The sequence below is a fragment of the Barbus barbus genome (genome assembly GCF_936440315.1).
Source record: "Barbus barbus genome assembly, chromosome: 19".
Lineage (NCBI taxonomy): Eukaryota > Metazoa > Chordata > Actinopteri > Cypriniformes > Cyprinidae > Barbus > Barbus barbus.
This window is the reverse complement of record NC_136747.1, coordinates 27,701,903-27,773,991: the sequence shown is the minus strand read 5'-3', so window position 1 is coordinate 27,773,991 and position 72,089 is coordinate 27,701,903. Positions and strand designations below refer to the sequence as shown.

The window sequence follows — 72,089 nt, the reverse complement described above, 5'->3', positions numbered from 1 at the left end:
CCTTTTCATCTCTGATTTACTGGGTTCTGCGCTGTAAGCGGAAACACATGGATTCAGCTCTTTCAGTCACTGCTGCTCCGATCCTACAGAAGAGATTCTGATCATATTTAAATGATTATGAGCAGCCAGATCTAGTGTGCCTGTTTTAATCGTGTCTAGAGATTCATCGCTCTACATTTCCTTCATATTCAATGCAGACGGAGAACTGCAGATCATTCAGCCACAGCAATATCAGATTGTGAATGGCATACTATCTTACTCATGTAATCTTGCAGTCGGCAGCATATATACAGTATTATGCACAGCATGGTCTTTTTTTTTTGCATGCTTTGGATTAATAAAAGCCCTGTCTGATATTCTACAAAGTTCTGCAATTAAAATGTGGCTTAGTTTTTTAGTAGGAGGCAAAACATTAACATTACCACATTTCAGAGACAATTTTTTTCTCTTTGACCATCGATTGTTTTGATGCAAACAAGGCCAGGTTGATATCTTAAAAATGCACAAACATGACCAACCAAGACATTTTATTGGTGTTAAAAGTCGTCCCACACAATAACAGGAATGCAAGACATTTTCAGAACTTGAGCAACTTGAGCGTTGACCGCATGTTATTTTGTGGTAGGCATATTTGATTCACTGTTTTAAATTTATTGTGGTATATTGTATTTCAGATAAACCCACCCCTAAACAACACGTAAAGCAACCAAAAATTTTCATTTTTTTTACATGCCGGTCAACATTGTGGCTGTTCACGGCCCGAATAAGCTGCAAACTGAATCCAACTTTATGTTGCAAGTTAAAGCAGCAAGTATTGGCAGCATGTTGTTTTGTGGGTTGGCATATTTAATTCAGTTTATCCAATGCTGGTCTCTTAATGTGGTATAAAACCGCCCCTAAATGGCAAGTAAAAACAAAACGAAAAAGGTTGGTTTCTTTACATGTCAGTCAACTAGTGATAGTTCTTGAACAGAATAAGCTGCAATTGAACCCAACTTTATGTTGCAAGTTAAAAAATAAGCATTTTGGTTAGTTACCCAAAAGGTTGTCGGTTCAAATCCCAAAAGTAGTGATTGAAACTTTGGTGTAAATCATTTTGGGTGTGTCTGTAAATAAAGAATAACATGATGTAAAATCGAATCTTTCTTATAAATCCTCACAAAAGTGCATTACGCTAATTCCAGATCTTAAGTGTCTGGTCACAGCCTGCCTCGCCACAACCGGTTTGTCCTGGTCCTCTGGATGTGTTTCTGGCGATATAATAGTGAGGTTATTGTGTATATGTACCACCCAGGCTGCTGTAATGCCATCTGCGTCACGTGCCAGAGCGACAGGGCAGCTCCGGCACGACCGCCAGCCCACATCTACCTGCCCATCAGCCGGCGTGTGGTTTCTGTGAAAATAAACAGGCAATCAGAACACAGTTCAGAGTACACAAAGACATCACACGCTTTCATGCAGGATAAAAGAGCTGTTGTCTGATATTTATTTGTGCTTGCTGGTTGCCCCCTGAAATAAGATTCAGTCTGCCTGAAGAGGGTAAACACAATGCAAAGTAGAGAGAAAAATCTAATTTAAATCATCCTGTTGTTGCTGTCCAACAGATTTTAGTGATGAAGAGGGTGTTTCTTCAACTATTGGCGCTTTGGGGAAATTAAACTCCCTTAAAACTCATTTCAGACACTGTAGTTTGTTTTATTTGTCTACTAAGCAGGGAATATACAAGCATCACAGATAAATTCTGTCATTTTCTCCCTGAAATATCATTAAAAAAAATCATTTCCAACCATCATAAATAATGTATGTTTAATAGTATTCTGTTGTGGAAATTATTTTTGGAATAAAAGGTTTGGCTCCATTTTCCTTTTAAGGTTCATTAGATTCTTATGCACCCTAAATAGACATTATTCATTAAAAATAGTGCATATTTGGCAAAATAACAGCTTGAGAATTTGGAAATGATGCACACTAAACATTCTGATTAGACGTTTTCTTCACACATCACGTCTCATATTTCATATTTCATATATATACAGTAGGCCTGTATATAAAATTATGGATTTTCAACTACAAAAATGTAGGTAAAGCTACTAGGTAAGTATCTTATCTTAAAGACTTTTGAAATGTAGTGGAAATAAATGATAAAGATGGGTTCAATTCAGGGAATGCTTAAACTGATGAAAAAAGTACACTCTACCTTGACTGCATTTATGCTATGTAGGTTGCTTTGGGTAAAAGCGTTTTCTAAATGTATAAATATAAATGTTTAACATTCTACATTCAATAAAAATCAACCACTGGGACAAAAAAAAGTGCCCAAAGTTGAAGTAACACCCCTATATCATGACTGAAACGAAGGATGTTCTGGGAACAAGAGAATATAAAGGACCGAGTCACTTACTGGCCTGTTTCAGTAAGATGTATGAAGCCAACTCCCCTCTGACTTCCTCTGTTTCTCTTCTGGATCAGATCCCTGCTTGGAACAGAAAGTTATGAGCGTGCATTTGCCCTGCTTTATTCCCCTGAATAGCTGGAATACACACCAGGTCAAATCTATCCACTGGAAACTTTTAAAAGTGAAATATTTTAATTAGACTGGACCCTGAAACTAGCCCTCTGCATGTCCGTTTAAGCGTTTTCACATCACTCACCAGGAAAATCTGATGAGCTGGATCAGACACATAGCACTGCGCGTTTTGTTTTTGGTTGACAAACACAGCACATTGTTCTCGAGGTCCACGGTTTGGTTTTGTGTTCACAGATTCAGCATGAATTAGCATAATTGTGGTATGATCTGGATGTTTAACACATCAAGCCAGGGTTAAAGACAGACTTGCGGTGTTGGATAAGCTAGCGATTGATCCAAAACTGAGAAAAGTGAGAGATTGTTGGAGTGGTGGCCTAGCGGTATTGTGCATATTTCAACACATCAGTCAAGTTCTCAGTCACAATTTCCCATCTTTTTCTTCGATCTTATAAAAGTATAAAAGTTACAAAAATAAAACTTCCTTGTGGAAAACACAAGTTTAAACCAGCCAAAGATGGTTTGCTGGTTTAAGTGAGATTAAAATGCAGTTGATGGAAATGTAATAATTAAGACTTTAATTCCAGCATACAACAAGAAAGAGGGATCGTGACATGATAAATAATTTTTTCAAGGCTGAGAGGGCTTTGTAGCATCAAAACATCCTGCAAGTTTTAAAACGAAATCCTCGTTATCCACCATTTTTAACGTAAGAGCGACGCGCCATTTCTAACTTGAATGTGTGAGACTTCCGGTATATTGCAGTTATTTTTAGCTAGGTACAAAAAGCTCCTTATGCTGCTTGATATTACAAACACATTTCTTATCATATTATTTTAATGTATTGACTAAAAATCGAATACTTTTACGTCGTCGCGCCATAAGCCCCGCCCACTGGCGTTCGACGCTTAGCGGCTGAACACCTGTCCACAGGTGTTGAGCGTCGCCGCACGTCAAAAGCAAATAGGATCGATTATGTTTGTTAGGACATTTGAACGCAGATTGTTTTGCGAGTTCACAAAGAAAGTTTGTTGGAAGACGAACTGGATCTGAGAGCAGCTGCATCACAAACCGTAAGTAAACCATTTCATAATGTTTTTTTTTTCTGTAAATGAAACCGCTTTACTCGTGTGTATCAAACAGCCTCATTCTGACAAACTAAAGCAGCGAGTCCTGCGCTGCATGGCGTCAGGGGAGGTTAACGTTTCAGAGTGGCTTTTTTTTTTGAAAGATCTGCTTAATGCATCTTTGTCAGGCTCTCCTGGAGGGGATCTGTGGGGGGTAAATGCAGACCAGCATCCCCCTGGGGGGTAATTAGCCTTCAGTGACACCTCCAAACATTCTGCTGCCCCCCTCCAGGGCAGAGCTTCAAGGCTTCATTAAGCCTCGTTGACTGGTGTCACCCTGACAGAAATGCTAAACAGATACACACGTGTAGAAAGTTCATCATCAGCGCATGATTCGTGCTTCTTTTCAATGTGCCAGCCAGTTTGATACATGCATTGTGTCAAGGCTACGAAAAAAGCATACACACATGCATGCATGCATGCATACGCACTGCGACTTTTGAAATATGTATCTAGAAAAAGTCACTGCCTAGGTGTGTGTGCATACATGCATGAAGGTCTTAGATTTTGAACACATCTAAATTGAATTAAAAATGCAATGTGAAATGCAAGAAATTGCAAAAATGTTCTCTAAAAAAATGTTTGGTTTATTTAAAAATAAAAAAAAGCAATATTTACAACGAACATGGAACAAAAAAAAATTGGTGTAGTAACAAATTTCTCTCAGAAATTGCTAGTAAGTTTCACAAACAATTATGGAAAATGTTCTCCAATAAATTTTGGTTTATTTACAACTTCAGAAGATTTTTTTTACATTATAAAATGTGCTCCAGCAATCTTTGTTTTATTTACAAATAAATAAAAAGAATATCATCTTTTACAGTGTATAATCTTACATATTTCCCAGTGACACATATTGCATTCTGAAATGCCTCACGTTGCAATACAATGCATAACACATGTGTGACCCTGGACCACAAAACCAGTCATAAGGGTCTTTTTTTCAAAACTGAGATTCACACATAATCTGAAAGCTGAATAAATAATATTTCCATTGATGTATGGTTTGTTAGGATCGGACAATATTTGGCTGAGATGCAACTATTTGAAAATCTGGAATCTGAGGGAGCAAAAAAATCTAAATATTGAGAAAATCACCTTTAAAGTTGTTCAAATGAAGCTCTTAGCAATGCATATTACTAATCAAAAATGAAGTTTTGATATATTTACCGTAAGAAATTTACAAAATATCTTCATGGAAAATGATCTCTACTTAACATCTTAATGATTTTTGGCATAAAAGAAACATGTATAATTTTGACCCATACAGTGTATTTTTGGCTATTGCTACAAACATACCCCAGCGACTTAAGACTGGTTTTGTGCTCCAGGGTGACATGTATATGTTGCTAAGTGGCACTACAAGCTATTTTCAGTAATATGTTTTTAAAATGTGATGTTTTTAAACAAGCTGTTTGATGCTCACTTATGAGGTTCCATGTCAGTCGTGATGCTGCCTTAGTAGGGAGCTGCCTATGCAGACATTTGGCAGTAAGGCAGCTCATGTTGAGTCACTGCTATGGCATTTTAAGTGTGTATTGCGTTACTGCTCGACTCACTGTAAGAGTGATTCAAACCGTTTCACATCCTGTCTGTTGCTCGGAGCACTTTAGAGGAAACAAGAAAATTGCTCTGTGTTTAAAAAATCGTAAAGAAAAGACTTTCCGAATGAGTGAGCTTGTTTTTTTTTATCCTTTACGAGAAAATGTTGTGTACATATGCATGTCATCGCTAAAGCATGGGAACGTGATTCGTGAAATGTCAAAACCATCAATGAAGCTCTGAGATGTGAATGCTTGCATGCAGTCCACCCACCAGAAACGATTAAATGCCACATACTGCATTCAAAAGGGAAGAAATTAGATGTTTGTTTTAGTTCTAATGCAGGTGCTCTCACTGGTGCCATGATTGGTTTCAAAAACATTCCTGAGAAGTGAGTGTTCAACTTTTATTAACCCTCATTTATGGATCAATTAAAACCCGATGTCTCCGATCCAGATTCATGGAGCTTCATTTGCAAACTGTTTGCTCTTCTCAAATTCAGTTTCATTAGAGTAGCGTTTTCCTATGAGATGGTGTCTAATTCATAAACAATTCATTGTTTTGATTCATTGAATCAGTTCACAAACCAGTTTGGGCTGTGTTTCCCAAAATCATCATGATCATGAGCAAAATTTGAAGTTGTACAGATTGAACTTAAATTTACAATGTAACAATGAAAAATGTAACATAAACCCTAATATACAGAACAGATAAGAAAGAACTAAGAAGAAACATTATTTCAGTGATTCACTATCAAATGTGAGCTGTTGCACTAGGAACGTCAGTTTATCTGTGAAATAGTTTTTCACCATATATAGCAAGTAAAAGTTATACGTTTTATAATTTTGACCATCTTTAACCATTCAAATTATGATAATTTACAGTGTAGAAACCATTGGCACCAATGCTCTTAGGGTTACACTCTTAAAAATAAAGGTGCTTCAAAAGGTTCTTCAAGCGATGCCATAGAAGAACCATTTTTGGTTCCACAAAGAACCATTCAGTCAAAGGTTCTTTAGAGAAACGTCTGTTTCTTACCTTTTTGTAATCTGAAGAACCTTCCTTCACCACAAAGAACCTTTTGAAAAACAGAAAGGTTCTTTAGATGTTAAAGGTTCTTTATGGAACCATTTAGATGGCATCGCGAAGCACCTTTATTTTTAAGAGTGTATTTCAGGAAATGCAACCCTTACCAGTTCCTTCACAAATCAGATTGAATCCGATCTTTCATTCTTTTTCAAAACACAAAAAAAGATATTTTGAAGAATATCTTCACTGTATGGAGCAAAAAACAAAACACTTAGACATCTTTCAAAAATATTATATTTTGTATTTAGTAGAAGAAATTAAGTCTGGTTTGAATTACATAAGGGAGAATAAAAAAATAAACGATGCATTTAAAATGTGGGTAAATGTCCAGAAATAGTGTTCTTTTCTATAATGAGCCTAATTTATGTATTCATATTTCAAAATAGTGTTCATTGGGTATGTTTACATTAATCTGAATGAATCCAACCCGATTTCAGATTCTGAAAATTCTATTCATGAACGCAAACTTTGCAATCCCATTCACATTTTCAATGACATGACATGACAGATTTGATTCATAATGTGATGCAAAACCAAAACTCCAAGTTGAGGGTGCTGGTTTGTGGAGGTCAGGAACAGGTATCTCCTGCTGCTCCAGAGAGAACGAGAAAAGCAAACCTGAAACAGATGGTTCATCGCCCCATGCAGTCTTAACCAACAACAAGCGCCGCTCCAGCACTTCATCACCCCTGCATTTTCTGCTCCCCTGCAGGGGTAAAAGAGCCTCTCGCACCCTCGGCCCCTCCGCGGGGGACTACACGGAAGTGTGAAGCTCAAGTTAAAAGTTGTGGACAGATAAGAGGTTTTAAAAGCCCAAACTGGGTTTTTATGTCTCAGCGGGGCGTTGTAAATCCTTCCTCATTAGGTCTCCGTTCCTCCCTCTTCCCAGGGATCTGTTTGCGTGTTAAATTAGTTTTTAGTGGTGTTTGCTCAGTCAAGCATAACTCTTACTATTACTCATACTTAGGGTTAAGATTTCAAGCTTTAATCCGGAGAATTAAACTGTTTGTGTAACTCATCCAATGCCATTTGCGCTGCAGTGATTAAATAACCACCTAGCAACCACTTAAATGACCATAGCAACGTGCAAACAACACAATGGCAACCTCTTGGCATCACGGCAGCGAGTTTCAAATCTTGTTGACCTTGACTTCATTAAAACCCATAATTACGTCCTGTTTTGACATATTTAACTGAAAGTCCAAACTGTAATTAATGAAAAAAATAATAAAACCTTCTTTTCTCTACTAACCTGCCAACGCTGCCTTATGAATTCTTTTGTGAACGGTAAAATGCAGATGAAGGCAAACCTTTGTGTTGTATTGAAATGTTGTTGTATGCATTTGTCAATTTTATATAATTTCTTTATTTTCTTAAATGTGTGTGTATATATTTACAGAGTTTTGACTTACTTTTAGTTACTTTTTCTTGTTTGTAAGTCGCTTTGGATAAAAGTGTCTGCTAAATGACTAAAAGTAAAAGTAATGAAAAGGCATGGACACAATAATTTTAGTGCCTGACCTTATTGCATATGCATTTGTAGGAGTTTCCCCTTCAGACACAAAATTTATGGGAGGAGAGTATTAAAAGGATTCACACAATGCAGTTTATTAAGATGTGTGCTTGTCAAATTACTGATATTTGCACCATTATTTAACGGCCAAAAAAAGCATGTCGTTAAGCAGGCGGTAATTTGCACTGCTCTTGGTAGATTGCACTGGTCATTATGGAAAAGCGATGTTGTTTCTGTGTTTTTTAATGTGCACCTTCTCAGTAAATCACATGCAGAATTTTCCTCTCCCATCGGTGCTTTTATGGAAATGCTAATTTGCCCTATTTAGTAAATCTGGCCCTAATTAACTTACAAAACAGCTGCAGAACATTGAATCATTAAAGGTGAAGTGTGTTATTTCTGCAGCATTACTGCCACAAAATGCAAAATGGAAATGCAAAACAATTGTTTTCAAATCTAAACATCTTTCATTGGTCGTTCAAACAAATAGTCCCGCCTCCAAACTCACACCATTGGTTGAGCCACTGTTGCTATGTTGGGCTCAAACAAACTGAGCAATTAAAAAAAACAAAAAAGTGTTTCAACCTATGAATGTCTAACTTTTATCTCTGCGTATTAAGCTGAGATAGGGAGGTATTTTAACTTAGAAAAACACGACACACATCACCTATCATTAATCATTATATTCCGTGAGGTTCCCATCCCGGTTTGTGAGTTTCAGACATTTTTCTGCACCTCCTTTTGGCGACCTTTCAACCTTCCCTCCACATTAAAAAAAGAATATGGATCGAATGTATAATGACTGTTTTCCTGTGCCGTAAACTCCAGGACAGCAAACGGCGATAATTAGAGTCTCCATGGCAACGGGCCCAACAGGCTGAAGTTTCGTTTGAAAACTTGCTTGAGGGTGAAGTTGAACAAACTTCAAACAGACGTACATGAACGTGAGAGCGAGAAAGACAGAAAGAGACTGAAAGGGAGAAAAAGAAGGAATGAATAAATGGATTTGAATGAAAAGAGAGAGAGAAACCAAAACAGGTTTGGACTAGGTCTGGATTTCATTAGAGCCAATTACCTTATCTGTTTCATCTCTGGAGTGACCCGCGGGCGCACTGCTCCGGACACACACTAATACACACACACACACACACATGCATGTAACTATACACGCCAAACATATTCACGCACACGCCGCATGAGCACATACCTGCAGAGAAAGAGAAAAAGCAGCCATGCTCCACTGCTCTGAACTTCAGCGCAGCTCAAAAGCGCCATGTTAGATTATATTGAAATAGGATGAAATAGTGTTTTTCTTCTTCTCAGAGGTGTTTATTTATGTAATGTTCTTCAGTGAAGGTGTTGATCTTTCCACTGCATGGCATCTGAAGTGCCATTCAAGGCTGGACTAACACAACAAACTTGAAGACAAATGCGACCGTGTTTTGCTGCTCTAAACGTTGTTAAACATCTGTGCAGCACCAACAACCCTCAAAACGCCACGTTTAATTATCAACTATTAACTCTCGCATTTTCTTCAGAAAATGCAACTGGTACTTGCCCATGTAAAACTCGTCTCCACTAAAAATAATCATAATTTGAACAGTAAAAAACTATAAAAATGCCACTATCAGTTGGTTAACAGTAAGTTTTCTCACTCAGTATGGTGAAAAACTGTAATAAATCTAATGTGACATTTAATGTAATTTTACAGCAAAATATTGTTACATTTACAGTGTGTTGAGGTAACCCATACAGCAAAAATATATATTTTTATGGCCAATTTTAAATATTCTGCTAAATATGTCATAAACAGTGAAGCTCAGTTAAATATATTTTTGAATTAAGTATTACGTTTTTAACTACTTAAAAGCTACTTAAGTTTAAAAAGAGTTGGGTGGAATTATTTTTACAATGAAAACAATTGTAATGAGATGACAATGCAATGATAACATTGTTTCTATTAGGACCTACACAACAAAATGAGGTACTCAAGGTGTTGAAAATTACATTTATACAGAAAAATAAACTTCAGTAATAAGTTCAATAAGTTCAAACTATTTACTGACACCTTGACAACTTTTAATGGTCAAACAAGTCTTCTAGGCATTTCTTTCTAAAGGTTTTTCTTTAGAACATTTCATGCAGATGTGGCTAAGATGAGTTTCAAAATCTTACATATTTTATGCATTGCATTGATGTACATTTCAATTTACACTGCCCTCCAAAAGTTTGGAAACACCCCAACCTTCCTATACCTTCCAACAAGACAATGACCCCAAGCACACTTCCAAGCTGAGCAAATCCTATTTGGAGAGGAAACAGTCAGCTGGCATGTCTGTCATGGAATGGCCTCCCCAATCACCCGACCTCAACCCAATTGAGCTACTACGGGAGGAACTGGACCATGATGTCTGTAAGAAGTGTCCAACCAGTGTGAATCATCTTTGGGCAGTCCTTCAGGAGGCTTGGAGTAATATACAGTATCAAGTCAATGTTTGAATAAACTGACAGCTCGGATGCCCAGATTATGCAGAGCTGTAATAGCTGCTAATGGTGGATAGTTTGATGAATCGAAAATTTACGTTTTTCTATGTATAAAATGTTTATGTAATAAAACATGTTTTGTAGTTTGTGTTGTCCCATATTAGTGCAAAATTATCACAAATTAAAAAGGATTCATGCCAATATTGTCCAAAACCCCACTTTTCTAGGGCGTTTCCAAACTTTTGGAGGGCAGTGTACATTTACATTTAGTCATTTGGCAGATGCTTTTATCCAAAGCGACTTGCAAAGTAGAAGCAAACAGACCAATGAGAAAGCAACAATATACAAGTGCTGTGACAAGTCTCAGTCTAGCACAGTGCACATAGCAAGGATTATTTTTTATAATAAATACATTAGACAGAATAGAATAGAATAGAATAGAATAGGTAAGTGCTAGTATTAGCTGGTCAGGTGATGGTGAAAAAGATGTGTCTTAAGATGTTTTTTTGAAGATGGTCAAAGATGTTCCACCAGCTGGGGACAGTCCAGGAAAAGGTCCCTGAAAGTAATTTTGTGCCTCTTTGGGATACCACCACGAGGCGTCGTTCATTTGCAGAACGCAAGCTTCTGGAGGACGTGTAGGTCTGAACTAGCGAGTTTAGGTATATTGGTGCAGCGCCAATGGTTGTCTTGTAGGCAAGCACCTTGAATTTGATGCGAGTGGCTATTGGCAGCCAGTACAAGCTGATGAAGAGAGGTGTAACATGAGCTTTCTTCGGCTCATTGAAGAACACTCTCGCTGCTGTATTCTGGATCAGTTGCAGAGGCTTGATGGATCATGCTGGAAGGCCCGCCTAGAGAGCATTACAATAGTCCAGTCTGGAGAGAACAAGAGCTTGGACAAGGACTTGCATCATATCTATATCTATTATATATATTGAAATATTATATAAATATTATATAAAATTGCTCTGTTGGCTGTGGAATCAAGACATTTACAAATATGATTAAAAGATGAATATGAAACAAAACTACAGAATGTCACATTTTATTATTGGGTGATTCAACACACAGATGTTTTACCAGCTAAGAAGATCAGCACTTTTAGAGTTTCATCCCTCTATCTGATGTGAGCATAAGTATTGGAGCAGTTTCCTCACAGGTCTTTCTAAGTAAACAGCTGTGTCCTGTTGCATTAATTCTTCAGATATTAAAAACAGGGAATGTGTCGTATCAGTTATATCCATTACTTCTGTATTCTGAATCTTGCATTCGATGATGACACACACAAACCAGGATGAAGATGAGGGAGCTGACTTTGAGAGAAAAGCAAGCAATTCAGATGCTAAAAGAAAAGAGGAAGTCAATTAGAGCTCTAGCAAAAGTAACAGGCATGAAGAAATCAAGAGTTTGGAAACCACCAGCAACCAACAACTACCTGATCGGCTGATAAAACAACAGACAAATCAAAAAATCTATGAAAATGAATCCTAAAAGACGTGTCTGTAAAATCACCAACAACTTCCAGAAAGCTGGGGTGATGCTCTGACAATCTACTGTCCTCAGGAGACTTTGACACAGAATTACAGATGCTACACAGCAAGATGCAAACCTCTGACCAGCACCAAAAATAGAAAGACAAGATTAGAGTTTGCAAAAAAGCACAAAGGTGAGCCAGAAGAGTTTTGCAACTGTTTTTATGGACCGATGAGACAAAGATGAACCTTTATCTAAGTGATGGGAAAGCAAAAATGTGGAGAAAAAACAGAGAACTGCAAATGAACCCAAGCATACAGCCTCATCTGTAAAGCATGGTGGAGGTGGTGTCATGGCATGGGCGTGCATGGCTGTCTCTGGAACAAGCCCTCTCAACTTTATATATTATGACGTTAATTTTATTTCAGTTTTAGTTATCTTAGTACATCAAGCTAAATTGAATGTTGAGAAGACTAAATGAGAAATGTTGCCTTCATAACTAGCAGAAATAAAATAAGTTTCATATATATATATATATATATGTGTGTGTGCGTGTGTGTTTATATATATGTGTGTGTGTGTGTGTGTGTGTGTAATTTCAGTCAACATTTATTTTATTTCAAGTGACTGCAATTTTTTTTTTTTTTTAGTTCTAGTTAACTATAATAGCCCTGTGCAAAACATGAAGTATCTTTGACTTTGTAGCACAATGCATCTTCGTTATGTGTTACTTCCTGAAGGTCTTACATTAGAGAGAGAGAGAGAGAGACTTTGACTAAAGTTTTTTTACCACCATCACATAAGCACTCTGAGTTCTGATGGCTTCCATGTGTGGCGAGTCCAGCTCTCTGTCCGATGTCATATCCTGTTCCAGGCTGGATGTGCTGTAAGGGTCTGCCGTGTCACGGTGAGAGAGGGGGAGTCTGGGTAATGATGGCAGGAGACCCTGCAGGTGTTCAGCTCCCCTTTCAGACATACATACCAGTGTCAGAATTTAGCTTTTTTAATACAAGCCCATGTTTGCCCCCTGGAGCTGATTTCCAGGGGCATTTCTATCTATATCAAAAACACACTGTATGTCATGCAATTTTAAGTAATCAATGCATTAAAATATCTAACTGAAAATGTTTAATTTAATCCACATAAAGTTACATATGAAATTAAATCTGTATCAGCTCATGTTCAATACAATAAGAAATTAACACATTTTTACCACCATATTTTGAATTTCACTATTGGTAGTAACTGATTACATGTAATCTGGATTACATAATCAGATTCCAAAAATGAAGTACTTTTAATTAGATTATATTACATTTTAAAATACTCAGATTACAGTTACTATTTTATGGATTACATGGTTACATATTATTCACACAATGGCAGTAAATTCATAATTTATCGATTCACCCCAATTTATTTTCTTTTTTTTTTCAAACTCCTGCTATGATATAATGTTCAATGCATTGCATGATGTTGATAACAAGGAATGGAATCTATTTTATATTATGCACGTTATTTGCCCAGCACTGCATATAGATGATATCCTCAGTGCTAACAAATAAGGACTAAAACTGAAAGCCCAAAAATCTGACCCTATTTTGCAAGTAAATACTTCAGAATTAATCAGTTTTTCACATTTTGATTAATTTATCCAGACAAGTGATCTGTTGACTTTAAACGAACCTCAGTGTGATGCTGTTGGTTAAATGGTTGAGTAATTTGTGTGTGTGTGTGTGTGTGTGTGCATGTTTATGAGGACACAAATGTGTATAATGACATGGGTATGACAGAGGTATTACAATATGAAGGTGGTTTAAGAGGACACTGCCTATGTCCCCGTAATTCAAAAAGCTTAAAAAACATACTAAATGGTGTTTTTTTGAAAATCTAAAAATGCACAAAGTCTCCTGTGAGGGCTAAGTTTAGGTGTAGGGTTGGTGTAGGGCAATAGCACACACAGTTTGTTCAGTATAAAAACCATTACGCCTATGGAGAGTCCCTATAAACCACAAAAACCAACGAGTGAGTGAGTGAGTGTGTGTGTGTGTGTGTGTGTGTGTGTGTGTGTGTGTGTGTGTGTGTGTGTGAGTGAGTGCTGAAGTAGAGGGTCACTACTGGTTCACTCCAAAACCACAGTATTGTCCACCTGAGCAAACAGGAAAGAGGTGTGGGTGCATGTGAGGGCAGAAAGACGACTGTCACAGAGAGACGGATGAGGATAGACAGCTTATGACAGACAGATTGAGGAGGAAGAGAAATAAAAAGACTGTTACAGGAAGTCAGGAATGAAGAAACATCACTACTCTTGATTTCCAAATCCTAATTTAGTCACACCAAAATGTCTCTGCGCGGCTGCTTTTACTTCATTTTTGGATGATTTCATAAAGCCTCTGTGGTTTTCAGGTGTTCGTGTGTTTCAAAGGCGCTTAGAGCAAGACTATGGTCAGATGACAGTACTGAATGAATTCAGTTAGTTTGTTTGCTAAATGCATAAATGTAAACATGAATGCTGATTATGCTGCCTGATTGAACCTGACACGTTAGCACATTTACATGTATTTACATTAGTATTTCTGCGTTTAGTGGACGGCTTTCCTGTAGCTCAAACGGTGAGCATGACGTCATGGTCAAGGTTCGATTCCCATGAAAAGCAAGAACTGATCACATGCAAATGTGTAGCTTCAATGTAATGTAAGTCACTTAGGATAAAAGCATCTGCCAAATGCCTGAATATGGATGTAAATTCATAGTGACTTAAATTGCATGCAAGCAAAACTTAATTTGAAATTTGAAGTTCAGAAGTATGAGAAACAGCTCTGTGAATAAAATTCAATGCTGACGCTGAGTCGAATTTTGCTGGGCATTTTATATCAATATCTAACAAATACATTGAATCCACATCTGTATTTGCATTTACTAATTTAGCCGATGCTTTTATACATAATGACTTAGAGATGAGGAAACACAGGCTGTTTATCATAAAAAAAGAGCAAATATTGCTAAAGTTGGACATAATGTATTTCATGGTTGTGGAATCTAAATTATTTTTTGACATTTTTTTAAAAATATATATATATATTTTTTCACACTATTATTATTATTATTATTATTTTATATAGTTTTATATTTATTACTATTATCATTACGTCAGTCTTCAGTGTCACATGATCCTTCAGAAATCACTCTGATATGCTGATTTGCTGCTCAAGAAACATTTATGATTATATTTTTGTGGAAACTGTGATATATTTTATTTTTCAGGATTTTTTGATGAATAGAAAGTTCAAAAGAACATTATACACGTCTTTACCGTCGCTTTTGATTAATTGAATGCATCCTTACTAAATAGAAGTATTCATTTCTTACTGACCTCAAACTTAGTATACGGTAGTGTATATTTTATTGTGACGAAACCTTGTGTTTAATGTCCAGTTAAACTGCTCTAACCTGTACGTTTACCAGTGTGACGTACCTCAGGGCAGAAAGATTTCCTGTACAAATACACAAGTGATTGTATTGTTTTCAGATCTGGAGCCAAATTGGATTTGTGAATTTTTTTAAAATAAATCCGTCCAGAAATACCGCCCGTGTGTTTGCGGTAAAGTCCACCGTATTGTTGCTCTTTTCTTTGCCGAGTTGCTCTAGTAGATTTTTTCCATCCTTGGGTTCCTGAACCTCCAAATCCACATGAAACAAACCCGAGTCCTGCTGGATTAGAAACAAAATGCCAATAGAAATAACCAAGACAGAAAGTATACAGTCTCGCTGTAATACCACCCTCATCCTCGACCCCCAAACAACCAAACCCTCCAGCCCAAAACTGACTCACAGCCTCTCTGGAAAACAATATTTATTCTTCATCTCAAAGTTCCTTTTGGAAAAAAAAAAGGAAGAAAAACAGTCGTCTTTGTTCTTTTCAACTAAAAGTCTCACTGGCTTGGGTTTTGACACAGATGGCCGTCACGGTTTGGAGCTTGAAACAATCCAGACAGAACTGGATCAGTCGCTTCGTTCAAACATGCCGGACACAGAGGTACACAGTTGATGCTCGTCAAGCATGTTTGCACGGATAGAGTCAACAAAAACTACAGTAGCCAGGTAGAAAATGTCAAACTGACCCGATTAATTCTACACTCTCAAAACGGATCTTCCGTCAAGCTCTCCGTCAGTGTTTTTTCTAGCATGTGAGCGCCCTTATTCCTGCATAGAGGCCGTGCATGCTGGGAAGTCACGTGGTTTCATATTTGGAGCGATTCGTCTTGTGGAATTATTTCATAATTTCTTTCACAGCTGGAGTTGCCCAGGTTCGAATTGCTGTTTTGCACCCGAAAGCTTAATTAACCAGTTTATCATGCCGGGTTATGCTGAATATCTCCGCCTGGCTCCACGTCTACCTGTTGCTCTCTCTTCATACCACTTCATTCATCTCCAGTCCGCTCTGTCCAGATAAGCCAGCTCTATATTTTTGAGAGAACTGTAAATTGTAGTTGTTGAAAGGCAGGAATAGTCCAAAGCATCGGTTAGATTTGCTCTGGCTGAGATTTACTAGGGTCATGTTTATCTGCAGCCCCAATGGACGGGTTTAAAAATAGAGGCTCAATCCAGCAGCACAGGAGATGAAATGTAAACTCCTCGAAAATCAAATGAAGCAATTTGATAAAGGGCTGTTTGAGTGGAACACAAATTTTCACCGTCAATATGTTAAAAAACATCACTTTATGAAGTGTGCAACCGGGTTTTACTGCTCAAAATGTTAAACATCTGTCCAGATGCCAATGTAGGCCTTAACAGCGTTTTGTTCCATTCAGAAGTGAATTTGAACTGAAGTATTAGGAAGATTCAGAATTGCCATCTAAATTTGAATGTAAGAAAGCAGAATTTAAAGAGATTATTTTTTTATATATAATATTTATATAATATATTACATAAAAAAAAATATATTTATAAAAGTATGCATAAATAAAAATATATACAATATTACTAAAAAGTTTAATTTTTTATTACAGTTTTATTTTTTTAATAAATTTCTGTTTTTACAATTAGATTTATTAAAAATTAAAGCTTTTTCATAAATTAAAACTGCTACATAGAAATATTAGTGCTGTCAAATTATTAAAATATATTAACTGTATTTAACTATATTTATATATGATATAATAATATCAATGTATGTGTGTGTCTATATATACATAATAAATATACACAGTACACACACATATGTTATGTAAACAAAAACCTATTTTGGATGCAATTAATCGTTTGACAGCACTAATAAAAATAAAATAGTACATACACACTGTTTATATTGTTTTATTATATAACTATATTATTATATAATTTCTTTATTAATTACATGTAGACTTTCCTAGAATGCATTACGTGTGTTGATTCCTGTTCCTGTCATTTCAGTTCAACTTCCTGTGTCTTGTGGCCATTTCATTATAAATTCACACTTATGACTTGGAAAGGAGCCAATTCTTTGATTCTGAGTATTGCACAACCCCGTTTAACACTAATGAAAACAAAAGATATTGACATTCTTGTTGAGACTAAAATACACAGGACTACAGAGCTTCAAACATCACAGGCCGCCTTCTAGCACTCAACCCTGCGCATCTCCTGATATTCAGTGCCAATCAATCTGTGATGAGCGCTGCATACAGTCCAGTCGCTCGAACGTCACGGTCAAGCTCGCTTTGAACATCTGCATGCGTGATGAACTTGGAAAAGCCATGCGGTTGCAGTTCAAAGGGCAGATTCACAAAAAAGCTGAAAAAAGAGCTTTCCACTATAATCAAATGCTAGACTGCAATAGCAAGCGTCCTGTCTTACTGAGCACCTGATCAAAAGGCAGAGCGCCGGGCTGGGGAAGGGCTTTCCGCTGGCGCTCCTCTCTCACACACAGAGGGCATTTGTTCTGCAGCGGGGGCTTGATTTGTGGTCACGTCTGAAAGCAGATCTGCTCCGTCTGACCCGCGTTAGCAGGAGGGAAATCAATGCTCTGATTAGGAGAGCGGATCGAGTTTCTGATTAAAACCACAGCGTTTAAAAAACTAAACAAAAAAAAAACAACAGACACTGAATCCTCATCTCAGCGTAGGAAGATTCCCAGAATTCCTTCAACTGACATCACAGCCTGATAACAGCACAGACTGATTTGAGTCGTCGAGTTCATGGATGTGAGTGTTTCTTGGACGCAAACGGCTGAAATGAAAGGTGAGCTGAATTAGTCAGCGCTCTGGCAGTGACAGGATAGATTATCTCGCTCAGTGTGATCGTAGATACAAATTAGATGGTGCTGTGGCCTGGCGGAGAGCATTAGGGCTGCAAGATTTGGCCAAAAAATAAATCAGATTGTCATTATTTTGATAAATATTGCATCTGTGATCTGAATTGTGATATGATAGTCTCATACTGCTGCTGTTTACCAACACTCACACTGAAGAGAGACTTGGGGCCTGTTTCATAAAACAAGTTCACCAAATAAGCCAGGTTTATTTCAGTTAGTCTGACTAATTGTCAGTTGATTTGGTTCTAAATAAGTCAGACTAACTGAAATGGCTTATTTGGTAAACTTGTTTTATGGAACAGGCCCTTGAGTTGGACTTTATTGACTCAACTTAAGCAAAAAGCTTGAAAAAAAAATGCTCAAAACACCTTTGCAAGCAACAACCAAGCATTTTGGCAGCCAATTTTACATAGGCACTGTACAAATTAATCTTTTTAATGTCATATTTTGCAATTATTATTAAGAAGAGAGTAAAGGATATGGAAAGCACACTTGTGCCAGATTCAGACTTCATCAATGAGAACTGGGTAGATTTTCACGTTTCGATCCACTGAAGGAGCCCTGAAAAAGGTTCAGAATCACAAAAAAACAAATCATATTTTCATTATTTTGATAAGTATTTGCAACCGTGATTTGAATTGTGGTATACATCTTATACTGCTACTATTTAAACAAAAAAGCTGAAAATAAATGATACCATAACATACCCTAGAATGCCCTAAAATACCCTACCAACCACAAAGAACACTCAAAACAACTTAGAAATCACAAAGCAACACCGCTAGCATTGTGGCCAGTGTTGGGGAATGTTACTTTTAAAAGTAATGCATTACAATATTACGTTACTCCCTAAAAAATTATATAATTGTGTTACTTAGTTACTTTTTATGGAAAGTAGTGCATTACATTACATTTTCATCTGGATGCACAGATGTTATATTTATCTAAAGTCATTTTTGCTAAGTATGGTTGAACTGGATCATCAAAGGTCAGCATCAAAGACACTGGTTAATAAAGTGGGCTTAAATACTTAAAGGGTATTTGTGTTATGTAACATTTAATTATTGCAGGTTTGTGTAATATTTTTTTTGCATTCCACCTTTTATTAATTTTGAGGGATACTAAATCTGTTCTTGTGCAGTGAGATGAGTAAATGCATGTTCACATTAAGTCTAGAACTACAGTAACATCATGTTCACACAGCGCACACAACTTACTCCAGATTTCTCTCGACACGGGGACAGGACGTTTGAACATGTAACTTGGATATTTTCTTGTAAATTCAAAATAATGGTTACTTTACTAGTTACTTGGGGAAAAAATCAGATTACGTTACTCGCGTTACTTGTAATACGTTACCCCCGACACATTGTGGCAGCCACTTCTGCATGGGCAACACTGTTTTAGAAATATCTGTTTTTAATTTTATATTTTGTAATTATTATAAAGTGCACGAAGAACAAGAAATGATGGGGAGAATCTGGAAATCAAAATTGGCACAATGTTTCAGAGCACATTCTCTGAAACAAAACACATCTAAATTGCGATATGACCGGTTAAAAAAAAAAAAAACAGAAAAAAGTGGAATGAAACACTGTAGTGTATTTTTGGTTCACGCTCAGTGTAAATTCAGTGGGTTCACTTTCACTCAGTTTACTTTTGGATTAACTGAAAGAGCCTGAAAATGGTTCAGAATCACTAACACTATATTTGCGCACTAGTAGTAGTGATACTTGCCTTTGCACACACACAGGCAAAAATAGATATTCAATGGCTGTTTCCTTGATCACAGTGACAAATTGACAGCTAACAGAGATGCATAAAGATTACATAAGCTGTATCTGCTTCCAATAAAGAGGGTCGCAATCTAAAGAGCATCTCAAAGAATGAGAGAGAGACAGACAGAGAGCGAGCCAATGAAACGCTACCTTGCTGTGGGCTATTTGTGTTAGTAAGTAAGTTAAGTATAACCTCTTTAGCCTCGGCATTCCAGAAAAAAACTCATTTTTTGATGTGGCTCTTCAATGAAGAAAAACAAACATGGATGTATTACAGAGGCCAGAGCAGCGTTGATTCCAAGAGATATGTGCGTAATTAGATTCATGCCATTTTTTCAGGCCTTTTATTAAATTATAGGGAGTTTGAACAATATTTTTGTAAACTGAATTCTTCCCTCTTGGGTTTTTAAACATAAGAAATGGGAGACTGTAGACTGATGATGAATGATACGGGACGCTTTCATTTTGATAGAAAATAACTCGAGTGAGAGAAATGCCACAGTTGAAAACTTACTCAAAGAGAACAAGAGAAATGCTAGTTGAAGTGAGACAGTTAAAGGAATAGTTCACTCAAAAATGAAAATTTGCAGAAAATGTCCAAGATGTAGATGAGTTTGTTTCTTCATCAGATTTGGAGAAATGCAGCATTTCATCACTTGCTGGATGCTCTGCAGTGAATGGGTGCCGTCAGAATGAGAGTCCAAACAGCTGATAAAAACATTTTTTCACAATAATCCACAAGTAATCCACACCACTCCAGTCTATCAGTTAACATCTTGAGAAGACAAAAGAAACAAATCCATCGTTAAGATGTTTTAACTTTAAACTTCTGGACAAAATATGAGTCTGTAATCCATAATAACGCTTCCTCCAGTGAAATGGTTGAATCAGGAGAGAAATATGCACAGATCAAGCACAAGCAAAAACAGTCCAAAACAGCTCTAAATAAATATGTGGGAGAATTTTGATGTGAGAGACATCAGGAGATGGACTTTTTCACTGGAGGAAGCGTTATTATGGATTATGGACTCATATTTTAGCAGGAAGCAATGGTTTGAAGTTAAAAACTTCTTAATGATGGATTTGTTTCTTACAAACAGGCAGCTTTTGGCTTCTCAAGACATTAACTGATGGACTGGAGTGGTGTGGATTACTTGTGGATTATTGTGATGCTTTTTTATCAGCTGTTTGGGCTCTCATTCTGACGGCACCCATTCACTGCAGAGGATCTATTGCCGAGCAAGTGATTCAATGCAACATTTCTCCAAATCTGATGATGAAACAAACTCATCTACATCTTGGATGGGCTGAGGGTGAGCAAATTTTGGGTAGTAAAAATGATCTTAATGCAGCTTCACTTGGTTAGCATTTACTTTTCAGCATGCAAGCATGTGCTGTTCTGAGTTAGTAGTGCTAACTAGCAACAGCACATAATTGCATGCAAAATAGTAAATGCTCACTGAGTAAAGCAGCATTAAGATAATTTTTCACATACCCATCCTCAGCCTAAAAGCTCCAGTTTTCACCACAATGATGATGCAACATAACACAAACCATTCAAAATCCCAACATAATAGGACACTGAACTATAAAAGGACAATTTTTTCTCATCTTGCACAAAAACGCTTGAAATAGTACTTTATTTCAACATTTGCTCGCCCCATGAAGTCCCATGCAGTGCATGAACTACAAATCCCTGGCCAAGTTATGCCAACAAATTGATTCATGCCTCCAGTTTTCTAATTTAAATGGATTGCATACAATAAAAAAGTTGTGATAAAATTATCAAGAAATGTGTTGCATTAGCTAATTTTAATTAAGTAAACTGAATAAGCAGCTTGAGTTGCATCAGCAGGACTATTCCTAATCTCACATACTATTTAAAGGAGTTGCTAAAAAGAACATTATTTTGTGTAATGCAATGTGTTTATGCAGTTTAAGATAAAAAAAAAACATTATTTTCCACATACTGTACATTATTGTTGCTCCTCTATGCTCCGCCTTTCTGAAACGTGCCGATTTTTACAAAGCTTATCGTTCTGAGAAGCGAGGCGTGCTCTGATTGGCCAGCTATCCAGTGCGTTGTGATTGGCTGAATACCTCAAGTGTGTGACGAAAATGTTACGCCCCTTACCATATCGTGATGCCGTGTCCCGGCGTGACGACACAAAAACAATAAAACCCATTATAAACGAGGCATTTGTTGCATCCAGTGGGGACATAATTACTGATTATAAGGACTTGTACTGTCTTTTTACCATGTCTGCATTTGTGATCGGAGAAACGACAAACAAGAAGCACTACTCTACACTGCTCAAAACTCACGTTTGAATAGTCAGTAGCAGAATTGTACTTACAGGCTGTGAGTCAGAAGCGCCAAACTGTCCTTGCAAAGTTGGAATTGCCCCACTTTATAGAAACAGCCCTTGTGCACAGCTGGCAGGCTACTCTCCCAGGTTCAGGAAACAGTCCTCCGTAAAATGCGCTGCACACACTCTAATATTTGGGTTGAACTGTTCTGGAACAGTTTTGTAAATACACTGATTTCTAGTTGTGTCCTCTTTTGGAAGCCCAAACAAAGTATTTTCGCTTTCACAACGAAACACAGCGTCTCCAGGACATGGCGCCAATGGCAGCAACAATACTACAGCGAGAATAATAGTTCCGCCCCATTTTCTTTACATTTGGGCGGTTCTTCCCACACCGTGACATAGACATGTGGGGGCGTGTTTGAATGAGCCGTTTTAGGGGGGCGAGGCAGAGTCCTCACTTTAATAAAGAATATCTCTTTGGTTTTGAGACTTTAGTCGTTGCAACTTCAGGGATCTTATCTATGCACAAACAGCTTGTAACACTCCAAAGAGAAAATAAAACTTGAAATCGCATCATATGACCCCTTTAAGACAGATCTACATTGATGAGGCATAACCGTGTCAATGTGCATTGGTTGAGAGACTGAGTACGTGTTTTTGATGGGATAGGGGGAGGTGGAAGTGGCCTAAACCTGAATGGATGAAGATCTCTTTGGACTGGAGTCTGCCTCCCATCCACAAAATGTCTCTCCATCAACCAGCAGATAAAAAATTCTCTTTTGAACTCCAGGAGTGAGTTCCCCTCCTCCAGCAGTCTTATCTCCCATAACTTGAGAGGGAGTGCTGATCCTTCAGAAGTGTTGAGATAACAGCGTGGACCGTAAGAGCAATCAGCCTGACAAACTCATAAACCAACTCCACTAAAGGCTAATTCATCTTTCTATACATGAGCTCTGTGTGTGTGCATGTTTGTTTCATTGACTGAATTCAGTGGTGCAGGACATTTAAAAGTTAAATGCAATAATTCAACTAAAACATTCAACATTTACTTACACTTGTGTGCTTCCATACTTATATGCTGATATTATTAGTGGAAAACCGCTCTTGCCAATGTTGCCATAGAAAAACACTTCAAGGCAAGACTGTCGAGCTTCAACACGACAAAAAAGTAGTCAATACAACTTGTGTGGTGCACTTGTATAGAGTTCTGGAGTAATAACATATTTTTGTAAACCAAACCAGAAGTTTGCATCACCCTGGTTCCCTCGACAAAAACACAACAGGATTTTTCCATTTTCCATTTAAAAAGCTAAACGTAGGCTTTCAACGAACTACATCAGTCACACAACTCCATCGCCACCAATTAAGCTTCTGAAATAAGTTCTAAGAGTTTGCAAGAGCGCAATTATACACAATGAGCCTGTGAAAGTCACTAACCTGCTTAGTTTAACTTTAATGAGGTTTTTAGAAGTCCCGTTTAGCCACTTGTTAGCAACAGCCTTTTTCAAGACAAGAACAAGCTTCAGGGGGATATTAATGATGTATGTGATAGACTAAAACGTGAAAATATCTTGAGCTTGTGTTAAACACAGACCTTATTTCATGTATTTAACCAAAAACCCATTCAAAAAACCATTGACTTAAGAGCGATGGAACCGGAAGTTCAAAAAATGCAGCTTGTTTGGGTTTTGGCCTAAAATAATATGTTATCCCCACAGCACTCTATTCAAAGCTCTTAATTTGTCCATATAGTGAGCTGGCAAAAACATTTGTAGGAAACATATCGGGCCCTCGAGTACTGAGGTTCATTACCACCATTGTAGCTCAATGGGACCACACACCTACAATGAAACATTGTTGAGTCATTCATTTTCATGTCCCCAACTCACATATCTTATATTGGAGCATGACCAAACATCTCTCTATGGCCACTTTTAACTTTGATTCAGAGGATTTCATAAAGCCTTCAGATGTTTATTGTGCATTTTAAATAATATGGAAGTAGACAACAAACACAGTGAGCTTTAAAGTGCCTTTTTAAGGTTCCTAACATTGTTTTGGGAGCCTCCTACAATAGGTTTACATGCATGCAAGGTCAAAAATGCTTTAATTTTCTCAAAATATGCATTTAATATCACTTCATTTTCCAACGATTCTCAATTCGCTCAAAGCAGTTCTAAGATTCAGTCTCTCTAAACCCCTCCTTTCTGTGGGCCTACTCCTCTGCTCTGATTGGTCAGTAGTGCTGTCAAACGGTTAATCGTTACTGATCGCATCCAAAATAAACAATTTTTTTACCAATATATACAATATATACAAAGACGAGACGTCACCATTTTGGTGTCTGCATCAATTTACATTTACAAAAGTCATTAAATGCAAGTAAATTGTCAACTTTCATATTTCAAATAACTTTGTAACAATAAAATGTCAAAATATGGGGGAAATAATGTTCCAAAGTGTAAAATTGTCATTCAGCGTAATGGTCCGGACTGTGATTTTACCAATACATCCTTAAATAAACATATAAAATACCAAGTTAAAAAATATATTTGTTGTCTTGGCATTTTCAAGTAAGTATTGGCTGTGTTATATTAAAAGGACTATGTCTTATAAGTATTTAAATGGACAGGGGACTTTTGTCCCGAAAATGCAGTTTGTCTGAGATCATTCAGTGTAACAGGAATAAGAAGTTATTCTGAAATCATATAAAAACTGATAGTCATTTGCAAGTCTGTGACATCATTAAATGGCACCTGGAAGACCATGTGGTGCTGCAGAAAAGTGAGTTTATTGCTCTTAAATACTTGATCATTTCACCTTTTCATGGTGTGAAAAACACACGTCATTCGGTGAAATGCCAAAAAACAACTTTAATGTTAGAGTTTTTGAAAAAAAAGATGTTGTGAATAATTGTGATTAATTTTACTGGTCAAGTGCACTATTTGAAATAGGTGGCCATTTGATTGCCTGAAATATTAGCTAAAGTAGAAGTTTCGTCATTCAGGGTAATGCAAATTCTCTGTTACACCACAGTGTCATGCATTACACTGAATGACAGTATCACTGTATAAATAACAAGTTTAGCATATTTATATTACAGATAAATGAGAAATGTTCAGCATTGATGTGTTAAACTTAATAAATATTAATATTTGAATGCATTTTGGTATTGTTTAATTTCATTATTGATTAATTATAGACACCCATGAACTTAGGGAGTCACTAGGCGCTGTAAAAAGCCAAAACGCTAAGAAACTAAGTGTGAACCCAGTAGCTTGGGTGGCACTCTTAAAGCCCGTTCACTCCAAGAACAATAACTATAACAGTATCCATGCTAGCCTTAATCGTTAATTGTGCTGTGGAATCTGCTATTCTTTTATACAGAAGGGTTTTTCCCCCCACTTTTTTGAATTTTGAGGTTTTTTTTTTAATTATTATTATTTTTTTATCTTTATCTTTATCCTTACCGTACTTGGCCGTGCCTATAGCCAGGAAAAGAGACGGTTATTGAGGATTGTAATTGTTGGAATAACAGCTTGCCAATAATTCTGGGCAGAGAGACCCCCTCACTACAGTATGTCAGTAGTTCAAGAGAGATCATTCTCCACCCCAAATACTCATCCTGATAATGCCATTTATATTTGCAAACAGAAAGTATTAATAAATGTGGCTGCAAGCAGGACTTTTTGAGGCAGAGCAAGTCAGAAACAAAGTGACAAGCTAAGCAAGCATGGCAGGGGAGCATCAGGAAAATTCGTATTATATTTCAACATCTGTTTCTGCAGTCATTTACTCAGGATTATTATTAAAACTAATTTAATGATACAGATTAATACTAAAAATATTTCAGTTATGGGAACAATGTTATCTCTCTTTTTGGCAAATCGTCATTCAGAGTAACAAACCATGGTCATTCAGAGTAACAGATATATTTAGCTGCTCGCATCTCAGCGTGTCTATCAGACATTTCTTGCTGGATGATGGACCATCACCTTCAACTCAACCTAGCTAAGACAGAACTGCTTGTAATTTCAGCTAACCCATCGCTTCATCACAATCTCAGCTTCCAGTTAGGCTCATCTACCATAACTCCTTCAAAAACAGCCAGAAACCTTGGAGTTGTGATTGATGATAAGCTGAATTTCTCAGACCACATTGTTAAAACTGCCCGGTCCTGCAGATTTGCATTATATAATATTAAGAAGATCAGGCCCTTTCTCTCGGAACATGCAACGCAACTCCTTGTTCAGGCTCTTGTTCTGTCCAGACTTGACTATTGCAATGCTCTCTTGGCAGGTCTTCCAGCCAATTCTATTAAACCTCTACAATTAATCCAAAATGCCGCTGCAAGATTAATCTTTAATGAGCCGAAAAGAACGCACGTCACGCCTCTGTTCATCAATTTGCACTGGCTACCAATAGCTGCTCGCATAAAATTCAAGGCATTAATGTTTGCCTACAGAACCACCACTGGCTCTGCACCCCTTTACCTAAATTCATTACTTCAGACTTATGTGCCCTCTAGAAGCTTGCGTTCTTCAAGTGAACAACAAATTATTGTACCATCCCAAAAACACAGAAAAACACTTTCAAGGACTTTTTCATTAACTGTTCCCATCTGGTGGAATGACCTGCCCAACTCGATCCGAGCAGCCGAATCCTTAACCATCTTCAAGAAACGGCTAAACTCATCTGTTCCATCTTTACTTGACCCTCTAACTCTAGCACTATCTATTCTAATTGTATTTTATCTATGTCTTTTTATTAAAAAATAACAATAATAATAATAATTATCTGTACTGCGTTAGGCTAACCAAGACTTGTAATAGCACTTGCACGTTGTTGCTCTTTTGTTGGTTTTGATTGCTTCTTATGTCCTCATTTGTAAGTCGCTTTGGATAAAAGCGTCTGCTAAATGACTAAATAAATAAATAAATAAATAAATTTATGTAAAAATGAAACAATATACTTCTTAAATTACAAATAAGAATATATGATCATACTAAATTTTAATATATTTTAAATGATTTTCACTTCGTTACAAAAACTTCTTGCTGGCAAATTGCAAAACATAGTGGTTTGAAAGACATCAGCAAAGTATAAAAATTTTAAAAATTAAAGTGAATTGATATTTGAGGGCTGCACTGTGATGCTTACATAGAGTCCTTTAATATGTCAAATGATTCAAGTTTTAAATATACCTAAAAATATTTTTTTGGTATATAAATATTGTTACACTGAATTACATTTTAGTGTGTGTCTTCTGTTAAACATGGTAAAAAAATGCATGATATTAATAATTTTTTGTTCAGAAAAATATAAACTTAAACAGCACACAAACTAATGCATGGGTAAAAAACAAAACTTAAAGTTGTATTGCACGTTTATTTTTTTGATGCTTGAAACACCCTTTTCGTCTAAATATATGTACATATTTCTATTCATATAGTTTCTATTATATAAAAATGTATTTCATATATAAAATAACATATTTTTCTGAAATATATACATGCATGTGTGTGTATTCAAATTACTGATGACTCATTTAGGCTGTTCAGAGTTGAATAAAATGTAATATAATGCAACAGAAGACTTATATTAAGGTTGTCAGGCAGATAAATTGAAAGTAACATTTCTAATCTAATATGCATTAATAAAATAAAAGTTTTATCATTTAATATCCAACAAATTAGATGAAAAGCAACAGTCATCAAAGTTTTTATGTTGAGAGTGTAGTGATTTTACCTTATGATTTGACTTAGGGGTCAACGTTTATGTACTATTTACTTTCTAAAAGCATGTTTCTGGTCTTATGGTGAATGATTCATCAATGCACTAAATGTGTCATCTTTATAATCAAGATTTAATAACTTGCTCCGTCTCTGAAACAACTTTTCCTATTTGCTGACGTCACAAATGCCTCCAACCACTTTGCTGCATTTTGCTAAGCAACGCCCACTTTTCAAGATCCAATCAGTTCCTGATGGTTAAAATCAAGTCTGATGTACTTTTCTCTGTTTTGTTAGATTACAGAGCTAAAATGCGTTTTGTGCATCACTTAATGTTGACTTTAGGTGTTATGATAAAGTGGAATTTTAAATAATGGTGTCAGTTGCACCTGCTTCCGCTCAGAAACCAAAATGAAATGTCCTTCACTGATTCCCACAGTCATTACGAGACTTTTGACAGCTGCACCCGAGAACAGCGATCTTAAGTTTTTTCCTGATTCATTCATAAACAGCAGAATGTTTTGATTACTCGCCTTTAGCGGCTGCAGCAGTGTTATTGTAGCCTTTAAAATCTACAGTGATAAAAACTCATGCTGACTTTTTAAAGAATGAACCTGTTAGGCTTCATTACGAGTATTTTCAGTTCTGTCAGTCACTGAAAAAAAGAAACCGGGAGCAAAAGTTTGCTGTGGTCTGCCCAGAGCGCACGGCATATTACGTCATTTATCCTGTAAAACTCAATTTTCTCCATCCATGCTGAAGCCGTAACTGTTGCCTAACTGAACAAAGCCACGTATTATAGTAGACTGGCACTCCCAGACGTTTTGGACGGCATGAACAATCGGACGGCACCAGACGAGCATGTCGCTTGGCAGGTTCAGAGTCAAACAGAAAGGCTTCACTGGGCCTGTGTTTGAGTTCAGGGTGGTCTGTATTATACTCTCTGCATCGAGTCTTTCCCTTTAGCCCGCTGCCAGTGCTGTCCCACACCGCCCGTGCGGTAATAATGTACGGAAAGAATAACAGCCACGATACATTACAGCTTCATAGCTGAACGCCTGCGCATGCAGGAACGCTGGAAGAAGAATAATAAACCAGATTCCACATGCACACGGCTCATCATCTCTCCAGCGTTCACAAGTCTACTCTGTGCAATGTTCCTGCTGACAGGTGGACAACGTAAAGTTGCCACCAAATCATTTTTCACTAACAAAAGTTGCAACTGTTCACTATTCACTATTTTGTTCACTAATGTGTTTTAGTTTGCTTACAGTGGACTTCAGTTGAGGATCCAACAAAAAATACTAAAAAGGAACAGGCACAAGACAAAACAGAAGTTGCTGTTAACTTTTTTTTTTCATTTTTTAATTCCATGGCAGAAAAAAAAAAAAAAAAAGTTGCGAAATTAAAAAAAAAAAAAATTGAGACAAAAATCTGAATCAGAAAAAAAGTGAGAATTTTGTGATTTATAAAGTTTAAATTACCTGTTTTTATTAATAAAAATATATTTTTAAATATTTTTATCGTGGAAATAGGCTCCCATAGTCTGTAACATTCCTAACAAGACCAAAGTATATAAATAAATAAATAAAATAAACAACAATAACAAAAAACAAATCAAAGTAGTTCATATGACTTGAATGAGTTTTGAGAGCTTCAAAAATGTTGATCCATTCTTCATAAACTATTGCATAGGAACAAATATGCAATTATACTGGAAACGACACACAAATCTACTTTAATGGCACCTTTTTGTCCTAATGTTAATCATGACTGAAAAATGTATACATTTATAGTGACAAATCTTTTCTGTATTCACTGAAAGGTCCAGTTATGACATTTGAATTGGATTAAACAGGCAAAAAGTATGCATAGATGAATTGTTAAACATCTATAATATGCATTTAGAAAATGCATTTCATGCCAGCTTGAAGACTGCTGATTTCTCTGTCCTAACTATGCACATTTATAGTTAGTTGCATTTATTTGTAGTTTATTATTTGCACTTATAAGTATAGCATCTTATAAGTACAGTATATCACTTAGTATAGCTGCAGCGTTGTTCTCCACTAGTTTTTTTGTTTTAAAAGAGTTTAAAATCTTTTTAAACATTCAATGAATCAGCGGTGGTGAACATCAGTTTTAAATATATTTCCAGGATGCAGGATTTCTCTCTTGCGTTATGAATCTTCAGGGGCACATAATTCTCTACATGGGTTTTGGATGACGTCATGTTAGCCCCATTTCAATGCATTTTTATGCATTTTACACTCTTTTATGGCAGTATAATTTTTAACGCAGCATCTCGCCGCTCCGCAAGGTGAGTCTTTGAGCTTTCGGAACGTGTTGATGTCACATATTTTATACACAACACAAATTTATTACCTTTCACAGCAGGGTTTCTCTGCAGCACAGGTCATGCTGCAAGAATGTGCTTTCCTTTGTGTTTTTTCTTCTCTCTCCGCCGTCTTGAGTAAAAGAAGGGAATAATACACTTCTCGTGGGACCTCAGTGTCAATGCAGTAACAGGGATGAATGTTTTGCTTGTTTAATGATCAGCTCCGCTGCATTTCAAGACTAACTGGGATAATTGCGAGGTACACGTAAACCGAACACAAGCAGTTTGTCTTGATTATTTGCCTGCTGGTGGAAGGGGGTACGGTCTCCATAAACCTGTGTGTTTATGGTTCATGTGCCTCCCTATATCCAAAAACACAGATATATTCTGGTTTATCAGTTGCTTGACGATCAGTTTGCCTTCTTTCGTTTTAGCATTCCCTCTGTGTAATGATAAATCCTCAGGTGACATAGTTAGTTACATCAGTAATCTGGATCAGATGCAGCTACTGAAGTGTGTCAGTTTTTGATATTTTCTTTCTCTATTAATCTTTTCAAATAAACTCGGTAGTGAGTGACATTGTTTTTGTTTCTCCGCCAGAGTCAATCCGTGCAACATCATTAAACTAAATGACAGGAAGCTTCTCTTCAGTAACCTCGACCACACACATCACGAGGGGTTAAAATAGCCCAAAATGCTCCGGAAAGAAAAAATTATAGGCAGTTTGTTTGTCTGTCCAGTCCATGCATGTGATCCAGTCCAGTTTCCGTGTGATCCAGTACAGTCATGAGCTTGAGTTTTCACTTAAAATACCATTTAACAAGGAAAATGCTTCTAAATTTATATTATTAATGTTCTAAACCACAAAAGTGGGCTTTTTTCAGTTTTTCTATTTCAAAATTTCAGGTTTAATTCAATGTACTTGCTGTCTCTTTGTAATTGTTGGAAACATTTTGCCATTTCTGAGTGAAAATTGTTTCTACGCCTACTTTTTTATGACCCAGACAACATCAAATGGTTAGTTCACCCCCCCAAAAAAAATCCTGTCGTTAATTACTCACCCTCATGTCCATGTTCCAAACCTTTAAGACCTTTGTTCATCTTCGGAACACAAATTAAGATATTTTGATGAAATCTGAGAGCTCTCAGACCCTCCATAGACAGCAACACAACTGAAATGTTCCCAGACCCAGAAACGTAGTAAGGACATCAGTGGCTCAACCTCAATTTTGCGAAGCTACGAGAATTATTTTTGTGTGCAAAGAAAACAAAAATAACATAATTTATTCAGCAATTCTTGCTAAACATAAACAACGCTGATTACGTTGATTAGCTACGTTCTGCGGAAAGCACACGTGGTACTCTCCAAAATGGCAGAAGACGGTAACTCGGCGAGTCTTATGGGTTTGGAACGACATGAGGGTGAGTAATTAATAACAGAAGTTTCATTTTGAGGTGAACTATCCCTTTAAATACAATAAACATGGCTTGTGTTGATTGTGATGTGAGGTGAATTATTGACTGCTGAAAACCAAAAGCTCAACTGATGTTTAGAAACCAAACACTGTAAGTATTTCAGCTGTTGTTTATGCATTTATAAAATGTCACTTTTGCACATGGTCAATATTGTGCATACTTTGGGGCCTCTCAGTTATATAAAAAATAATGTTTTTGGTTCTCCAAAGAACTTTTCAGTGAACAGTTCTTAAAAGAACCATGTTTTATTAGTTTGAAGAACAGAACACACTCTTCAAAAATAAAGGTGCTTCACGATGCCATAGAAGAACCTCTTTTGTCTAAATGGTTCCATAAAGAATCTTTAACATCAGAAGAACTTTTCTGTTTCACAAAAGGTTCTTTGTGGTGAAAGAAGGTTCTTCAGATTATAAAGGTAATGTATAAAAGGTAAGGAAGAGATGGTTCTTTAAAGAACCTTTGACTGAATGGTTCTTTGTGGAACCAAAAATGGTTCTATGGCATTGCTTGAAGAACCTTTTGAAGCACCTTTATTTTTAAGAGTGTATGGTTCTGTTCTGGGCAAAAAAAAAAAAGATCAGCAAGTCAAACCCCCCTGCATGGGGTACAGAACAGATCCAGTATATGCCTACATAATTACAACTCTCTGTAATCTCTGTCTACTCATCTTGCCTAGATGTAGACCTAAAAAACGAGGTGATCGCGCTTTTGCCAAACTCTGGAATAGTCTACCTTTTCATATCAGACTAGCCCCCTCTATTTCTGCTTTTAGGTCTGCTCTAAAGACATATCTCTTCTAGCTTTCAGTACTCTTTGATCGTTGGTTCAGTTGTTGTTTTGTTAGTGCTGTGCTTTAAATTTGATAGTCTTGTGTATCCATCTTATTTCTTCTTATTTGCTTTTTATTCTACTCTGTACAGCACTTTGGTCAACCTTGGTTGTTTTTAAATGTGCTTTACAAATAAATATTGTATTGTATTGTATTGTTTTGTATTGTACTTGCAAAGTAGTGAAATGTATACGTAAAGAAACAAAAGCCAGGTTAGATTACAGGTTCAGATGGGCGGAGTTGGGGTTGGAGGATGGAGTTTGATTTGCGAGCAGCAATGTGATAGGAGAGATGTTGAAAGAATGGAATTAAATGGAGCGCTGTGATAAGTGTCAAGACTGGATTGGTACACGTCAGGAACAGCTGACTATCAGCTGACGCGAGCTTGGCCTGCCTGAACTAACGCGATACTTGATTAAAGAACCTTGATTTTTAAGAGTGAACCCTACTGTTGTGTTCGGGTCAGTTTGATGGACACTCGAATTTCAAGTTACTTGAAATACCGGTTAAACTGTCTATTTCTTCATGAAATTTGGTGAATATTTCTTGTTTAGGGTCATGAATGTGCATGCAAAGTTTCATCAGATAGATGTTTTTTTGGAAAAGCTGTACAAATTTTGTAATAATGTTTGTGTTGGGGTGAAATTGGCCCTCACTGGTTTCAATTTGCAATTTGCCAAAAATCAACACTTCGAAAAACATTGAAGAGTGAGCTAAAAAAAAAAAACAACCCATAAAACCTTTATTGTAGCTTGTCGAATACTAAAATATGAAATACACGAGAATGTATTAAATTTAAGACTCTGTTTACTTGAAATTGAGACTTGTCTTCTGAATCATTCAAGGAAAACTCACAATAAATACTACTTACACTAACTACAAATCAAGATGTTTATTACTTGTAATGACTATTTGTGCACTGAGGTGCAAATAACTACAAGTACCCATGACCAAAAAAAGTTGTCTTTTGTTTGTGCAACTAATTTTGTGTTTTTCACAATTTTTTGGCAAATTGCATGGAAACCAGTTTGACCTCCAAAACACAACAGGAGGGTTTTCACCGAAGGCTTCTGTAGGAAACCCCAAACGGTTCTTCTATTGCATCACTGCAAAAACCCTCTTTTGAAACCTTTACCGCCAAAATTCAGTTTCACTGCTGTGTCTGCTACTCAGATTTGGCACTGAAGTGAACATAAATGGGTTTTGCAAGGCCTAACATGTTACCTGTAACCGCCAGAATAGCTGCAAACCGAAGTAGCCCATGTAGCATTTAATCTGCGGCGCTGGAGTTTGCTTTCACAGCTGGCTGCGGATGCAGGTGGGCTTTTTTTCTGCCGGTGGGAAACCCTGCTGAGCCTCAAGATGAATGGCATACCTCTGCAGGAAGGTGGAAGGCTGTCTAATTTGGGGTGGGTGGAATAATTTCTCTATTTTGAGGCATTTCCTAATCTATATTTGAATGATGTTTGCACTTATTTGTGGAGACCCAAACGGCCCCTTGCTGAAAACAGAGAGCCGATGTCAAATTTAGGTCTGACCGCAGCATTTTCCAGAAAATAAGTGTACAAGAGCCGCATGACGGAAAACGGGACACTTTCTGAGTCGAGCAGGTCTGAAAGCAAACCAAAGGAAGGAGTCGCTTTACAGCCGCTGGAAAACTGCTTGGGAAATAAATATTAATTTGATGAAGGATGTATGGCATATTTAAATCTTTCCTTTTCTAGATATTAGATCGTCCAATAAGGTTATAGATTTGAAGATATATGAGCATATATTCTGATAATCTGCATTTTGGTTTGTTCAATGCAAACAAAAAATTCTGCAGCATAATCGATTGATGAATCAGAAAGTATTTTTAAAAAGGGAAAAAGTAACAAATGCAATTTAGTTTCTGTAAAAATACAACTATTATAGTAATGCACTTAAACTGAATGAAAACTGGCTTTGAAACCATTTTCACTCAGATATTACTAGTACATTTTCTACAAATAATTACATAGAAATGGCAAGTAGCACAAACGTGACATTTTCAAGTAGAAAGACTGAAGTAGTATTTTCTTGTAAAACATGCTCGAATAATCTTATTTTTTTATATTTACAACTTTGAAAAATTATTTTTGAGAGTGTACAACAATAGTAAACAACATTGTGCACATGTGAAGCTCGTATTTTGTTAAAGCACATGAAAAATATTTCTAAAGTTGTTAAAATTATATTTTTGTGGTGGGAATACCATTCTAGATGAATGAATTCTAGTTTTAAGCAGATATGTTGAATGTAAAAAGCTATTTTCTGGCTTACTAGGTTTACTAATTTTGCACAGACATGGATACTAAGCAATTACAATTTGTAGGCTGCATTTATTAGATCAATATATTTTTTTTACCATATAAATTATTCATTTTCTATGTTAAAATGTAATTTATTCCTGTGATGCGCAGCTGTATTTTCAGCATCATTCCTCCAGTCTTCAGTGTCACGTGATCTTCAGAAATCATTCTAATATACTGATTTGCTGAAGAAACATTTCTGATTATTATCAATGTTGAAAACAGTTTTGCTGCTTCATATTTTAAAAACTGGGATGCATTTCATTTTTCAGGATTCACAGTTCAAAAGAACAGACTGTATTTGAAATATAAATCTTTAGTGATGTTATTATGTCACTTTTAATAAATTTAATGCATCCTTGCTGAATAAAAGTATTAATTTCTGTAAGCAAGGTATTGTATATTTAGCCATAAATGCTGTCAGTAGAGCTTAACGTATTGAACCTTTAGAAATGCCGAGTCTCCATAGAGGTCTGGGATGTGATGATCATATATCTGCGTCAGACACATTCCCTTGATAGCAGCCAGAAGATCACAGGTTCTCTTAAGCACACTTCAAAGGGTTAACCTGATCCCACAGCTCTGCCCGAGCACAAGAGGTTAACGTAACGCTCCCTCAACATCAGCCTGAGACCGGAGGAGCTGTGGGAAAAATGTGAGGTAAAGACAGCGAGGTCAAAGCGGAGAGATCGCAGTCCTATTCGCTGGGAATTACCTTCAATAATGAGACGAGTCTGAGGAGGTTTAGAGAAGTTTTACAAACAACTTTTATTTTAAAACTATAATCTCAACCTAAACATGACCTTTGACCCATGGTTTTTCATGCAGTTATTGTTTCAATCTAGCGTAACAGTGGATAATAAACGTTATTTACAGAGCAGTGAAGTAAAAACAGGCTCATGTTGTACTTTTATGGCCACATGATTAAGAATCCGTCAATCATTAGTGTGATTAGTGACGGCGATTCACTCATCTGTGCATCCGTACATCTCACAGGCCTTCAACACAGTGTATGATCACAAAATGATATTGCAAATTAACAAAGCTTTATACATCTCTGTGCTGGCGTCATCGTGAACCTGTGAAAATCTTGAACTTTAAAAGTTAGAAACATGAAATATCAGTGTTTTTCCTACAAACGTCACATGGAGAAAAAGTTTTGGCATTGACACCATTGGCGATTCACAGCAATTGTACTGATTCTGTTATGAGACATAACTAATGAGACATAACACACATCTAAACAACAACACTGACTGATCTGAATCACTGAATCACGTGAATCCATTACTGACTGAATCATATGAATCCATTACTGACTGAATCACTGAATCATGTGAATCCATTACTGACTGAATCACTGAATCATGTGTATCCATTACTGACTGAATCACTGAATCATGTGTATCCATTACTGACTGAATCACTGAATCATGTGTATCCATTACTGACTGAATCATGTGAATCCATTACTGACTGAATCATATGAACCCATTACTGACTGAATCACTGAATCATGTGAATCCATTACTGACTGAATCATGTGAATCCATTACTGACTGAATCACTGAATCATGTGAATCCATTACTGACTGAATCACTGAATCATGTGAATCCATTACTGACTGAATCATGTGAATCCATTACTGACTGAATCACTGAATCATGTGAATCCATTACTGACTGAATCACTGAATCATGTGAATCCATTACTGACTGAATCATGTGAATCCATTACTGACTGAATCATATGAACCCATTACTGACTGAATCACTGAATCATGTGAATCCATTACTGACTGAATCATGTGAATCCATTACTGACTGAATCACTGAATCATGTGAATCCATTACTGACTGAATCACTGAATCATGTGAATCCATTACTGACTGAATCACTGAATCATGTGAATCCATTACTGACTGAATCACTGAATCATGTGAATCCATTACTGACTGAATCATGTGAATCCATTACTGACTGAATCATGTGAATCCATTACTGACTGAATCATATGAATCCATTACTGACTGAATCACTGAATCATGTGTATCCATTACTGACTGAATCACTGAATCATGTGAATCCATTACTGACTGAATCACTGAATCATGTGAATCACTGACCGTCTGGACTGCACACAGCACAAACACAGACCCCATCATGTAAACAAACCCTGAAAACCCAAGGCCGGATTCATGAAAGATCTCTGTAACTGCTCTTTTCTTCTTATTTTCAAACTTAAGAATAAATTAATGAACATTTTCTGTTCCCAAAAACATTTCTTCAGAATGTTCTTATCTTTTTACTCAAGGTTTTGCTAAAGACAAACCTTAGAAGAATTTGATTTCCTGGAAAGAATGTCCTTCAAAAAAACGGTACTTGAAATGATGAAAACTTTAACTAAAATAAAATAAACTCAAACTTTTTCCAGTAACTTTCCAAGGCAACATTTCTGGTAAACTGAAATAAAAATGAATAAAAACGTAATAAAAGATTAATGAAAGACATAAAAAAACAGAAAATGAATAAAAATGACAAAAATAAAACCCAAACAAAATTACTAAAACTTCAATTAAAATGAAAATAACAACAAAATACAAAAATAACACAATTACAAAATATTAATAAATTTTAGTGCTACTGAAATAACACCAATGATTGATAAACAATGGTTGGTTATTACATGAAGTAAATTTTTGCTAAATTTGAAATTCAGTTACATCCCTTCAAATTGAGTTAAAAGGGAAAATCATTTTTGATTTTATAATTACGGCAATTTAATTTATAATTTCAGCAGCTTCAGCACATAGACATATATATTTGATTTATTTGAGTTCTCATACATACATCTGAGAATTGCACTTCTAGAGTTCATCTTAAGGAATTTTTTGACTTATTTCTTAAGAAGATTTTGGTGAATCCGGCCTCTGGATGACAGCAGGGCAAATCAATCATTGCCTTTGAGTGATAAACCCCATCTCTTCCATATTAATGTGAGTTTTTGTCTGTGATCATAAATAGAAAGGAGCCACCTAACAGTTTTCATTGCAACAACAAGTGTTTTCAGGAATTGTAGGTACGTCACTAAATTGTATTGTGTTTACACTGACATTGGTCATTGGTTGACCACCAGAAACAAGACAAAAAACAGCAACAGTTTCACAACAAGGGCGTTGTTTAGCATCATTTCCGACAGAAAAGCTCACTATAGCATCATTTCCTCTGGTCACATGAAAAGCAGCTGCTGCGCTACTGTTGGTGTAATGTGGGGGGGTAAAATGAAGCTCTGTGGTCATCGCTTTTCTTTATTTAGCTTCACACACAACAACAACAACAACCGAGAGGGGAGATCACAGCAGAGACAGAGGTCAGAGGTCACGGACAGTGTCACACTAACAGGGCTGAGGACGGACACAATGCAGACAAGCACATGTTCACTCTCATCCCTGCTCACTTTCTCTTTCCTTTCAGCATTTCACTTCACTTTCATCCTTTCTTACCACTTGGTGTCTCGCTTTCTTTGGTCGAACCTCAAATAAATGTCCAGGTCACATTTGTCTTTATTTTGCTTAAAGTAAATGAAACTTCTTGGGTAAGATTTAAGATTAGTTTTGCATTGCGATGACAATCACACATACCTTTCCCCAAAAATATTAATGTTATATTATTTGTAGTATTTTTGCACAGTGGCAATATTTGTTCTAAATATCTGACTTGAATTTGATTAAATAAATAAAAAATATATGAAAATGTAGTGTTTTTTTCTTTTTTTACTGTATTACAGTAATTCTTGACCTAATTCTTAAGCATTGTAATGGATCTGAAAATTTTTCAAGTTTTTAAAAAAAATAATATGAAACCCAAAATTCATGTTCTTTATGGAATTTTTGCTTGATTTGAGTATTTGTTCTAAATATCTGTCTTTAATGCTTAAATAAACATCAAATGTAGTCATTTGACTGTATTACAGTAAATTACAGTCTGAACATTTTTCTTTATGTAATGCATAATTAATGATATATTATTTGTAGTATTAATTGTACAATGGCAGCATTTGTTCTAAATATTTGACTTTAATGCTTCAACAAATTTAGTATTTTTTACTGTATTACAGTAAATTACAGTCTTACAATTTTTTTTTAAATACGTAATGCAAAATTAATATTATATTGTGTGTGGCATTTTTGCACCATGATTAATTTATGCTTAAATAAAAAGAACATTTTGTATTTATTTTTACTGTATTACTGTAAGTCCAATGTCTCAGTATTTGAATGAATCTGAGCATTTTGCTTTCAAGTTAAAAACTGTATAATAATCATTTTAATTAATTAAAAATCACAATGCAAAAAAACTGCAAAGCTATATTTTTTTAAGCAAAAATATTTGGCAATATTTTATACATTTTTATAATATTTTATTAAAAACAAATAACTTTAACTTTAAATAAAAAAAAATATGACCTGGACATTTTTGACAAGTTTTGTGAGATTCAGCCCTCCCTTCCTTGCTCTCCTCATTTCTTTCTCTTTTTCAAACATCGGTTTCCGTCATGTTTTCCAGACAGTGTTCGGAGTCGCTTGGCTTCATCTGCGCTGAACTCTGCTTCTGTTCTTCACCTGTATGTCTCCGTGTGTCCTGCTCTCTCACGTCCCAGCTCTCTTGCTCTCTCTCTCCATCCTCAGGCTCAGTTTTGAGGTGGATGACTCTGGCGAGGGCGGCCGCGGGTTCGCTCGGAGAGTTTCTGAAGCTGCCGCTGCGTATGACTCCAGCAGGGAGCGAGGTGATCTCCGCAGACGCTCCCTCTTCCTCCTCCTCCTCCTCCACATGGGTGCTGGGATTCCTCAGCTGCTCGATGGACTGAGACAGAACCTACAGAACAAACATCAGAGAGAAAAGTAAGCTGTTTTATAGTTTGTATCATCATGGCTGATTTAATTACACCACTCGCAAAGCTCCATGGGATGAGTTGCTCAGTGCATTAAATACACATATGACTTTATTAATTCATTCATTTATTAAATTTTCTGACTTTTTAAAACGTAATTGGTATATTTTTACATATATTTATTTCACTTTTTAAAATCAAATTGATTTATTTGTTTGGTTCATATGGAGAAAATGTTTTGGGAAAGTACTTCTGGAGCTATTTCGCTCTATTTTTATTCCAGCATTAACTGTGTTGAGTTCAGTTATGTGTCATAATTAATTAGAAGTGACACATTAACATGGTCTTTCATTGTTTTTGGGATCTTCTTGTAAAAGTGGCTCATTAAATCTCTCTCCCGAACACGCTGCCGCTCTAGCCACAGTCCTCCCGTAAACGGGTAAAATAATACCAACCCCAAAAACAGCAGCTGTGAAAGGTCTGAGTGAAATAAAGAGTGGGTAAATTATATGTGCGGATACATGTGAGTGTTAAAGTGCCGCCAGCGTCTGCCTGCAAAATCCTCTACTAGACCTTCAGGAAATGAAAAAGAGAGATGAAATGAATGAAAGAGAGACAGAGAGAGAGAGAGCGAGAGAGAGTAATACTGAATAGAGGAAGAAAACAAAGTGTTACTAGGAGGAAAAACTGGGTGTATGGGGCACTGAATGAAAAATAAAGTTACTGCTCAGTTTTCATTTAGTAATGAAAACTGTACAATTTTCATTACTAAAATTAAATCAGATTTAATTGTAAAATTTCAAATATGTCTAAATGAGTTAAAGCATCCTGCTGGGATTTACTCACTTCCTCTCCTTGTATTAAATCACTTCCTGTCTCAACGAGGCATCAATCAGATCAGTTTACACCATCATTTAAGAGAAAAAGCCCTTAAAAACTCCTATGAGGACCACAGACACACTGCAGGATACACAGGTTACACACAGCAAACACACACACACACAAACTGGAAGGGAATTACTGTAATATTTTATATTTCCTGTACATTTTTGACCTGTACATTTTTGACAAGTTTAATGAGATCCAGCCCTTCATTTCTTTATTCTTCTTTTAAACACCAGTTTTATTTTAAAGGGGTCATCGGATGCAAAATTCACTTTTACATGTTGTTTGAACATAAATGTGTGTTGGCAGTGTGTGTACACATCCACCTTCTAATGATAAAATCCACCCAGTGCTTTTTATAAATCCCCAATAATAATGATCACTGTCTCAGAGCTGTTCTGAGATTCTTGGCAGAGTGACGTAGTTCTGCACAAGCCCCTCCCACGATTGTTGATTGACACTGGTGTTTTATCACAGACCTGCCCTGAGTGAACTATCATCAGTCTGCCATTGTTTCGACGCCGGAGCAGATGTAGATAAGAATGTCTCCTAAGCGACTGAGGTGTTCTGTTGTTGGATGTAATAATGAACACAGCAGTCATTTACTCCTGACATCTGAGCCGCTGAAGATGCAGAGGATTACTTTTGTTTTTGAAAGGAATGCATCCCCCGATCTGCCTAAACACGAATCATTCGTGATCCACCCTCACCTACAGAAGAAGTGAGTATAAGGCTTTTTTATGAATCTCTGCAAATCGCCTTTCTTAATAATGTGCTAGTTAGCAAGCCTCAGAGAACTGCTCATCATGGTGGGGTGAGCAGAGCTCATTAGCATTTAAAGGAACATGCACCGAAACGGCTTGCTGTGAACAGAGCTGTTTTTGAGAAGGTAAAAATGGTGTTGTTTTACACTACCATTGAGAAATTGTAACCAAAGAATGTTATAGACTTTTCATTAAGACCCTAAAGAATCATATCAACTTGTGGAAAATGGGCATCCAATGACCCCTTTAAATAAAGACCCAATTTTTTTGTTTTCACTTCTCGTGCGGGGGGGCATCACAGAATGCTTGGTGGAGCTGTGTGTTAGATGAGTGAGGTGAGGTTACCTGGTTGATGTGGACATGCTGGTGAAGCTGTTTCTGTTTCTCCATGAAGTTTTGGTGCTGCTGCTGCAGCATGATTTGAGCCAGTGTGCTCTGTGGCAGCGGCGCCGACTGCGTCCGGTTCAGGGGTCGGTGCCGTGGTAACCTGGCACGGGAACTCACTGACGGACGCTCTTTCATCAGCAGAGGAGACGAGGAGAGCACAGGAACACTACCTGTGACTGAGAGAGAGAGAGAGATGAATTACACATCTGTGAGGCGTAAAAATAACAATAAAAGAAAGAAATTAAATTTCAATTAAATTAAATTAAAAAAATAAATAAAATTGTAAATTTTAGTCCAAATGTTAAATGTTAAAAACACATTCTATTATTATAGAATAAATAAATAGCAATAAAGAATATATATATATTTTAATGTTACTATTATGCTACTTCTGTCGGTTAAATCCTTATTTTATTTAGTTTTTATTTCATTGTTAGCAATTCACTCCATTTTGCACCATTTCAGTTTTACTGCGTATTGATTATTTTTGCTTCCTTTTCATTAAATGCAGCTAAGATATTTAATTATTAAAATTAATTATTTAAATTAAATTAAGTTAAATTAATTATTACAAAAGCTAATTATTTAAATTACAAATCTACATAAAATGATACAGCACACTAAACTGAAATTTAGATCCAGTCTGTGAAAGAATAGGTTATGAAAAGGAAAATAACAATATAGAGAGTTCATTTATTTATTGTTAATTATTGTTCATTGATTTGGAAAGAATCACAGTATTATTTTACAATAATAGAAAAATAATACTATCTGCTGCAGTATTATTTTACTATTATTGATATAATATTATATGTAAATAATAATATTCTAGTGGTAATATAATAATAATAATATAGTAGATAATATATTACTACTTCATTTAATGTTTATTTTATTTCAAGTAAAGAATGTTTTTTATGGTTTTAGTTTTAGTTAACAATAGTAACTCTGGTCTGATGTTCCATCTCTGTCACTTTAAGAGAGCGTGTACTTCCTGTGCGCTCTGCTCACCAGGTGACATGATCCTCTGCTGTCTCTGCTCCTTCAGCAGGAGGTGTTGCAGGAGCGCCTGCTGTCCGTTGCTCACTTTAGCCTCCATCGAGACGGGAGACACGGCGGCCGTGAGACCTTCTACGCTCCGATCCTTCAGCGCCGTTCCCGTCTGAACGAGACAGATCGCACAAACAATATTAATATTCAACGTTTTCCTAATTTTCTCACTCATGCATGAGCGAGACTTGCATAACACCAGCATATGAAATATTAATAACAGTGCTTTTTTAAAACACATCCAGTCAGCGTTTGCGTCCGGCGGCGTCCATAATTTGCACATTATTATAGAGCTCCCTAGTGAGTCATTCAGCTATTTTAAAATGTGAAAGTGTTGAAAATATTCGGTAAGAATGATCCGTGTTTTGATTTTCTGGCATGTTACGCGCTTTCCTGACAGCATTTCTTTAAGATTTTAACAGCCTGTGATGAACGAGATGCCTTGAAACCCTAAACCGAGGGCCTGTTTATCTAAGGGCTAAAGATCCCGTGGGTCAGAGGTCACGAGCACCATTAATCCACACAAGAACTCAGTGAAAGCAGAAAATGAGACGTGCTCCTAAACCCTCCGCAAACAGCAGCTCATCTCTGTGAAAACACGGCTCATCTCTGCTCTCTATAAAGAGGATCGTCTCAGCGCTGTCTCCTAACACGCGCAGCACATTCCTCATACAGTATTTTGTGCTTTCACCACAAATAGATGCGACTCCGTGTCTCACTGTCTCCTAAAAATACCTTGCTTTTTCTGCAGGATCTATTCATATCTGTTGCACAGCAGAAGGAGAGCCGGCGATGCTGCTTTTGTCTTTAAGCCTCTATTTCTCAGAGGTTGATCCTTCAAAGCTCACGAGACCTTCTTTCAGATTTTTCCCCTCTTGAACGAGCTGAAAGTTGTCATACAGTAAGAGTATAGAGTTATATACTGAACGCGGAAAGCAACAGGGTGCAGTATTTGATGAAAAATTTATTTTCATTGCATACTTTTGTATCTTGTGAGCTCTGAGTGCAGTTTGAGATATTAGATGCATAATTTGCATACTTATGCACTATTCTGTGCCGTTTTGTAGAATAAGCAATGATTAGTGTGCACCTTAAATACCCAGATGATGCATATAAATAACCGATAAATGAAGTATCGAGCTTGTCTCCAATTTTTCTCCAAACTGAATGAGCCAGTGAAAGTCTAGAGCTATAAAATGAAGGTGGAGAGCTTGTCAGATGATTTGATGAGAAATGTTTGAGGTCAGAGTGAGATCTCTAATTTTGATTGCATACGTTTGTATCTTGGCAGTTCTGAGCGCTATTTGAGACATGCTTGGGATCTGAAACTCGGTGTGAGATTATGGGGTGTTTTTTTTTTTCAGGAGAAACATCTGAGAAACAGGAGACTTCAACATAAGTCTCCAGTTTGTTGCTATGCAGTTTTGGATGGTAGCTAGTGTGTTCTGAATGTTCTCTAGTGGTTTTTAGGGTGTTGCTAGGGCGTTCTATGTGATTTAGTGTGTTGCTAAGTGGTTCTGTATGATTGCTAGGGTGTTCTGAATGTTTTCGTGTGGTTGTTTTGGTGTTCTAGTGGTTGCTAGTGTGTTGTGAATGTTTTTAGTGTGTTGCTATGCAGTTCTGAATGGTTGCTAGTGTTCTTAAATTTCTCTAGGGGTTGCTAGGGTGTTGTGAATGGGTTTTATGAGTTACTATGCCATTCAGTATACTTTCTAAGATGTTCTGAATGTTCTCTAGTGGTTGCTATGTTGTTGCTAGATAGTTGCTGGCATGTTTAGTGTAAATGAATATTAAGGAGATCTATTTTTTTTTTTCTTTCATTCCTGCAGGATCTGAGTGATTGTTGAGATCTCTAGAGGAGATTATTAGGGTAAAATCTGAGAAACAAAAGGTTAATCTTGATGCTCTTTAGAAGAAAAAAATGTAGATATTAATTTATATATAATTATATGATTATTAATTTAATTTTAAAATAATTTTAGTTTAGCTGTCGGGCTACTTTTTGCAGTGTGTTCCACACGTCAGCATAAATTAATCCGATTCAGCATGGAGAAATGGCATCGGGGCTGTCGGCGAGAGAGAGCACTCTGATTGGTTCTGCTAGCGAATCTGTGCACGAGAAAACAACAAAGCAAGCAAACAACAAAGTCAAGAGGGCACACATAGAAGGCTGTTCTCATTTCATCACGTTTCTCATTGCATTACGCAAATATTTGCAAATGACATGGCCGTGTGGAACGAAGCAATTGAAGACAAACTGATTCAGCATGGTTCAGGAGATTCAGCGCTGCTTTGTTTACAGTTTGTATGTGTGTAGTACTAGTTCCGGTTTCCCTTTTTTGAATGACGATATAGACTACTGCCAACTTCAGGTATGAAAAAGCGCAGAAAGCACATGCTAGTTTGCATTCAGATGTCTTCTGTTTGGTATGTTTGTAACAGAGGCCAGCCAGTAAGAGCCGTGCAGGTAAACCTCACTCCTCTGCTCTTGAGGTGCACTATCAACTGGCTCCATGCCGGAAAAACTCCAGGCAGCCTTCCAGTCTCTCTCTTGAATCCAACATAGAAGTGACTTAAAATGCAATTCATCGACTGGCCACTAGAGACAGGCTCCAAAAGGGAGTCAATCCCATAGACCCCCCCATGTTAACATGGTGAAATTTACACCAGAAAAAAAATATGTTTACAGCCTGGTACAAAAAGTGGTTTTGGTCTATATAGATAATTTTGCCCTTCATGACAGCTGTGAGGGGGGTGATTTTATTTTTTATTTTAAATTATATTTATTAAATTATATTAAGCCTTAAAGTTCTGGATAATTAAGGGCGTGGCCACTTGAGTGACAGGTGGATTGCCTACTAGGTGGGCGTGGTTTCAGCAACCAGGCACCTCAGCTGCACCCACGTCCCGCCTCTTTCCCCATTTTCGATTATCCGAGAGTGACACACTGCCAAGATGGCGAAGGCTGGCTCTGCCCACTTTGGGCTTCAAAAATGCTCTTTAGAAACTTACGGGTGATGTCACAGACACTTCGTCCATGTTTTATACAGTCTATGTTCCAATTCCACTCATAGTGGATTGAGTAGAGTCGGAGGGGTCACATTGGTGCCATGACCCAGATGGGAGTGAGGTATAAGGGGGTGAGTGTAACGGATGCCAGCTTCCATGGTCTTTAGCGTCCTCATTAGCATGCCCGCCTCTCATGCTAGAAATGCTGGTTCGAATCCTGCTCAGGGCGGGCCGAGTAGAACTGAAGGGGTTAGCTGGGGTTGGCCCAGTTGCAGGCGACGTTAAGCAATAAAACAGTCGGCTTTTGTCGCCGCTAGTTGTTTGATCCTGCCATGGTGTGTCCCGGCCGTGATGTAGTTCAGAACCACATTATATAAAACAAGCATTTCGAGGTCTTTGTTTTTGCGTCTATGTAGAGTTTGATGTGTTTTTGATGGATAGGAACTTACGCAGATGTGTGCGTGAGCAGGGTGCAGAGCCAGCGTGAGGTTTGGCAGAGAGGGCGACGTGTAGAGATTCAGTAGGGACATGGACCCGTCCGTATGTAGGACGCCCCCCTGAGACAGACAGCGCTGGAGGAGAGACAGACAGAAAGCATTACATCAGTTCTTACATAATGCACCTAAAGACAAACACAGCAACAACAGTACAGCATGAGATTGAGAACATCTGAAGAAGGAGAACCAGTAGATCTCCTATATCAATGACGTAACCTCGAGTAAGCATTCGGAGGGCCAGATTTAGATATTGACATATGAACTTACTGCAGCAGTCAATCCGTGTATGTCTGTGTGTGTGTGTGTGTGCGCGTGCTTTAACTAGCCGTGATGTGACAAAATCACAGCCAGAATGCATTCTAGGATTTATTAAAGTGTAAGGAATGGAATTTTGGACCAATGGGATTTTCACTTTAGCCCTTTAACGCTTGATGGTTTCTAGAGTATTGCTATGCAGTTGCAAGGGTGTTTTAGAGTGTTGCTATGCAGTTAGGATAGTTGCTAGGGTGTTCTGAAAGGTGGTTGGTTGGTAGGTGGTTGCTAGGGTGTTGTGAACAATTTTTAGTGCTTGGGTATTCTGAATGATCTCGATTTTTGCTAGGGTGTTACCAGATAATTTTTATAGTGTTGCTAGGGTGTTGCCAGGTGGTTGTTATAGTGTTCTATGTGGCTGCTAGGGCACTGTGAGAGGATTTTGTCTGTTGCTGGGTGGTTGCTAGGATGATATGAATGTTTTCCAGTGGTTGTTAGGGTATTGCCAGATGGTTGCTATAGTGTTCTGTTTGGTTGCTAGGATGTGAATGGTTTTTGTATGTTGCTGTGTAGTTCTGGGAGGATTGTGTGTGTTGCTGCGTGGTTGCTATGATGTTCTGAATGTTTTCTAGTGGTTGCAAGGGTTTTGCCAGGTAGCTATTATAGTGTTCTAATAATCAGGTTACTTTTTTCAAGTAACTAGTATAGTAACGCATTACTTTTAAATGAACAAGAAAATATCTTGATTACTTTTTCAAATAAGTAACACAAGGTACTTTGCTTTCCTGTTTATTCACTGACACCTTTCCTGTCCCCGTGTTAAGAGAAATTGGGAGTAAGTGTAGAGGCAGAGGCATTTTCTTCAGCCTGAGGCTTATTAATTTCATTCTTTGTGTGAAAGGGCATTTACAGTCGCCAAAAATGTAACTTTTGGGTTTTTGTTATTAAAAATAAATAAGCAAGCCCAGCCCAGGTGACAAAAAGTAACGTAATGCATTACTTTAAGTAACGCAGTTAGTTACTTTTTTATAGAGTAACGCAATATTGTAATGCATTACTTTTAAAAGTAACTTTCCCCAACACCGGTTGCCAGGTGGTTTATAGCATTCTGTTGGTTGCTAGGATGTTGTGAATAGTTTTTGTGTGTTGCTGTGTAGTTCTGGGTGGTTGCTAGGGTGTTCTGAATGTTCTCTAGGGGTTACTAGGGTTTTGCTAGGTGAATGTTATAGTGTTCTATTTGGTTACTAGGGTGTTGCCAGGTGGTTGTTATTGTATTTTACTGGCAGTTAGGATGTTGCGAATGATTTTTTTGTGCGTTGCTATGTAGTTCGGGGTGGTTGCTAGTGTGCTCTGAATGTTCTCTAGGGGTTGCTAGGGTGTTTCCAGGTGGTTGTTATAGTGTTCTATGTGACTGCTAGAGTGTTGTCAGTGGTTTTCTATTGTGTTGCTGTTCTGTCCCCTTGTAGTTGCTATGTGGTTTCTAAAGTATTGTGAATGGTTTTCGTGCCATGCAGTTCTGTATGGTTGCTAGGGTGTTCTGAATGTTCTCCAGTAGTTGTCAGGTGGTTTCTAGAGTGTTTTGGGTAGCTAATCTGCACCATGTCAGTAAACATCAGTTAACGGTGTGAGTGTTAATGATATGATGTCATCTTTAGGTCATAGTTTTGAAGCTCATGAAGCAGTGAAGTCCCCCGCTGTAGGGCTGTGAGGATGAACTCAGTCGGCTGTGTGCCTACAGGAGGAGAGGAGAGGAGAGGAGCGTTCTGGCCCACGGCCCGTGAGGAAATGCTTGGCCAGAACTTCACAGGAGAAACAAACCTCACCATCCCAGAGCCCCTCACCCCCTTCCCCAGCCACCAGCACAGCCAAAACCACAGCGGAAAAGAGCTGTCACAGTTAGTTCAGCACAGCACCGCCGTACACACAAACACACACACCTCAAACTCCATCTAACTCTACCACATGCTGCACTGATGTTCTGATGTGATTTTAAAAGCAGTGTTTGTTTGTCAGACTGATGGTACGAGCGCCCCGGGACGGGGTCTGTGTACTCTCAGCTCCAAACAACGGATCATTGGGGGCCCCACTCCTTCACCCCATAGTCTGATAAGAGTAATGAGACGTGGGACCGTGACCGTTTTATTTAGTTTCAGTTTTGTGGGCTGTATGCTTCAGTTCTCAAGAATGCAATCAAAGGAACAAAACTGCACGCAAGTGCATGAAACTCTGATCCACAGCTGCCGCTGTGCTGAAGACTACTAACCTGTTTGTTAAGAGAGGATTTATTTTGACATTACAAGCAAAATATTCCACAAAATCAGCAGTTCAGACTGCAAAAATTGCTCAGAGAAATGCTTATGCGATATTTGTTTGCAGATTTGCCATTTGCTTTGATATTTTGTTAACCAATGTCATGACAATCAGACATTTTTATTAATACTTGCAGCCCACAATTTAGTAGTTTCCCATGTGACGAGGTTAGTCATAACAGAAGCTATATAGAGGTTTTGTACAGTGGCAAAAATTGCCTGTTTAATTTTGGTGTATATATATGGGGGTAATATATATATTTTGGTGACCGAATCAAATTAAATTTACAAAAGATAAAAGATAGAAAACACATAGAAAGCATATTAAACGCAAGCAAAGTGTCTGCTTTAATGTTTCAAATAACTTGTGAAAATAAAATGCCAAAATATGAGTAAAATAATTTTCCATTGTCATTCAGCATAACAGATATATTTATGTAAAAACAAATTTTATTTTTTTAAAAACAAGTTACTTATTAAAATATATAAATACGTGAATACAATACTAAAATACTACTAAATTATATTCTATTTTAAATTATTAAAAAGTTCTTGCTGATATATGGGTCAAATCTAATAGTTTGAAGGATAGTGGTAAAGATATGTGATGCATATATATGTGTGTGTGTGTGTGTGTGTGTGTGCGTGTGTGTGTGTGTGTGTGTGTAGAAGAGAGTTGAGCATATTTGGTACCTCGATTTGAGTGGTGCTGGACCGGTATGACGCTCCGTTCTCATTGTTGCACAAGCCAATGGGTGAGCTTGGTCCAGAACCTGCAGGGCTCTCATTGGCTGATGAATCTAGAGGGGAGGAGAACAGGAAATATTAAAAAAGAGACAACAGCGTTCAGCTCTGATACTGACTGTGAGCTCCGCCCACAGCTGAAGCTCATTGGTCTGTCTGTCAGACATCAGATGTATGTCCTGATTGGCTGAGATTCTATCTCTTCACATACAGTAGTTTGCTGCAGATCAGTGTTTTCTGATATAAGGGCTGTTTATCTGTGCTTAGGTTGCAGGTAGATGGTTGTTCGCTCACCTGTTAGTTCGAGAGTTCGTTTTTTCTGCGGCGTAACGAGGATGCTGCCATCTCTGCGGCGTATCGGTCCGCTTCGTCTCTCAAAAACCTTCTGCTTGAGTCTGGAGCGCACCTTCAGATTGGGCTCAGACGCTGAGAATACAGACAAAACTGATTAGGTTAGTCATTATTTCAAATAATTAAACACTTCATTTTGATTTTTTTATTTATTTTTCAGTAAATGAGACAAAGTCATTTTGATTCTCAAGATGTATCTTGGAATATTTAGATATTTGTATTGGTAAACAATATTAAGAACTTAAAATAAACTAAATCACATAAGGCAATTCAATTTATTTTATGACCTGTCAAATACAGATATAAAATGTAAAAAAATAAAAATTACTGTAAAAATAAAATAAAATTATAAAAATAGAGATCTCAGCACACATATACACATATACAAGTGTTCTGACAGGCAGCTCACAGAACCTGCTGAGTGAATGTATGGCCGCGATCCAGCCGCACTGAGGAATTCTGGGATATCTAGCAGCTGTAATGAGGTAAGAAGTGGAAGATCAATTCCACCGTTCATCTGGAGGACATTAAAAGCGTCTCCACTGGCTGTAGGAGTCCAGTACCTGCCAGCCTGCCAACCACAAACCTCCACGGTAGCCTTGTTTAAACACACACTGAGATATCGGCACCGACAGAGACAGCAAGAGCGAGAGCGAGAGAGAGAGAGAGAGAGAGAGAGAGAGAGAGATTTGGCTTTAAAAAAGGGGAAATCCTCTCTTTTTTTTTTTTTTTTTTGGCCCACTGTGACCTGTGGAGTCCCAAAATTCCCTGGATTTTACTCCGGCTGGGATGGAAAGCCAGCCGCCCGATTGACGCCACCTACCGCCGGTCTGACCGCTGAGTGGGCATCAAACATACACACATCAGGAGCCCGACGTGATTACAACACACTGTGGGCTGAGAGCAGAGATGAACCGAGATGAGGAATATGAACATAACCACACACACACACACTTCCTATTGACAAGACTGATTTATGAGAATATACTACAGTTAAAAAATAATAAAAAGGCTTTCCTGTAGCTCAAATAGTACAGCGTGGCGCTAGCAACGCCAAGGTCATGGGTTCGATTCCCAGAGAAAGCAAGAGCTGATAAAATTAAAAAAAATCTGTAACTTGAATTCAATGTAAGTCGCGTCTGCTAAATGCATAAATGTAAAAAATAAACATTTATAACTTTAAATAAATACAACTGAAATGAAATGTAATTGCATTTATAATAAAAATAAAATGAAATTGATTACCCCTAAAAGATAACTTAATATGCATAACAAAATAATAAATCAAATGAAATGTAATTGTATTTATTAAAAGATTAATTAAAAAATTATTAAAATATATTTTTTTAAAAATTTAAAATTAATTAAAAAACACAACTTACAACATACCTCTAAAAGATAATAAAATAAGATCAAATATAACAAAATAAAAAATTGAAATGTAATATAATTGTATATATAAAATAATAATAATTATATAAAATATATAACAAATTTTAATTAATTATAAATATATTTATATAAAATAATATATAAAAATGACTACATCATACCCCTAAAATATGGGTTGACAAGAGAAAGTTTATGAATGATTTAAAAATAAAATTCTACCCTAAAAGATAACTTTTAAATTAAATTAAATTAAATAAAAAAAATATTATTTTATTCATGATGAAACAAAAACATGACTGTGAATCTTTTTGAATGTGTTTGACTTCACAATCATGCATATAGTTCAAGGATGAGGAAATTTTATTAAACTTTTCTACCACCACTGTAACCCTTCAGTCCTACGGCTCTCGTTCGGGAAAAACCCAACATGCTATTTTTTGGCTGTTAACCCATAAAAATGCTACAAGCAATTAAAGAACCCCTCATTTGATTAATTAATAAAACTGAAGACAGCTGACAAAAAAGGCAGATCGTAATGAAAAGGATGCTTTGAGTTTCAGGAGCACTTGGACGAGATTACAGCGATGCTCAAATACTGTAATTTAGTCTCTCTGACACATGATGAATAAGAGCTATTAGAAAAATACAGAAAAAATATTTGCCAAGCAATTAGCGGGAAGGATTTACGCGTTTTTTAATTTGTAGGGAAAATACGCAGAGCGGTCGGCATGTTTACGTTGGGTAATGTCATTAAAGGGCATTTTCAGTGCAGCCCGACTCAAACTTCCTTACACAAACACCTGTGGGACGGAGCTACACCTGCCAGGCTTTATTTAGCTACTGCTGACCGCTTCCATATGAACCTACACACCGCCGACATTACCACATGCTTCTTATCTGAGGTCACTCCTCGAGGTGCTGATTATTAACCACATAACAGACTGCCAAATCAGTACAGGACCTGCATCAAACTGTGTTTTTAGTCTGATTTAGTCTGTGTTTTAATACCAAGATAACAGTTATACTGTAGCAATAAATACATTATTTTTTAAATGTTCAGTTCTTATGGACAAAATATATGTTGTAAACAGCTAAATGTATTTCTTTAAAATACCAAAATATATTCTAATCTTAAAAATACATTTTAGGTGAATTCTCGGAGTATTCATTTAAAATACATTTTGGAGAAGTAATACTGTATGTTTAAACAATAACAAAACAAAAAATCGAAGATGTATGTATATTAGTGCTGTCAAACAATTAATTGTGATTAATCGCATCCAAAAGAAAAGTTTTTGAAATAAAAATATTTATGTATATATTAATGCACACAAATGCATGTATATATTAAAGGAAAATATGTTTATATATTAAATATATTTGTATATAATATAAATTACATGAATATAAATATATACTGTATGTGTGTGCTGTCAAAAGATTAATTCACGATTAATCGCATCCAAAATAAGTTTATGTTTATATTATTATTTACATTTGTGTATATCATTTATGTATATACAGTGCCCTCCAAAAGTATTGGAACAGTACGGTCAAAATTGCTCTGTTGGCTGTGGAGTCAAGACATTTACAAATATGATTAAAAGATGAATATGAGACAAAACTACAGAATGTCACATTTTATTATTGGATGATTCAACACACAGATGTTTTACCAGCTAAGAAGTTCAGCACTTTTAGAGTTCATCCCTCTATCTGATGTGAGCATAAGTATTGGAGCAGTTGCCTCACAGGTCTTTCTAAGTGATCAGCTGTGTCCTGTTGCATTAATTCTTCAGATATTAAAAGCAGGAAATGTGTCGTATCAGTTATATCCATTACTTCTGTATTCTGAATCTTGCATTCGATGATGACACACAAACCAGGATGAAGACGAGGGAGCTGACTTTGAGAGAAAAGCAAGCAATTCAGATGCTAAAAGAAAAGAGGAAGTCAATTAGAGCTCCAGCAAAAACAAAGGGCATAGAGAAATCAAGAGTTTGGAAACCACCAGCAACCAACAACGACCTGATCGGCAGAGAAAACAACAGTAGTTGATGACAGACAAATCATAAAAGCTGTGAAAATGAACCCTAAAAGACATGTCTGTAAAATCAGCAACAACTTCCAGAAAGCTGGGGCGATGCTCTGACAATCTACTGTCCTCAGCAGACTTTGACACAGAATTACAGATGCTACACAGCAAGATGCAAACCTCAGACCAGCACCAAAAATAGAAAGACAAGATTAGAGTTTGCAAAAAAGCACAAAGGTGAGCCAGAAGAGTTTGGAACTGTGTTTATGGACCGATGAGACAAAGATGAACCTTTATCTAAGTGATGGGAAAGCAAAAATGTGGAGAAAAACAGAGAACTGTAAATGATCCCAAGCATACAGCCTCATCTGTAAAGCATGGTGGAGGTGGTGTCATGGCATGGGCATGCATGGCTGTCTCTGGAACAGGCCCTCTCAACTTTACTGATGACTTAATGTATGATGACAGTAGCAGAATGAATTTGGAAGGGTACAAAACCATCTTGCCTACCAATATTCAAGAAAATGCCACCAGAGTCATTGGGAAGTGCTTCATATTGCATCAGGACAATGACCCAAAACACCCTGCCAGTTCAGTCAAGGAATTTATAAGGGCAAAGAAATGGGAAGTCTTAGATTTTGGGCTGGTTTTGTTATGCAGACATCAAACTGTGTTTCTAATTTGTCATTTTTAAGTCAGTGGTGTCTAATACCAAGTTAGCAGTTTTACTGTAGTAATATATATTATAGACCTCAGGGTTGCCAGGTCTGTATCTAAACCAGCCCAATCATGGTCAAATCTAACCCAATCGCAGCAACAGTATAAAATGGTAGATTCTCATGTTTTTAATGACATTTAATGTTAGTTTTGAGTAGCAATTGGGATGGTTTTGTTAAGTATATTTTATATTATAAATATATTTAATATAAAATTTTTCTTAAATATATACATGCGTTTGTATTTATATATATATATATATATATATATATATATATATATATATATATATATATATATATATATATATATATATATATACATACATACATAATAAATATACACAGCACACATACATATATTATGTAAACAAAAACTTATTTTGGATGTGATTAATCGTTTGACAGCACTTATAATATAATATAATATATATATATATATATAAATCTGAAAATATCAATTTTTTGCTGTATGGCTTCCATGTGAGTTTGTGTGATTTTTCACCTGTTTTATGGTCCAGCAGGTGTAAAAATGCAGCACATCTCTCTTCAGCAACAAACGTCTAGAGCACAAACGCTGCATGCACTCACACGCTCAACATTGATTCTTAAAACTAACAATACGGTTTTGTTCAGATCACTAGTAGTAACAGTGGTGCTTGCTCTAGCAGTATTGGAGCGTCTCTCCCGCTGTTCTCTTTCCTTACACAAACAGGCCTGTCGCCTGCACATCACGAGCTCTCAGCGTCCCGCCCCCTTCACACCTGTCAATCATTCGGCTGTGAAGGTCCTGACCAGGGCAAAGAACAAACGCTACCTTCATGATCACCCACCACCCCCAATCTGAGCGGGAATCTACTGGGAATGAGGCCTCAAAACATTGTTGCCAAGTCCTCTGTGTTCCCGTGGAACTGGGCTTCTTTTACTGTTGCTGAAGGTTGTTGGGGGTTGAAGCAAAACACGATTTTGGAGCAATTTTGATAGCCAATTTGCCACAAAATGCGATTGGGCTAGTTTAGGCTGTGATTGGGTTAGTTTTGAGTAGCAGTTGGGCTGGTTTTGTTACGTAGACCTGGCAACTCTACCTCAAAACGTCATTCAAAACAAGCATCTAGCATTTTATACTGTTGGGTTAGATTTGACCATGATTGGGCTGGTTTTGAGTAGCGGTTGGGCTGGTTTTGTTACGCAGACATCAATCTGTGTTTCTAATTTATAGTTTGTAAGTCAGTGGTGTCTAATACCAAGTTAACAGTTGCATTGTAGTAAAAATAGGCTCTCTCTCTCTCTCTCTCTCTCTCTCTCTCTCTCTCTCTATATATATATATATATATATATATTAATGTTAGATTTGAGTAGCATTTGGTATGGTTTTGTTATGTAGACCTGGCAACCCTACCTCAAAATGTAATTTTAAACAGGATAATCTACCATTTTATGCTGTTGCCGGCTTGCTACGATTGGGTTAGATTTGACCATGATTGGGCTGGTTTTATTATGCAGACCTAGCAACCCTACCTCAAAATGTAATTTTAAACAGGATAATCTACCATTTTATGCTGTTGCCGGCTTGCTACGATTGGGTTAGATTTGACCATGATTGGGCTGGTTTTGAGTAGCGGTTGGGCTGGTTTTGTTATGCAGACATCAAACTGTGTTTCTAATTTGTCGTTTTTAAGTCAGTGGTGTCTAATACCAAGTTAGCAGTTTTACTGTAGTAATATATATTATAGACCTCAGGGTTGCCAGGTCTGTGTATTTAAACCAGCCCAATCATGGTCAAATCTAACCCAATCGCAGCAACAGTATAAAATGGTAGATTCTCATGTTTTTAATGACATTTAATGTTAGGTTTGAGTAGCAATTGGGATGGTTTTGTTAAGCAGACCTGGCAACCCTAGCTCAAAATGTCATTCAAAACAGGATAGCCTACCATTTTATATTCTTGCTGCGATTGGGTTAGATTTGACCATGATTGGGCTGGTTTTGTTAGGCAGACCTGGCAACCCCGGGGTCTACATACAGGGTGTTTGATATTTCAGTTCATACATAAAAACATAGTTTTTCTATGTTTTGTGAGCAGTGCTTAAACATCTTGAAACTTAAGGTATGAAACTGTGGGAAAGATAACATTCGTAAAAAAAGAAAAAAAAAAAAAAAAAAAGCCTAAAATCCTTCCCTTCAGGCACAGAGAGGTGTTTTGTGTTTTAATTGGCCGCCTCTGCTCTATCTTTGCTCATTCTGATCTACGGTCTGAAACCGGAGCCGCAGGAAGTGGCCCTGCAGACCATCTTGTCAGCGTAGACAAATTATTCCATTGACAAAAAAGCAGGCTGTTTTTCTTCTAATTTTTTTTCCCCCGTTCTCATTTTTTTGCGTCGTTCCTGTTGTTTTTGTATCCCCCCCTTAATGTACCGGACGGGCCTCTTTTTAAAAGCTGTTACCTGAGTTATTGAGAGGGGATGAAAAGCTGTCGTGGGGTTTTGCGCTGATCTCCGAGGCGGCGCAGACCCCTGCGCTCAGAAAAAAATCTCCCCGGAGGTTTGCGGTATTCCGGCCCGCTGAGCCTCCCGGTTTTTTGGCCGTGCTGGAAATTCCGTGAAAACACTGCCTGGATGAAAACCAGGTCTATTTTTGCGTTTCCTTTGAAAGGGGTTTCAGTCTTATCATCGAGTCAGGCATATCACCTTCCTCTGCAAACTCATCTCGAAATCAGCCTCGCAACGAGACGCCGAAATATGCAGAAAATATCTGATCATGTTGACTCAAGTACCAGTTCCTGGAAAAGCAAGCGTGTTTTCTGATGGACTTTTTCATGGTGTATTAAATGCTGTTCTATTTAAACATTCAATTCATCAAAGAATCCTGAAAAAAACCACAAAAATGAAGCAGCGCAACTGTTTTCAACATTGATAATAATCAGAAATGTTTCTTGAGCAGTAAATCAGTATATTAGAATGATTTCTGAAGGATCATGTGACTCTGAAGACTGGAGTAATGATGCTGAAAATTCAGCTTTGATCACAGAAATAAATTACATTTTAACAGATATTATTAAAGAAATTGATGGAAGCCTGTTAAAAAAATTCAAAGGTAATAAAAAAAGGTAATTTGCAAGTTTATCTTGCAATCCTGACTTTTTTTTCATAATTCTAAATTTACATTTTTTATTTTTTTATTTAAATTGTAATAATATTTCACAATATTACTGCTTTTACTGTATTTCTGATTAAGTAAGTGCAGCCTTGGTGATCGGAATAGACTTTTGAATGGTATGTATGCTACTATTTGCAATATTTGTCAGTATTTATGTAAAACACTGCAAAGAAATTACTTTATTGCTATATTTTCCATCACATAAATGCAGCTTTGATGGGCATACTGTTCAAAAACATTATAAAATCATACCAACACAAACGCTCAGACTTTTTAACCTAGGACACAATTAAACATGCAAAACAATCTTAAAGACATGAGGTCAAAGGTCAAATGCCCACAATGACCATCCTGAACGCTCCTCTGTGGTGATTCGTCCCCGTACGACCCAAAGCCACCTACTTCCTGTTAACCTCTGTGCTCTGATTAGGGGCCAGAGAGCCGGACCGGTCCATCTCTGCAACCCCTCGGTTGGATAATTGTTTGCAAACCTCTGCACGGGCCGCCCCGGGGCGTTCAGCGGGCACAAGCGTGGTCATTCTCACCGCGCTGACCCCAAAGCTAAACAGGGTCACTCACAGCTGTGCCCACAGGCCACTGCTCCCAGCGACAAGCTCAGTTGACTCCTGACCCCGGTGATTAAATATCAGGCAGATTCATCTGCAAACATTTAGGCAGTGTCACCTCCGCCGGGCCCCGTGACGTTCCTGTAACGCTGTTATATTCTGCACAAGCCACAGGGCTCTGGTCCAAAACCTAGTGAGCACCCTAAATAGACAGCATCAGAACTATGCTGCCTTCTTTTAGTCAAACAAACTAAACATATCCAATAAGAAGTTTAGAGAATTATTGATTAAAAACATATTTAATTAAATACGGAAAATATTTAATATTTTAATATAATTAAAATTGGACTGTTGCCCCAGTATTTGGACTGGAAAAATATTTTCTTACTTCATATTTATTTATTTATTTTTATTACAAATATCTAAAAATTCTTAATTCAAGATACACATATGAGAAGGAAAATGTATCACAATTAAGTGAGTTTATGCTTAAAAAAAGAGCATAAACTGAATAACAATATTTTATAATATTTATATAATATTTTAAGTCTTTCTATTTCTATTTTATAATATAATTTGATTCTCTCAAATAAATGTATCTTCATTTAAAAATGTTTGTATATTATGTAAAAATTACATAAGATATTAAGTCTTGTTTTCTCTAAAATGTTTCTAAATGATATGAGTTAGAGGGAAAAAATATGTGCCAGTGAGCTATGAAAAATAATCTTGTTTCACCTTTGACCTTAATTTTCTGATCTTATTGGCAGATATTTTTGTCTTGTTTTAAGCAATTTAAGTATTATTTTTTTAAACAAAATCTGGATTTACAGTGTAAATCCTCTATGTATATTCAGATTGCCCTTGCACTGCCCTTCTCAAAGACCGAACCTGAAGACTTCCAAACATGTCTCAGATTAGAGTGATTTTGTAAGGATCATAGGACGGCGTGACCTCTGAACTCTGACCTACCAGTCTTCCTGAGAGGGAAGTCCTCTCTGTAGTCCAGGCCGGAGGTCAGAGGGTATTTGAAGGTGGGCGGAGTCTCTCCTAGAGGAGGCGAGCTCTGATCTGCAGGACCCGTGTGGGCGGAGCTGTGAGAGAGGGCATCATCACACCACCTTACACTGTGGACACTTTAGATTCGACACGAATCCTACTGTTTTATCAAACATTGACATGGAAAAGAAGTCTGAAATGCACAAATCTGCCATGTAATGCTCTTGAATGGAGGTGCGGGAGGCTGATGTACCTGTACCACAGTTTGGAGTGGGTGAGAGGGTAACCGGCGCTGGACGCTGACAGGTCTTTAGCTGATTTACTCATCAGAAAGTCATGCAGCTTCTGACGAACTTCAGTGCTCGCCATCGCACCTGCACAAAACAAGTTACAAACACAGTTAGACTTTATGACAGATTAAAGCATCAGATATCAGCCTATATGTGATTATTTTACAGAGTTTATGGAAATGACCTGTACTAAAATTTTATTTTATATATGTATTTAATATTTATATTCATGTTCATGTTTAAATAAACATTTTAAATATTAAATACAAAGTTACATATTTATTTAATATATATTCAGTCTATTAGTTTTTTTTTTAAAGCTTAATAATTTTCCTTGTAATCTATTAGTTTAAAATGTAATTTGCTTTATAACATTATCTAAAGCATACTTTGATCTAATTTTGTATTTTAATATTCAATTAGAATTTCATTTAAATATAATTTTAATTATTATTTAAATATAATATTTAATGAGTTTTTTATTTAAATATTAAGTATAAATTAAATATTTACTTCACATATTTTTATATTCATTCATATTTATGTATTTCATTATTTTTTGTGTTTTAATGCCTCTGTATGGTATATTTGACATTATCTTTTATATCATATTTTTATTTAAATTTAAATATAATTCATAATCATTATCTCAGACACATAAGTATAGTTTTATATTTAAATATTAAATATAAAATTAAATATTTATCTCATACATTTGACTATTTGTTCTTATTTATGTATTTCATTGTATACTTTATTTTAAAACCTAATAGTACTTATTTGTAATCTAGTGATTTAAAATATCTAATTTGCTATATGCTATCTCCTTTCTAAGAATGCTTCACAAATAAAATTGAATTTTAATAGTTTGAAAACGTTAATATAGCTTAAAAGCAATAATATTTTTATGTGATGAATTCAATGCATTTTGATTATTTCATATTTCAGTTACATGTGCAGCTCAGAAAGGAGAGACGTGTGCAGAAACAGCGTCTCCTAGTGGCGAATGAAGCAGTTTGCAGGATTAAGTCATAAGTGAAATGTAACTGGACATAAAAAAAGACATGCAAAAACATAATCACTGCCATTATTTTTATAAACTTATAGATGTCAGAGGTATATCACAAAGACAAATACTACAGGAATTATCTCTAAAATGGAAGTTGAAATGACTGTGGCAGAGGCCTCATGTCAGGAAACAGTTGTTTTCTCACTCTCTTTAGATCGCTCCTTCCGTCTGTGGTGCTGGTGTTTCTGTGTCTCCCTCCTGTGAAGCTCCTTCTCGTCCTCCCGCACCTCCTCTCTCTCCTCCTCAGCCACCAGCCGACGCTCCTCAGCGAACACCTCCTGCTGCTGCCGGAGAGTTAACAGAGCCTGCTGGAGCTGAAACACACAGAGAAAATAACCATAAAAATGCAGTTTAGAGTTTTATTTAAAGATCAAAGTGGCATCTGACTGATATAATGATGGTAGGCAGTAGCGCCAAGAAGTAGCTATTTGGGCATTTAAAGCACAGCACACTTTATGTATGAATGTCATGTATTAAATAACAAAATATGACAGCAAGTGGCATTTATTTAAAAAAAATAGCACAAGATTAAAATTTTCAAAGATTATGTTTAAAGGAATAGTTCACCCAGAAAGGAACATTTGCACCCTCAGCCCATCCAAGATGTAGGCTAGATGAGTTTGTTTTTCATCAGATTTATAGATATGTCATTCCATCACTTGCTCAGCAATGGATCCTTTGCAGTGAATGGGTGCCGTCAGAATGAGAGTCCAAACAGCTGATAAATCCACACCACTCCAGTCCATCAGTTAACATCTTGAGAGCAGCCCGGAAAATGGAGCGCAGATGGAGGAAAACAAAACTAGAGGTATTTCGTTTAGCCTGGCGGGAAAATACCCTATCCTACAGAAAAGCATTAAAAACTGCTAGATCTGATTACTTTTCGTCTCTTCTAGAAGAAAACAAACATAAGCCCCGGTATTTATTCAATACAGTCACTAAATTAACAAAATATAAAGCATCAACAGGTGTTGGCATTTCCAAAAAGCACAGCAGTAATGACTTTATGAACTACTTTACTTCCAAGATCGATTCTATTAGAGATAAAATTGTAATCATGCAGCCGTCTGCTACAGTATCGCATCAGATAGTGCACTATAGATCCCCTGAGGAACAATTCCACTCATTCTCTACTATAGGAGAGAAACAATTGTATACATTTGTTAAATCATCTAAACCAACAACATGTATGTTAGACCCTATTCCATCTAATATACTAAAAGAGCTGCTTCCAGAAGTCATAGATCCTCTTTTGGCTATTATTAATTCGTCATTGTCATTAGGATTTGTCCCCAAAACCTTCAAATTGGCTGTTATTAAGCCTCTCATTAAAAAACCACAACTTGACCCCAAAGATTTAGTTAATTACAGACCGATATCAAATCTCCCTTTTCTGTCAAAGATACTAGAAAAGGTAGTATCCTCACAATTATATTCCTTCTTAGAGAAAAAATGTATTTGTGAGGAATTCCAGTCAGGATTTAGACCGTATCATAGTACTGAGACTGCTCTCATTAGAGTTACAAATGACCTGCTTCTACCATCTGATCGTGGTTGTATCTCTTTATTAGTTCTACTGGATCTTAGCGCTGCGTTCGACACTATCGACCACAACATTCTTTTAAATAGACTAGAACCCTTTGTTGGCATTAGTGGAAGTGCATTAGCATGGTTCAAATCATACTTATCTGAACGCCATCAGTTCGTAGCAGTGAATGAAGAGGTATCATATCGATCACAAGTGCAGTACGGAGTACCTCAAGGCTCAGTACTAGGGCCGTTACTTTTCACGCTTTACATGTTACCCTTGGGAGATAATATCAGGAGACATGTTGTTAGCTTTCACTGTTATGCTGATGATACTCAGCTCTATATTTCTTCGCGGCACAGTGAAACACAACAAATTGAGAAACTAACGGAATGCATAGTTGATATAAAAAACTGGATGACGAGTCACTTCTTACTGCTAAATTCTGAAAAAACAGAGGTGTTAATTACCAGACCTAAAAACCCCACATGTAATAACCTAGAACACTATCTAACACTTGACGGCTGCTCTGTCAATTCTTCTTCATCAATTAGGAACCTAGGTGTGCTGTTTGATAGCAATCTTTCATTTGAAAGCCATGTTTCTAGCATCTGTAAAACTGTGTTTTTCCATCTCAAAAACATATCTAAATTGCGACCTATGCTCTCAACGTCAAATGCAGAAATACTAATTCATGCGTTTATGACCTCAAGGTTAGACTACTGTAATGCTTTATTGGCTGGTTGTTCTGCACGCTTGATCGACAAATTACAGTTGGTCCAAAATGCAGCAGCTAGAGTCCTTTCTAGAACCAGGAAGTACGACCATATTAGCCTGGTTCTGTCAACACTGCATTGGCTCCCTATCAAACATTGTATAGATTTTAAAATCTTGTTAATTACTTATAAAGCCCTGAATGTCTTAGCTCCTCAGTACTTGAGCGAGCTCTTATCACAGTATAGTCCTCCACGTCTGCTGCGTTCTTAAAACTCTGGCCATTTGATAATACCTAGAATATCAAAATCGACTGCAGGCGGCAGATCCTTTTCCTATTTAGCACCCAAACTCTGGAACAATCTACCTAACGCTGTTCGGGAGGCAGATACAATCTGTCAGTTTAAATCCAGATTAAAGACACATTTCTTAAACCTGGCTTACACATAACACACTAATACACTTCTATTATTCAAATCCGTTAAAGGATTGTTAGGCTGCATTAATTAGATCAACCGGAACCGGGAACACTCCCCATAACACATGATGTACTCGTTACATCATAAGAAGAATGGCATCTATGCTAATATTTGTCTGTTTCTATTCTGTTTCTCAGTCCGTATCCGGATCAGATGGTGAATCGGTGCCGGGAGATGATGTATGTGGCCCTGATCGTCGGCGGAGGCCAGACACCTTGATGACCCCGGGGACATATCCCCAGTCAATGTAGCCATCCGATCCGGTCCGTATCCAGCCCAGATGGTCACTGCAGTCACCAGATCCAGTCCGTATCCAGATCAGATGGTGGATCAGCACCCAGAGACGACCTCTACAGCCCTGAACGTCAGCGGAGACCAGGACACCGAGATGAGCGCCAGAGACAGATCCCCAGTGAGGACCCCGCCACTTAGACAGCCATCGGGAAAGACCACTGGAACCAGTTGAGCCCTTGCAATCTGACTTTGCTGCAGTTGGAATTGAACTGCTGGTTCGTTTGGCCAGAGGAGAACTGGCCCCCCGACTGAGCCTGGTTTCTCCCAAGGTTTTTTTCTCCATTCTGTCACCGATGGAGTTTTGGTTCCTTGCCGCTGTCGCCTCTGGCTTGCTTAGTTGGGGACACTTCATTTCCAGCGATATCGTCGACCTGATTGCAAAGACACTATTTAAACTGAACTGAGCTGGATGATGACTTCACTGAATTCAATAATGAAATGTCTTTTACTGAAAATCTTTTTTTTTAATCTTTTCATTTTACATTATTGACACACTATTTTCCTTTTTTGATATTGTGCAGTTGCTTTGACACAATTTACATTGTAAAAAGCACTATATAAATGAAGGTGACTTGACTTGAGAACCAAAAGAAACAAATCCATCAAGACGTTTAACTTATTATGGACTCATATTTCAGCAGGAAGCAATGGTTTGAAGTTAAAACTTCTTAATGATGGATTTGTTTCTTACAAACACGCATCTTTTCACTTCTCAAGACATTAACTGATGGACTGGAGTGGTGTGGATTACTTGTGGATTATTGTGATGTTTTTATCATCTATTTGGACTCTCATTCTGACGGCACCCATTCACTGCAGAGCATCCATTGGTGAGCGAGTGGAATGCTACATTTCTCCAAATCTGATGAAGAAACAAACTCATCTACATCCTGGATGGCTTGAGGGTGAGGACATATCCAGCAACTCTTCATTTTTGGGTGAACCAGTCCTTCACAAGTCATTGAAAATAAAGAGAAATACTGCAGCATTTAAGTCCAGATGACCATTACTTTACATCTTTAGAGTGACCAGTCAGCATCCACACTGAATTTATAAATTAAACAAATTAAAAAAAGTTTAATTAATGTTGCTATACTTGCTGTTTCTTTTTAATTATTTATGAAATTTACTTGTAATTTTTAGAATTTGTATACCCACAAAACACACTTCACTCACTTCGCACTGCTTCACACACACACTGGAGTAATGCGATTAAGCACAGAGCTGCTCTTTCCTGCAGGTCAGCCAAGTGACCTTAGGCCACACTGACCTGCTTCATATAGGAGGATCAGCTTCTTCCGATCTACAAATATCTGACACAAACAGCGTCTTGATTTGAGTTTGACTGTCTGGCTTGGTGATTTCTCTCATTAGATTCAGCGTTCACGATGATACTTTCTAAACATATGATAATTGCATACTTAACATTTCTTTGCAGTTTGTGCTGCATTTGCATGTTTTTCCATCTGGGGTCACGTTGAATGAAGGCTTGTACCTTGATGTGCTCCTCGAGCTGGGCCTGATGTTGTCTCAGCAGGTTCTGATGCTGTTTCTGGAACTCGGAGATGAGCAGCTGTTTTTGGATCTGCTGCTGTCTCTGGATCAGAAGCAGCTCACGCTGTAACTGCTTCTCCCATTCATCTGAGTCACGGTCCCAGTCCAACATACCGATCTCCGACGTACTGCCCACCGTCAACAACACCTCTGAATCTGAGAGAGAGAGAGACAAGATTTCATGGAATATTTTCAGATTGGATTGTTTTCTTTTCCAGCCACACTTTTGATTAATTTTAGTCAACTAGTTTGTTCAGATCAAGAACTGGTTCTCTGATTTGTTTGAATCCCTGTTTGATTTGACATAAATCCTGCCAAATACTGTAAAAAAAAAAAAAAATGTATACTACCGTTCAAAAGTTTGTGGTCAGTAAAATTTGTTGATGTTTTTGAAAGATGACTCCTTTGCTCACCAAGGCTGCATTTATTTGATCCAAAATACAGTAAAATCAGTAATATTGTTAAATATTTTTTCGATTTAAAATAACTGTTTTCTATGTGAATATATAGTAAAATTACATTTATTTCTGTGATGCGCAGCTGAAATTTCAGCATTATTACTCCAGTCTTCAGTGTCACATGATCTTCAGAAATCATTCTAATATACTGATTTACTGCTCAACAAACATTTCTGATTATTATCAATGTTGAAAACAGTTGTGCTACCAAATATTTTTTGAGATACATTTTATTAACAAAGTTCAAAAGAACAGCATTTATCGGAAATAGAAATCTTTTATAATATTATAAATATCTTTACTGTCAATTTACTGCATCCTTACTGAATAAAAGTGTTAATGTCTTTCAAAAGATTTTACTAACCCCAAACATTTGAACAGTAAAATATATCGCCCACTTAAAGAATTGCCTATTAATGTAGCTATAAGCACTTTTGACTGCAGATTAATACTTTAAAGCTAGTTTGAAACAGTAGCTTCCCAGGCTACTTCACAGTTTAAATTAGCTTCTCAAATATTTTCATCTAAAACAACCTTCTGGTAAACATTGTCAGCAGTTTAACTAACTTTAACTAAATTGCTCATCAAGCTTCTCTTCAAAGTGTTGCTCCACCATGACCTAAAAGAAAGAGTTTACGATCACATACACAAACTTGCATTGCATTATGAATTGTGTTCCGACAGATTTCAGTGTGCAATGTGCGAAACTGAGCTCGTAAGTTTGCATTCACAACAAATGCTGTATAAATACCCCAGATTTAATACTCATACAGATTGCAAACTGGTTGTGTCAGAAATGAAGGATCGCAGTGTTAGCTTCATCAAAAAACCAATTAAACCCTTCTTTGGGTCTTTAAATAAACCCAAGGGCAATTAGAGGCATAATCTACAGGGAGGGTCTTTTTATGGGGTCTATTTCAAATGCCTCGAGCATAAACACGGAGGTATTTCAACAACCTCCCGTTCGAGGCCCAAATCTTATTTGAGCTCAGTCTAAAGCGAGACAGCATGTGACTGATACGTTTGAGCTGCACTTAATGTATTTATACTAATGTGAACGAAACAGTGAGAAAAGGAAAGGCGTTTGGCGTGTATGTGTGTTGTGTTTGTGTGTGTGTGTGTGTGTGTGTGTGTGTGTGTGTGTGTGTGTGTGTGTGTGTAGAGAGAATGATCTGGCCTCGTGCCCTAAAAAAGCTGTGCTGTAAAAACTCACTCGTAAACATGCCCTTAATCTGCTGCCCGAAACAAACTCCTCACTAATAAAACTATTAGTGCATGTGCTTTCCTCTGGCGTTCTTCATCAGGCCCACAAACAAATCTCTTTTAGTATCAGTATGTCAGTATATCAGATTCTCAATTGTTTCTTGTGAAGAAAAGACCTCCGTAAACTGAAAAGTTAAGATTATGACATAAACATTATGAGAAAAATGTCAAAATTATGACTTAAAGTGAAGATTGACAAAAAAGTTGACATTATTTTGACCTTTCATGTCATAATTCTGACGTAGTATGTCATAATTTTTTACTTTTTATATCGTAATGTCTTAGTATATCATAATTTTTACTTTTTATCTCATAATTATTACAATGACTGTTATAATTATTACTTTTTATCTCATAATTGGGACTTTTAATGTCATATTTTTATCACTTGTTATGGTACACTTTTTATATCATAATTATGACTTAGTATGTTGTAATTTTGACTTTTTATTTCATAGTGACTTTTTATCTCATAATTATGACCTAATGTCATGATTTTGACTTTTTATCAAAAAAGTAAAAAAAAAAACAGTTATAAGACTCTGTATGTCATAATTTCAACTTTTATCTCATAATTATGAATTAGTATGTCATATGTTATACTTTGTATCTCATAATTGTGACTTTTTATCTTATAATTAAGACTTAATATGTCATCATTTCAAATTTTATATCTCAAAATTATGACCTATGAGATAAAAAGAGAGAAAAAATGAGAGAAAACTAACTTTCAAACATTTTTGACTTTTTCTGTCACTTATGATTTACCACATCATGTTGTTGTTTTTCCTTATGTGGAGGGAATTGGGCTTCCATACAGAAGAGATCTCAATGATGTGCTCAGATTTGACAAGTCGGAAATCTAACATCAGAAATCTCAATATGAACTCATTCATTTCATACTGTATCTCCATACTCTTACAGTATGTCAATAATTCTCTCGTTTGAGATTATTTTTATTTGTCCTCAAGAATTAGGCGAAACATCTGAGACAAAGTTGATTCTTAAATAGCTGACCGAGCTCTCCATGAAGTCTCCTGAGGTATCCTGGCTGCAATGAAACCTTCCTCTGGTCGCACACAGTTATTCTTTGATGGGAGGTTATGAGGGTAACTATGTAAGAGGCGACAGTTGCATTTGACTCAGAATATCGGCATCACGTCCACGTTCGGATGTTGAAATAAAAGCCGTGGCGTTGTGAAACCATCTCTCGCCACAGAGACTCCATCGGGCCCCCGGCCCAGAATACACAGGTCGCAAAAAGCACAGACCACCAAAACAGAACCACAACACTGGCCAAAGGTGTCAATCGACACCAAAAATAATGCAGCATGTGCTCGGAATGCAATAATAGAGCCGAGATGCAACTCTCTGACTTTCAAAAGCTCATGTTTTTTTCTCCTGCTGTTATTCAAAAACAGAAAAAAGAGTGTGCATTATAAATAAAGCCTTCCAGTATGTAGTTATGTGAGGAGTTAGCTCAGACGGAATGATAACCGGGGCTAATCTTAGCATCCTAATGCCTTAAGCCTAAAATACGGCGGCTAAGAATAGTCGAGCTTGAAGTCAAGAGGCCAGAACGTTCAACATGCAGCCGCGGGCAGTAACGGAGCGCAGAGGCACAGAGGGGTAAATAACTGCCCTCTCACGCCATTCCTAAAGCGGGACGCCGCGCACAAACACACCTGAGCACAACACAACACTTGTCAAAAGAGCTTTCTTAGAAACGACAAATCAAGTATGAAGTAAACACGCATCCATCCGCTAAACCCTGATTAGACCTGACAATACACTACCATTCAGAGGTTTAGTGTTCAAAATCAATGCTTTTATTCATTAAAAGTAACGTTACAAATGATTTCCATTTTTATATAAATGCTGTTTTTTTTACTTTCTGTTCATCAAAGAATCCTGAAAAATAAAATGTATCAGAGTTTCCACAAAAAATATTTGGCAGCACAACTGTTTTCAACACTGATAATAATCAGAAATGTTTCTTGAGCAGCAAATCAGTATATTAGACTGATTTCTGAAGGATCATGTGAATAATTCAGCTTTGATCACAGAAATCAATTACATTTGAACAGATATTCACATAGAAAATAAGCTATTTTCAATTGCAATATTATTTCACAGATTTGCTGTTTTTACTGTATTTTTGATCAAATAAATGCAGCCTTGGTGAGCAGAAGAGACTTCTTTCAAAGAAAGGTAAAAATCTTACTGACCTCAAGCATTTGAACAGTGGTTTATTGTGCTTAATTCACTGGTTGTGTCCCAATTTGCATACTGTCCATGCTAAATAGTGTGCTAGATTACAGTTTGTGCCTCCAGCTCACTTTTCATGAAAATAATCACTTTGCAAAGAATGCAAGTTCAAAAGTAGGCTAATTGATTGTGACAACGAGGTCTTTTTTTTCACAGCCATAATTTCAGCGCATAGTAGAAATATGCTAAATGGGACACAGACACACACACTTGGAGGAATGTCTGAGAGACTCAACTCCTCATAGACAACACATGCTAAAAACAGAGTAAAGATCACATCACTGCACTGTTAACAGATGAGTGACAAGCTGCTAGACTCAATAATCAATCGCTATTTCTGGAAGCATACTACCGTATTACTCTTACTGCACAGTGCCAGAAGTATTTTTGTCTTGTTTTCCTTTTCAAGTATCTAAAATTCTTAAATGAAGATATACATTTATTTGATAAGGAAAATGGCATCAAGCCTTTTTTAAATAAATAAATAAAATCGCCATCATCTGTCAATGAGATTATAATCTTGTTTTCCCTTTGAATTCTGTTTATTTTTCTGACCCCATTGCCAGATATTTTTTCTTGTTTTAAGCATAAACCGTTGCAAAAACCTGTAATATATAACAGAGCACAATGCATAAGATACAGTGTCCCACAATGCAATGCGCTCAGCTTGACCTTCCAGTGTGATGAATGAACCAGAAGTAACACCAATCTATTAATATCCCATGCTTGGCTCATTTTTAACCGGACCGCCAAAAGTTAAGATGGTTTTGCATAAAAAATAAAAAAATAAAAAAGCATTAAAAATGCAAAATAACTGGCACTCTTTTAATAAAATTCACAAACTATTGAGGTAATGTGACAATTTAGCAAGCAACTGATTCAAATGATTATCATTGCAAAATTCAGACTGCTATATGTGTGTTTTTAATAGTTTGTATGCAGTATATACTTCAGAGTATTCAGTAAGTAAGCTAACATGCCAAAACAGTTTGTTTGAGCCCAGCTTCATTAAATGAATCAAGCTTTATGAGGATATGCTGATCTGAGATGAGACACCTGCAGCTGGATTTCAGAGAGGTTGAGCTGTAAAAGGCCTGAGTAACAGGATGAAAAAACCTGCCGCCATTCATTTGATGTGAGTCACTTGCTTTTGTAAAAGCGAACAATGAGATGAAACAAATGATGAAACTGTCTGTGACGTCTGGATATAGATTTGACCTGGTTAAGAGCTGTTGAATCATCCACACACACACTCTGATGTGAAATTCCCCATAACTCACATCACAAATACAGCAGAGACCTCCATACCAACTCAAACTCTTCTCCTCACGTCTCTCAAGAGCTGCTCTCCACATTCGTTCTCTGTTCTCTTACTACACAACTATTTATCCTTTTTTAATTTCTCCAAACAGAAACAAGGCTGATTTGTAAATGATGCAAATAAAATACATTTTAAAATGATTAATAGTGATATAATTTGACTTTTTATATTGCAGTATATCAAAGTTTTTTACATTGCACTAATCAAAATTGTCCTTCTCATTACTTGTAATTACATTTGAGTAGTTTTAAAATAAATTATTATAATATAACACACGCTAAATGTACTTTTTGTATTGTACTTTATCTTATTTTATTATTTTAAGTCAAATCTAACCTCAACTTTTTGTTCTTTATCACTGAAGTTTCTCATCAAATGATGTGAGCTGCTCCGTGTTCATGTTATAACTCTCATACTCTCACTTTAACATTTATTTGTGTCTTTTTTCATTTCTCCTATAGGGAATTTTAAGAGAAACATCTGACAAGAGACTATGAAACTCTCCTGAGCAACGTTTGAGCTCTTCCTCACATTTGACACCTGCCCGTAAGAAGGAGATCTCCTCAATGTCTCAGTTGTTTATCTTACACTGTGTGATTGATTTTCTTTGATAAATCTGAAAAATTTGAATTTGCATTACTGCAATGTCAAAAACATTTATATCACTTAAATTATAAAATACAAAAATTTGCAATGAATTCAATTTATTTTGATTTGAATTTTAGTTTCAATAATAAAATAAAATACCATGCAAAACATAAAATTACATACATTTTTATAATTTAAACATTTGTTTCAGTTACAAATAAGCCTTGAGGTATCTTCTAAAATTCCTCAGGAGAAATAAAAACATTTAAAAACCAAAACGTTTATACTTAAAACAAGACAAAAAATATCTGCCGATGGGGTAAGAATATTTAACTTCATTCAAACTCACTTGAATTTGACAGATTTTTCAGAAAACTTTGCTTCTCGAGTAAATGTATCTTGATTTAAGAATGTTTTGATACTTGTACTAGAAAACAAGACAAAAAATACTACCGTGTCGTTCAGAGCAAATGGAGACTGGCTTCTGACAAACAGCTCTAAACTGAACATCAACAAACATTGCAGCGTTGCATCAGAAGTTTCTCTCGTAGTACCTGACAGACTGTACCTGAAGCGATGGCCACGCTGTGAGAGTCCAGGCGTCTCCTCCTCCACTCTGCACTGATGCTGGAGTCAGATTCATAAATGGTCTGCAGCATAACTGGAGCTTCAGCGGCCCAGCGTCCTCTGCTCCGGTCCTGTCCTGTGCAGAGTCCTTGGCGTTTCTCTGTCTGTTCCTCTAGCCGTCCCTGCTGGGTTTCATCAGGTAGATGAGCGAGGAGACGTCACAACTGCCTCTCAACCTCTGCACAGGAAACTGAAGCAGCTCTGGCTCACGCTTTCTCTCTCTGTTACTCTTCCTAACCGCGCTGCCTCTCTCTCTCTCTCTCTCAGTTGCCAAGAATAGCAGCAGGACCAGCCCAGGACAGAAATAGGCCGGGCCAGACCAGGGGAGTAGAGCAGCGGCCAGACGCTCAAAATAGCAACACAAAAACACAGCTGTCTGCCTTCATCTCTTCCCTGCGCTCTCTCTTTCTCCTTTCATTTATCTCTGCATGGGTGAATCGCACGAACAAACCACCAGCTCCAGTTTCACCACAAAACCAGAGGAAAGAAATACCAATCTAGGGAAAGAAAATGAAGCCTGAAAAGCGTTGGGATATAGTTTTCATGACAATTAAGCACATTTAACGCTGAATTCTCAAGACTGTGACAAAAAATTGTTCTTACTGCAAAACAACATTCGTTTACTTTAAAAAGAAAAAAATCTCCTTATTACAGTTTTTTTCAATTGCTAACATCCCTTTATCCAATCTGTAGTCACATTTTCAAAACTCTAAACACAATTAATACAACATCCATCCGTTGTGACCATACCAATAACACTTCACGTTGTTTTCACACAATATTCAATCAA

The 72,089-nt window shown here is 36.9% G+C and overlaps 1 protein-coding gene across 1 annotated transcript; it reads right to left on the bottom strand.

Moving 5' to 3' along the window:
- Positions 1 to 38,139: 38,139 nt before the first annotated feature.
- Positions 38,140 to 71,562, bottom strand: LOC306884966 (histone deacetylase 9-B-like). Its single transcript, XM_079441242.1, has 11 exons — positions 71,241 to 71,562; positions 64,716 to 64,930; positions 60,351 to 60,519; positions 59,100 to 59,220; positions 58,820 to 58,941; positions 49,926 to 50,057; positions 49,581 to 49,687; positions 46,279 to 46,401; positions 42,782 to 42,932; positions 41,729 to 41,946; positions 38,140 to 39,718 (listed from the first exon to the last, which is right to left on the bottom strand). The coding sequence occupies exons 1-11, from the start codon at positions 71,329 to 71,331 to the stop codon at positions 39,380 to 39,382; spliced, it is 1,788 nt and encodes a 595-aa protein (XP_079297368.1). The 5' UTR covers positions 71,332 to 71,562; the 3' UTR covers positions 38,140 to 39,379.
- Between the last annotated feature and the right edge of the window lie 527 nt (positions 71,563 to 72,089).

What these genes read in the sequence shown, in the direction of transcription:
- LOC306884966 (XM_079441242.1), bottom strand. Translation starts at nt 71,331, where the DNA reads ATGCTGCAGACCATTTATGAATCTGACTCCAGCATCAGTGCAGAGTGG. An exon ending in ACGAACTCTCGAACTAACAG is followed by an intron (nt 49,688 to 49,925) that starts GTGAGCGAACAA and finishes CCTCCCCTCTAG; the next exon opens with ATTCATCAGCCAATGAGAGC. An exon ending in CCAGCACCACTCAAATCGAG is followed by an intron (nt 46,402 to 49,580) that starts GTACCAAATATG and finishes TCTCTCCTCCAG; the next exon opens with CGCTGTCTGTCTCAGGGGGG.